Source organism: Schistocerca gregaria, chromosome 3 (assembly GCF_023897955.1).
Source record: "Schistocerca gregaria isolate iqSchGreg1 chromosome 3, iqSchGreg1.2, whole genome shotgun sequence".
NCBI lineage: Eukaryota > Metazoa > Arthropoda > Insecta > Orthoptera > Acrididae > Schistocerca > Schistocerca gregaria.
Genome location: NC_064922.1, coordinates 614,802,291 through 614,874,379, shown reverse-complemented (window position 1 = coordinate 614,874,379; position 72,089 = coordinate 614,802,291). Strand labels below are relative to the sequence as shown.

Below are 72,089 nucleotides of genomic sequence, written 5' to 3'. Positions count from 1 at the left end.
GCATTAGAAAATTGTAGCGAAATGCAGGAAGATCTGCAGCGGATAGGCACTTGGTGCAGGGAGTGGCAACTGACCTATAACATAGATAAATGTAATGTATTGCGAATACACATGAAGAAGGATCCTTTATTGTATGATTACATGATAGCGGAACAAACACTGGTAGCAGTTACTTCTGTAAATTATCTGGGAGTATGCGTGGGGAACGATTTGAACTGGAATGATCAAATAAAATTAATTGTTGGTAAGGCGGGTACCAGGTTGAGAATCATTGAGAGAGCCCTAAGAAAATGTAGTCCATCAACAAAGGAGGTGGCTTACAAAACACTCGTTCGACCTATACTTGAGTGTTGCTCATCAGTGTGGGATCCGTACCAGATCGGGTTGACGGAGGAGATAGAGAAGATCCAAAGAAGAGCGGCGCGTTTCGTCACAGGGTTATTTGGTAACCGTGATAGCGTTACGGAGATGTTTAGCAAACTCAAGTGGCAGACTCTGCAAGAGAGGCGCTCTGCATCGCGGGTTGCTTGCTCGCCTGGTTTCGAGGGATGCGTTTCTGGATGAAGTATCGAATATATTGCTTCCCCCTACTTATATCTCCCGAGGAGATCAGGAATGTAAAATTAGAGAGATTAGAGCGCGCACGGAGGCTTTCAGACAGTCGTTCTTCCCGCGAACCACACGCGACTGGAACAGAAAAGGGAGGTAATGACAGTGGCACGTAAAGTGTCCTCCGCCACACACCGTTGGGTGGCATGCGGAGTATAAATGTAGATGTAGATGTAGAACAAGATGACATAATACTTTTGGAGTATCCTGCCTTTATGGCGATGTAGAGAAGGTTTTCATAATCGGTTCCATGCAGCTCTTGATGGAGAGTGATGTGACAGGCATGGAACCTATGTCGATGGAGAATGGGCAGAACACTTGCCTGAGTCATGTCACTTCCTCGTGCGACTGTGCTGGGGCTAACGTGCGGATCAACTGCAACAGCTGCAAGAACATTAATTTCTCCCTCTTCTGTCGTCACTTGTTTCTTTTTTTAGGTTGTCTAGGTGTTAAACTACCATTTTCACGTAACTGGTTGAAAAGCTTGATAAATAATTGCCGATATGGTTGACATCTATTGCGACGTTTTGCCGTTTTCACCATACAACAACGAACTGCAATCTTCCTACACTCTACATACATCATGTGCATGTCAGCTTTTTCAGCTCTCGTGCACTCACGACCTACTGCTTCGACTGTCACACGCTGACTATCAAGTCTCAGTGCACTCAAGGAACACGCAAGCACGCTGTAAGCAGACATCATAAAGTCGTACTGAGCAACTACGCAGATACGCGCATACAACAGTCGGCGTGAAAATTTTTCAAAAAACGACTCGCAATAGAAATCTGCAACAAACGCCACTGACATTCTAATTTACCTTACTTGTAATTTTTAATGTTAATAGGCATTGTTGCATTTAAAAAGTGCATCTTTACACAAAAATACATTTTATGATTATTATTACAATTTGTTTATGGCTAAAAACATGAGCTCTTGACTACCAATCGATTCTGCGAAAACCGCACATTAATATCACTTTCCAATTCTGTAGTATTTGCGGTGCAAGTTTTAGGTGATTCACTCTGTATAAATGAACTTACTTTCTGAATTATTTTCCTCTAAGCCAAGTCATTTGTTTGTTACTCCTATGTGATACAGTGCCATGTCACTACACCGCCATATTGCTTCAACTTGTTGACTCTAATCCCCGTGCAGGCCGCTGTGGCCCAGCGGTTCTAGGCACTTTAGTCCGGAACCAAGCGCCTGCTACGGTCGCAAGTTCGAATCCTGCTTCGGGCATGGGTGTGTGTGATGTCCTCAGGTTACACAGGTTTAAGTAGTTCTAAGTCTAGGGGACTGATGACCTCAGATATTAAGTCCCATAGTGCTTAGAGCCATTTAAACCATCTAATCACAGCCTGTAAAAATCTGTTGAATCAAAGGCCATTTACTGAATTAAGTCTTCAATTCCAAAATATTAACAATAAGTAGATTTTCTTTGCATGGAATTACGTATGAAACTTAGAAAGGGAAGTCAACTACTGCTGTTACAGCGGTCGGTGCTTACTGAATGTGCTGCGGAGTGATCTAGAGACTTATTGAGATATTAGAACGAAACTGTATTCATCTTCATGCTTCAGCTATAAGCTGTAAGCAAACGCTTATTCAGTTCTTGGACGGTTTCTTGCTGAGTCAGTGTTTAAGCCGTGCAAAACCGAGTTTCAGCTGCGCTTAACTTTTGTAAATGTGTGTGTGTGTGTGGGGGGGGGGGGAGGGGGGAGGGGGTGTATTCAGTTCAACATTACGGGTAAGAATGCATTTCCGATTTCATTCTGGGGCTGGAAGGTTCATACCTAATGCGTAGCTTGAAAGGTCAGGATTCTTTTCATTGCTCATTAGACTAGTTTAGTTCTCACAACACACACAACTTACAAATTAAATAACTAAATAAATAAACTGGAGGGAACGGAAGAGAACAGGAGAGATTGAGCATGGCGTGCCAACACTATGAATGATGAGTTCTATAGCTCCAACCACATTGCACGAGACCCCTTATGATGTGTGGTGGAGGGTATTTTGAGTTTTACTGTCACTTCTCACTTTTTCCTGTTCCTATTGTGAATTATGCATGGAAAGAATGATTGTTGGTTAAAACTCCGTATGAGCTCGAATCTGCAATTTTACTGTTGCCGACATATTACTAACAACAAGTTCTCTAGCTGCGTTGAAATTTTAATTTATCTTTTATGTCGAGCTCTGAGTTACATATTCATTTTTACGATGACTAGTTTCGATCTTCTTCACATGCAATGTTAGCTTCTCTAATCGCCTAAGCATTCAGAGCTAGTCTAAATGGTGTCAAGAAACCAGCTGAGTACAAAATCCTTGCAATTCTCACGTTCATTTACATATATTTACATATACAGTGCGGTTAGAAACTGTCTGAAATGCTTATAAGAGTGTTGCAGGATATGTTGCAGTGAGAAATAATTGTTAAGAAAAGTATTCGATACGTTGCGGCGTTTCAGAGTTAATTAGCATCGAAATTAGCCAGGCAGTATGCTCGCAATTTCAAGCGGCTCGCCAGATGCAATTAGCATCAGTTGTCCTCATAGTACAGATAATACCACAAAAGACTGCTCAGTCTTTGGTTTGGGTTCGATCCTTATTACCGTCGTATGTCCAATTTGTGTATCGCTCTCTTTCTCGGTTTTAGGGAACCAAATGAAGAACGCGTGTCGTGACACCGTCTCTGGCGAGCCGTTTGAATTTGCGCGCGCAACGGCCTGATCGGCTAGCTTCAGTGATAATTAACTCGGAAACGGCGCAACAAATCGAATTTCTTTCATATTTATTTTTCTGCACAATACACCTACAAGATTTTCATACTGTTTCTGACCACCCTGTACAGGTTGACTTTCAATATTTAGTTGCCGGTAAACCTCTCGGGATGTGAGATCGTACTCAAAGAAACTCTTCTGTTCCTGACGTTTCGTCCAGGACTGCGCTGGACTTCCTCAGAGGCACTCCTCCACTGAGTCTTGACGGCAAGACACAAACGGTTCAAATGGCTCTGAGCAGTATGGGACTTAACTTCTGAGGTCATCAGTCCTCTAGAACTTAGAACTACTTAAACCTAACTAACCTACGCACATCACACACATCCATGCCCGAGGCAGGATTCGAACCTGCGACCGTAGTTGGTTGTTCTGGGTACTGATTTCACAGGATCTACGCACCCAAATTGCGTGAAAATGTAATCATATGTCAGTTCTAGTATAATATATTTGTCCAATGAATACCCGTTTATCAACTGCATTTCTTCTTGGTGTAGCAATTTAATGGCCAGTCGTGTATATATTAGTTGACTCTACTAGGAACATACGTTTATAAAATCGGTGCCTGTGATCACTTGCGTGACTTTACGCTTGTTGTCCTGGTCATTGGCTAAAGCACCAGATTCTTTCCTCGTTGGACGTTTGATTCGTCTTGGCCTTGCGCTTTATCGCAGTGATGGTGACCAAGTATAAACAGAATGAAAGACAACAGGGGACAGCACAACTCTGCTTCATAAGTGTCGACTGCAGACTCGACTACAAAGGTAAACAATACTGTATCACAGAGATGCAGGATTATACTTCCAACAAGGCTCACACATTTCATAAGTCAGAAAGCACTGAAATCAGTCGCTAAAGTGCTGTTACTGTAGATAAATAATGGTTAAGGAACCGGCAGATAGCTCTCTGTCAATAAAGAAGTATAATATACGAGCAATCATGGTATACATATATGAATATAGAAATTAAACATTAAAAAATTGAGGGCGAGCGAGGGAGATTCTGTCAGGTGTAGTACACGGCAGTAGAATGTCGAGGACAGCATTAGCGGCGGCACAGAATTGTCTGTGATTCGGATGCGATCGTAGTTGCGAGTTACCACCGCATTTCTGTAATATCGCGATCACTGAACATCAAAAGCGTGAAAAGGTATGCTCTAAAAAACCAACATTTCATGTTGCGTCTGCCAATGTTTTACGTGCTCGTTACCGGTCAAATCACTCCGCATCCATACTCCCAATAGTTAATGGATATTTACATCGAGTGAGTGTTTGCAATCCTGGAATTATGCAAAAACGGGTCGTTGCACCTTTTATCAGCCACACGTTACTACATTTGTTTGTGCTGGGGATAAACCTCCAATTCCTGCGTTAAACGTCGGTACTCTGCAAGTCTTCTTCCAATTCACTACAGTTTTCTAGCTATGTAACTTCTTTATATACAAGAACATCATCCACGAATAGCTAAGTGGGGCTTCCTAAAGTCCCCTATGTCACTTACATACATTATGATCACTATTGGTCCTATAGAGTTCTTGGGGTAAGAAGGAAACTACTATCACGTCTGAAGATTTCAGTCCTTTGAAAATGACATTATGTGTTATGCTTGCTAGAAACTCTTCAAAGCAGACACACATGTTCCGTACGCTCATATTTTGTTCACGAAGTGCCAGCGAGGAACTGTATCGAATGGATACTAGCAGTCAAGGAACAGGGCGTCTTCATGGTACTACAGTGCCTTTCGGGTCCTGTCGATAACACAGCAAGCTGGGTTTCACGCGATCCTTGTTTACAAAATCGTATTGAGTCTTACACAGAAGAGTTTCGGTCTTCAGAAAGGTCATCATATGAGAGGGTAATTGCTTCATTTAAACTAACAACCATTGCGCAGGTACAGTGGCAAGAAACGATTCTAGAAGTTAAGTGGTAGCTACTAAACGCACGTAACAGTATTCTTTTAAAAACGCTATGCAGTTAAAATTACAATGCTAAAATCGGGTCCTTTTGAAGTTTTTTAACGATCGCAGTAAATTGACGTTTCTTTGAAGCTCTGTGTCTTAGTATTTGTCTGGAGTAATATGACGTTTAAGTAGGGAAAATTCTAGTCAGTTGAACGCTGTACGAGAAGGATCATAGTGCTCTTGTCGTAAAATCAAAGGGATAAAATTTATAGAGGAACACTGATCATGATGATAGATAAACTCCAGTGGAAGACTCTGCAAGAGTTAAAGTTTCGAGAACATACCTTCACCGAGGAGTCAAGCAGTATATTTCTCCCTCCTACGGATATCTCGCAAAGAGACGATGAGGATAAAATCAGGGAGATTAGAGCCCACACAGAGGCATACCGACAATCCTTCTTTCCACGAACAATACGAGACTGGAATAGAAGGGAGAACCGATAGAGGTACTCAGGGTACCCTCCGCCACACACCGTCAGGTGGCTAGGGGAGTACGGATGTATATGTAGATGTTGATGTAGATGTAGATCAACTGCTAGTAGGACTCGGGCACTAAGGGTTTCGTGCAAACTTTATACGGCGAATCACCTAAACTTGCTCTGTAATAAAGTGCTATTGATGTGCGGTTTTCAGAGAAAAGATTGGTAGTCAAAAAGATGTATTTTACGTCCAAACATGTACTTTTTTAAATGAAGCAATGCCTGTTGCCGTTAACAAACTGAAAATAGGGTAAATTAGAATGTCAGTGGCGTTTGTTGCAGGTTTCCACCCTGAGTCGTCCAAGAGATATCGTATTTTGAAAAGTTTCCACACCGACACAGAATTGTGCCATTCAGCTTGCCTAGTTGCTAGCAACGATGCTGTTATGTATGCTTACAGAGTGGTTGTTTTTTCCTGGAATGCTTGGTGACTTGTTAGTTGATGTGAGACAGTCCAAGCAGTAGGTTGAGAATTGACTTGCTCATGGTGTATGGAGAATGTGGAAATAAATGCATTTCGTTCTTGTACGTCGTATGTGGCAGGATATTTCGAAACACGCCAGCCATCTCGGCAGTTATTTATCGAGCTCTTCAGCCAGTTACTTGAAAGTGGCAGTGTAACACCTAGACAACATAACAGAAGGAAACAAGTGACGACAGTAGAGAAGGAAATTAATGTTCTTGCTACTGTTACAATTGATCTGCACGTTAGCTCACGTGCAATCACAAGAGAAAGTGGAATGAGTCAGGCAATTATCCTATGCATTCTCCATTGACACAGGTTTCATCCTCATCACATCATTTTCCATCAAGAGCTACATAGAAACGATCTGGGAATCGTGTTAACTTCTGTTCATGGCTTTAAGATAGGGTATTCGAGATGTATCATGTATCTTGTTCGGTGAGAAACTACATTTACCTATCGTAACCAGGTAATCCGCCGAAACATGCATTACTGGTCTGTTGATAGTCCCCATTGGATTCGTAACGTGGCACGTCAGCGTCCATGAAGAGTAAACGTGGGTCGTGGGATAATGAAACATCAGCTCATAGGGCCATAGACGGAACAATCGACGAGCACAATTACCGCAGCCTGTTGACAGACAATCTTCTAACTATGCTAAATGACGTTCCTCTATAGACTAGGAGGAACTTGTGGTAACAACACGATAGCCGTCCAGCCCACAGCGCACGAAGTACTAAAACAAGTCTTCACAAATTGTTTCCAAATCGTTCGATTGAAGGCAGAGGACCCGTATCTTGTCCGTGCCGTTCCCCGGATATGACTCCGAAAGACTTTTTTCTGTGAGGAGAGCTGGAAGACACTGTCTACAAGGACATACGAACTATACCCGATGATATGAAAAGACATACTATTGCGGCCTTCTCGGACATCTCCGCTGAAACTCTAGCGCTTGTGCAGCGGTCCTTCATACCAGACTGGAAGTGTGTATTGCTGCTGTCGGTGGTCATTTTGAACACAACCTGTGATGGTCAATTGTCTCGTTCCTGTTCAGAATCTACATAACTAGTGTACCCACTTGTGTTGTTCTTTAGTCTTTGCTACCACAGGTATGCTGTGTGGGAACTTTTCAGAATACGATACCTCGTAAACTACTCGCACTAGAATCCTACAACAAACACCACTAGTCCATTGTGTGAAAACCGCACATCAGTAGCACTTTATATTTCCGCTATACTTGCGGTGGAAGTTTTAGGTGAACCTATAATTCATCCATCCTGGGAATCCAGAATCTCAAAATGTTCAAATGTGTGTGAAGTCCTAAGGGACCAAACTGCTGAGGTCATCGGTCCCTAGACTTACACACTACTTAAACTAACTTACGCTAAGTACAAATACACCCACCCATGCCCGAGGGAGGACTCGAACCTGGGGCGGGAGCGGCCGCGCAGTCGGTGACATGGCGCGCCTCGAACCGCGCAGCCACTCCGCGCTGCCCAGAATCTCAGTTATTTTTATCTGTTTTCGCTATAGAGACTGGGAAGATATAGATCCCGGGAGTTCCAAGACCGAATCGAAATCTCTAAGTAGTTTCTCAGACTAGCCTTGACATACAAAAAGAAACGAGTATGGAACTTCAGTTACTACATGTAGATACAGAATATTTAGTAAAATGTTTTTTATTTAATTACTAAAACATGACTAAAACTTACATTTTATGTTACATGCAGTAATGTTCGTCTGTTATGCTTTTGATGGATGATGAATGCAATGTATTTTATGACGGCAAAAATATTTTTTTTGTGTAATAATTACAATTTAACAATTTTCAGATTTTCTTTTTTTTTACTTTGCTTGTACTGTGAAACCTTGGTTCTTCCCAAATTTCATGACTCTTCGTCAATGGAAAGTACCCTATAGATCTTGATGATCCCACTGGCGGGAAAAAGATTTAGGTCTTTAAAGATCATAAACAAGTGGGTACGGCATTCTTGAAACGCATTTAGAAATTTCTTGAAGATAAACACAGAGATTTCAAAATATTGTTGAAGATAAATACAGAGATTCCAAAATACTTTTACAGATGGCTGACGGATGCATTTCGTTATACGACGACAATTTCAGACTGCCAGTTTCTGCTTCCTTCAGATTATCAATCACGATTCGCACTCTTAATTCACTGTAAATTCTTCAAAGAAAGGGCAATGAGTTACTCAACTATGAAGTAACGTAATAAATATGACCAATAATGAAAAATAACCACTTCATCGTCTGGCTGTGATACGAGGCTTACAATTTGAAATAATCAGATGCTTTTAACCAATGGTTTTCCAGCAATCGTTTGAGAACATTTTTTTTTCATTCAAGTGAAACGTTTCTCCATTAAATATCGAGCAACTTTGCTTCGTCTACATTCAGTATGTTTTTTTTTCAAAACCGCAGCAGAGAACTCAGATTTCATCTTTTTATTTTGCTTGAATCAATCCTAGATGTGGACACGATTGTTTGCTTGGCCCGGCGAAGAAGTCTGCCATAATGAATACATTACAGAGAATTGCAGCAACGAGTCTCAACAATTCATCACAGTGCACAGAAAACTTCACCAGAAGAATGCTGTAATACGAGCTAAACACGCAGATCATGTGAATTTTTCCTGATTTTTTCTTTTATTTGGACCATCTCAGCCAGCCTCTGATACTTCTTGAATCACTCACTCACACACACGCACACCACTCACACACACCGCTTATTCGCACACAGTATTTACATTGATTATTATTCTATATATAAGGAGAAAAAACTTTTACATTTGCTGTTCCGATGACATGGAGGGAGCCAAGAAATCATTTCAATAATTGCTACTTTTGCAGTATTGGTATTACTAGTCATAATTCGAAAAACAAGGAGGTAATAAGCTACCCTAACCTTCCGTCCGCCATCCGACCAGGAGGGCATGGTGTAGATTTGCCTGTTCCTGAACCACCAGATGATTTAAATTCTATTCCAACACAAGTATTTTCTGATGTACAATCTGTTTTACATGAACCAGATTATGATGAATTCCACTGTAACACAGAAAGTCTAGAGCCCAAATTGTTTACTCAGACCGAGCTTAACGATTTGGTTAGCGATCTGGGCTTAACGAAAGAAAAAGCTGAACTTCTTGGCTCTAGATTAAAACAAAAGAATTTGTTGGTAGTTGGAGCCAGCATATACATGTACTGAAAGACAGAGCAGCAATTTTCCAAGTTTTTTCAACAAGAAGGTATTTTAGTCTGCTGCTCAGAAATTCCCGGTCTGATGAGTGAATTTGACACTGAATACAAAACCGAAGACCGGAGGCTGTTTATTAATTCATCCAAAACTAGTTTAAAGGCTGTTTTAGTACACAATGGTAACATGTATGCATCTATACATATTGGACATTCTGTACAAATGAAAGAAAGCTATGAAAACGTAGAAATAGTGCTAAATAAAATAGGCTATTCTGTTCATGGTTGAATGATATGTAGCGATCTAAAAGTAACATGCATGCTCCTTGGTCAACAACGTGGCTTTAGCAAATTTCCACGTTTCTTGTGTGAATGGGACAGTAAGGCTAGGGATCAACACTGGAGCAGAAAGAACTGGCCTGTGAGGGAGTCTTCAAAACCTGGTGAGAAGAACATCCTACGCAAAAACCTTTCAGATCCCAAAAACGTACTCCTACCACCTGCACATATAAAGATAGGCCTAATAAAACAGTTTGTAAAGGCTTTGCCTACAGATGGACCATGTTTTAAGTATTTATGGAAAAGTTTCCACACCTTTCAGAAGCTAAACAAAAAGAAGGCGTCTTTGTTGGACCTGACATTAGAAAATTGATGTTTGATGTTAACTTTGAACCCACAATGACCTTTAATGAGAAAGAAGCTTCGGCATTATTCAAACAAATCGTAACAAAGTTCTTAGGACCTGAAAAACCCAGAATGTGTTTCTATTACAGCTACAATGTTAAAGAAGTTTAAAACTTTAGGATGTTTAATGAGCCTGAAAGTTCACTTTCTGAAGAGTCACCTTGCTTACTTCCCGGACAATATGGGAGATGTACGTGAGGTGCAAGGAGAGCGTTTCCGCCAGGACATTAAAGTGATGGGAAAACACTACCAACATGATGGGAGACTACTGTTGGTCACGTCACCGAGAAGTTCAGCAAGTGACTCATCGTAGAAAAAGCTATACAAGAAGCTTCAAACAAAACAAAACAAAAAAACAGGAAGAAAATACAAACCAGTTCCACCTGACAAGTGATACCTGTATTAACAAATATCATTGTTTTAAGTAGCTTACTGTAAATACAAACCATACTTATGTTGTACATTTACATGACTACTCTGCAATTCACATTTAAGTGCTTGGCAGAGGGTTCATCGATCCACAATCATACTATCTCTCTACTATTCCACTCCCGAACAGCGAGCGGGAAAAACGAACACCTAAACCTTTCTGTTCGAGCTCTGATTTCTCTTATTTTATTTTGATGATCATTCCTACCTATTTAGGTTGGGCTCAACAAAATATTTTCGCATTCGGAAGAGAAAGTTGGTGACTGAAATTTCGTAAAAAGGTCTCACCGCGACGAAAAACGTCTATGCTGTAATGACTTCCATCGCAACTCGCGTATCATATCTGCCACACTCTCTCCCCTATAACGTGATAATACAAAACGAGCTGCCCTTTTTTGCACCCTTTCGATATCCTCCGTCAATCCCACCTGGTAAGGATCCCACACCGCGCAGCAATATTCTAACAGAGGGCGAACGAGTGTAGTGTAAGCTGTCTCTTTAGTGGACTTGTTGCATCTTCTAAGTGTCCTGCCAATGAAACGCAACCTTTGGCTCGCCTTCCCGACAATATTATCTATGTGTTCCTTCCAACTGAAGTTGTTCGTAATTTTAACACCCAGGTACTTAGTTGAATTGACAGCCTTGAGAATTGTACTATTTATCGAGTAATCGAATTCCAACGGATTTCTTTTGGAACTCATGTGGATCATCTCACACTTTTCGTTATTTAGCGTCAACTGCCACCTGACACACCATACAGCAATCTTTTTTAAATCGCTTTGCCACTGATACTGGTCTTCGGATGACCTTACTAGACTGTAAATTACAGCATCATCTGCGAACAATCTAAGAGAACTGCTCAGATTGTCACCCAGGTCATTTATATAGTTCAGGAACAGCAGAGGTCCCAGGACGCTTCCCTGGGAGCTATTCATTAATTTCCCTGTTTACCATGTAGCAGAGGATTTTTATACTATATAATAAAAATCATATTGGTCGAAAACTGTGGGTGATACAAAAAAAACCCAAGGCTGGATTTGGATTCAGCTCATAAAAATCTATAAAGATCAGCTATCAAAGTAAAAAAAAAGTTTTTCAAACTCTCATATTCTCCGGATAGCAGCATTCATGTTAGTATATTCAGCAGCAGATTACTGTACACCTGTCTGGCTTAACAGTCCACACGTAAAACGACAGACGGGGTGAGAGGAAATTGACATACAGAGCGGAAAGGAAGAGATGGACAGAGGGGACAGGAGGAGAAGGAGAAAGAGAGGAGGAGGGTAAGATGGTCATAGAGAGAGGGGAGAGGCGGTAATGGATAGAGAGAAGGTAGAGAGGAGCAAAGGGAAGGGGGGGGGAGATGGACAGAGACAGGGAAGAGAAGGGGTTTAGGACGTGCTTTCGCTTTTATTTCTTTTCCATTTAACCTAAGTTTTAGCAGCGCTTTGTGAAGTACATCTAGAACACTCTAAAATATCTTGCTTCTGCACCTACATTGCTTTTCATCGTAATGACTGCAGCTTAGGTCTCTCTCTACCCCTCAGCGATATTTATTTGATTAATTTCTGACCTTGGTCATCGATAATTTCGAAATAAACATTCTAATTCACATTAGAGGTACCAAAATACGCTCTCTAAAAACCTCAATTTCATCTCGGTTCTAAATTACACGCACCACATACTGCGAGTTAAACAGTGGCCTGTCGGTGCATTCGACGGCTTTCAAAATCGTGACTCTTAGGACCACACATGGCCTTTTGGGAGGGACCAGACTCCAAACGTCCCGTTCATACAGCTATTTTCACAGTGATCGCTGGGAATCTGGTTGAAATTGTGCTGCATTCACTGACAGCAACAATTTCTATTAGGTTTGAAATCGGTTGTCATTGATAAGGCGGGACTCTCATCTTCGGTCCATTTCGGTTACGATCTTCTTATTACTACAGTTCTTACGCTGTATTAAGTGACTGTGAATGGTACACTCTTTCTTGCAGACATCTAGGATGGTGTGCAGTGATGCATCAATAAATTGGGTAGCTTCATTCACGTCTCCACGTTGATCCTATCCGTCACCATTCCCCTTACTACATCGATTCTATACAACTGAATGATACATACACCCTACATCACTATCATGTCTTAACGTCAGAGGTGGAGGGTGTCACTGTAGCTTGGAACCAGTTCAACACCATATAAAACTTTTTTGAAAGAAATAAGTTTCCTGCATAGGCCGTTATTTGTTTTCCTTTTATTTTTATTTTGCATACTGTGTCTTTTCGCCTGTGTTGCCATTCTCAAGTCACTGCATATGTATCAGAAACATAGCAATTAAAATACAAACTAAAAAGCTATCTGTAGCTACAGTAAGGTAAGGTAAAAAGTAAAGTTCCACACTGTGGCCCTAGATGGACCAAGCAGGCCCGGCCAGCATCAACGAGATATACAGGCCATGTGGCGTACATCACAGACACTACAGCTTTTACGAGATGCAGCGACCGTCTCTGATGGGGAATGAATTATCATTTCAGACCAGTTCAATACATCGTAGCTGTGTGTTTAAATATGCTCAAGGTCTCGATAACACATGACAAGGTGAAGGAATTGATTGGTTACATTTTCATGGATATACTGATTTACCCCGGGGTCCCAGACGTAGCCGAGCGTTTGCTAGTGTGTCAGGCAAGGCAACTAGTGTGACGTCACAAGTTCGTTGTGAGGCATGTTTATCCTGCCCGCCCTGGCTGCCAGTGGAGCCATGGGATGCGGTATGGAGGGCCATCTGGGAAGTACACCGCTCTCCCACTCGTTGGTGGGTTTCTTGACCTTGGAACCTCTACTAATCGATCGAGTAGTTCGTCAGTTGGCCTCACGAGGTTGACTGCACCCCATACCAGTCGCCTCATGAAGAAAAAGCGCTGACCACTCACAGTTACAGAGGCGGACAATTGGTTGTAGTAAGCACAGTAAACTCGGACTGAAAACAGACTATAAAGAGTACTTACAATATAAGATGTTAACAAAGTAAATTCCGCATTATAGTCATTTTGATGGGCAGTTGGTGGTCGGATTCGCACACAGTAAAGTGAGTAAACATTAAAACGCTCTGTACATACAAGAGAAAATAGTAAGCAGTCAATAGTTGAGAACGTCATATATCATATACTATCAGTAACAAGGTTAATGTTTGTCAAGGTGTTCTAATTTATGGGGTCATGTCACTAAAATATCTGGAGAATTTGGCACATAGTTATTTATGTATTGAAATTTAGGTAGGCGTCAAATGCAGTGATATTTGTTGGTATAACTGCCTGTATATTCACTTTTATAATACGTTCATATTTTATTCACTGCAGTTTATAAGATATAGGAGATTTTGTTGCCTTTAGTAAGAACCACTTAGTGAATGATATGAAAATTGCCAAAAGGTTCGATACCACGACCCAGGCATTGCATGCTACAGTACGCATTGTTTATTAAATGTAATGCCTTTCGTATCAATGGTACTTGAGGTTATTCCCTTTCAATGTGAAAGGCATACCCCGCGCATAGTTTTCGTGCAGGTAACACGCTTGGTACACCTATCTGCACGACTCTTGACGCATGTTACAGCCTCTTTTGTAATATAGCCCTAGAAAGTGATGTATTATTGTGAATTTTACCTAGTAGTTTTACTGAATATTTTACACATGTAAGATCATTGTACAAATAAGGCTTTGGCCTCGAATGCGGTCTTCGCATCACGAATAAGGACAGTGTCAGATGATGCCTAGTATGGTCATGTGTAATATTTGTTCCTTGCCTAACTGGAGGATGGTTATCAAAGGTTACATAAATAATGGAAACAACGCAGATGTAACTTTTTATGTCTTTCACCTTATTTTTATTTCTCCAGAGTGTGTGTGAATAAAATATAATAAGAAAATAATATTTCAGATTCTAGCGTTGACTTTCTGTATGGGATGCAGCAGTTTTCGGTATTGTATTTTCTCAAGACATAGATGGAAATTTTGTACTTTGTAATGAAAATACATCTTTATTTACGGGTGTGCTCGCTAGTTGTCATCTCTTGGCTTTAAATGCTTAATTTAGATGCTACGTTATTTTCAAAATGAAACTGTTAACATTTCTTGTAATGTAAAATTAATGGTTTTCTACGTTATACAAATGTTATCAATAAACGACAGTGGGTACGGCAGCAGCGTAGGAAACTAATAGGCGGCAATATGCAGATGTGCTTATGTATGAGAGCGACACCTACCAACGTGTCCTGTACTCCACTAGGATTCTTGTCAGTTTGGTTGTATCGTTCGGGTATAACAGTAGACACATAAGCTGTCTTATCAATGACATTAATGGTTGCTCACAGTTTGACTTTCTGTAGAAAGCTATCGGTGCCTTTTGGCACCAAGCTGTACTATTACTTATGGTTAATAAGATATGTCTATAATAACACAAGTAATTGTAATATGTATTTGCAAACTGTATGTAAATATTTCTGTATAACATGTACTTCGTAATTTTAGGCGTGTGGTGTGAGAACGGAGAGTCAGCACGAAACTGGTAATCAGTGTAGTAATAAATGGTTTATTCGTGCAACTGAGACAGACAAAATAAATATGTATCAAATTTTTCTCACTACTGTGGAATGGTTTGCCACATTAAATGGTTTGAATGACATAGCCATGATATGCGGTACAGCACAAACAGTGGCACACGACGACTCCATTTACTGTTGTCAGGTGCCTTTGAACTGGGTGCAGCGACACCTTGCGGCAGGCAAGTCAAATATACACCTGTGTGGACAGGTAAGCACAAGTATGCCTACGTTATCTACGATTATCCTCGTGAATGTTACAAAGAGAAGGGTACTTTCTTTTTATGCTATATTCAGTCTCCAGCTCTCCAAAGCGACCAATGTTGAGTGACTAGGGCATCCCGCCGAGTAGATCGTTCGACGGGTGTGATATTTTAAGGGGGTAACTAACATTTTGTCCGGCGAGCTTAGCTGACAATGTTCGATCGGTCTGTAAACACGATAGTAACACGTAACGATTCACGGTATGTTGGCTGCACACGATTATGTCACCAACTACGGCTGTCAGACAGCGCGATCCGTCGAGGTGAGGCGTCAGTTTACGCACCACCGCTTCCCCTGAGGTGCTGTCCACTTTCCACGCTCGGGGCGCCAGCGTGTCCTTCACCGGCTGTTGCCACGCGACGGCAGGACTTGCGCCGTCTCAGGGTCAACAGTCGACCGCCGCCCCTTCCACCTCTCACCACCTCTTCCCCTCCCCCCACCCTCCTGGAACAACCGGGACGACGACACGCCCCATCACCTACAAGTACGCGGTCGATAAGGAGGTAGTCGCCGCACGTGCATTATTCACGATGCTGTCGGTTCTCGCTGAGGTCGACTCTCGAGCCACACCTCTCGGTGACGTCACAAGTTCTCGGCGAAGGTGCACCTGCACCGTCAGTTATACGCGCAGTGCACAACCTTGAATTTAGCACAGTCTTGAATATGTAATTTAGTCTCTCATGCATCAAAAAACTTACCCTTGCCGTTTTGCAAGGAAGGCAATATAATCGGGTGCAGTAATATCTTCGACTGAGAGTATCATAAGGGCTAGAGCCGAGTGGAACAGAATGGTTTGCTGTGACCCAGATAAGGGCGCGACAAGCCGAAAAAGTGTGCCGTCCTCATTTTCAGGTGCTGGGTTTATTTACGTGGCAGAGCGTTTCTGAGTTAGTCTGCTAAATCATATTTGCCAATGATATTGTGAAACATCTCATTCGTGCCGTTGCTACATATGATTTAGGATCTTTCGTGATGGATAAATACCCCGATGTCAAACTCTGACAGGTCGCGCAGGTATATTTGCTAAAATATTTTGTGTAAGGGGACAATCGTATCTAGCAGCTCGTTATCGAGTTAGTTGGTTTATTGGTGCACAGTTTATTTACACAGCGATATTGCACATGCCATCTTAACACAAAATTACAAAAATAATTAATTCATGAACACAACAATATTATTAAAGACAGATTTTCCCGACAAATGTCTGATAAATGGTGTACAGTGTTTTTTTTTTTTTTTTTTTTTTTTTTTTTTTTTTTTTTTTGACAGGGTGAATCATCTTAGCTGTTGATATACTTTCCGGGATGTGAGGTCGTGGTCCAAGAACTTTTCTGCTCCTTACGTTTCGTCCAGGACTGCGCTGGACTTCCTCAGAGGCGCTGCTCCGCTGAGTCTTGCAGGTTTCATCTCTATCACGTCACTTTCCATCAAGAGCTACATGTAAACGATTATGGGAATCGTGTTAACTTCTATATATGGGCTTTAAGACAGATTTATCATGTATCTTGTATAGTGATGAAGCTACATTTACCAATTACGACCAGGTAATCCGCCGAAACATGCAGTACTTGTCTGTTGACAGCTCCCTTTGGCTTCGTCAGGTCGAACGCAAACGCAGCATCCATGGATGTAAAAGCGTGGTAAGTCATAGTGAACCGAGAGGTCATAGGTCCATTTTTTACTAACGGAGCACTGAACGCCCACAAATATCGCAGTCTCCTAACAGACCATCTACCAGAGACGCTAGATGACGTTCCTCTACAGACTAGGAAGAACCTGTGGCACCAACATGATGGTTATTCAGCCCATAATGTACGAAGAACTACAGCATGTCTTCACGAACTGTTTCCAAGTAATTGGACACACAGAGCCTGTACCTTGGCCGGCTCGTTCGCTGGATTTGGCTCCTGTAGATCTGCTGTCGCTGTCTGCAAGGACATACCAACTGCATCCGATGATATATAACGACGTGTTCCTGTAGCCTGCACGGACATCTCCACTGAAATGCTAGCAATTGTGCAGCAATCGTTCCATACCGGACTGGGAGCGTGTATTGCAGCTGCCGGTGTTCATTTTGAGCACGACCTGTGAAGGTCAGTTGTCTCGGTACTGTTCAGAATCCACATAACTAGCGTATGTACTTGTGTTGTTGTTCAGTTTGTGCTACCACAGGTATTGTACGAGTGTGGGCGTGGGAACTTTTCAGAATACGGTATGTCGTAAATGACTCGCACTGGAACCCTGCAACAAGCAGCACTGACATTCTCATTTACCGTAAGTATAGGCCCTTAATGTCAATAGGCAATTTTTCTTCTTTACGGCAAGCAGCGTAATATTTGTCTGATAACGACATGATTGTAACAGTAGATACACCAAATAGCTACTTATAATAAGTAATCTTTATTTTCGTTTACGACAGTTTGTTTCGGCTTAATCGCCATTTTCAGTTGCTTACCATTACAATTTCGGTGAGAACAGGTATGGATGCCAATGCCATTCATATTAAAGTAGCTGTCTTGTACTCACGTCCGCATTGATCCATATTACGTCGTTAGTGGGCTGTTGCGTAACTGTCACTGCTTTAATAAGATCGTAAATGTTGTTAAGATATTGAAACTAAGTGTTAATATTACGTGACAGCAGTTTGACAGTTCCACCATAACGACGCTATATGTTTACAAAGATAGTGCAGATAAACAGCGATATTATTTTACTAACTAAAATTTGTTACGATTATCTATGGATGTTGCATATGTTACTTCCGAGTTATCCATTTTCGTGTTGTAAAACTTCAACAAATTTTTTAAGATAGTAGCTACTTGTGTTTCAATTCTGTAAGTTCGTTTAACATTTCTTGTGAGTATTTTCTCGTGTACATGTAAATTTCTAATTCCTCAAGAATTTTCATTGCAAAACCTTTTGGTATTTTGTGCAGCATCTGTAGTGCAGTTTGGCCAATGTAAAAGCTATTACAGCTACCACATTTGATATTATACATGCCTGGGTTATTATATTTCGATGTTCTAGTGGTATATTATTGACAGGTTGTTATTGGTTCGAAACGCTAGTCGAATATTTGTGGCTTGACCCCAACATAATAGTAAAATTATATTACAAATGTAAAACACCAAAGCAGAACACAATACTACAGATTCTGCACATAATACCAAAAGGCTTTGCAGTGAACATTCTTGAGGAATTAGAAATTTATTTGTACATGAGAAAACACCCAGAAGAAATATTAAACGAACATACAGAATTTGCACAGAAGTACTAGCTTAAAAATATTATCGAACTTTTAGAAAACGAAAATCGGAAGTAGCATATGCAAGAACCATAATTACCGTAACAAATTTTAGTTATTAAGATAATCTTTGTAAACATATAGTGTCGTGATAGTGGAACAGTCAAACTGCTGTCACGTAGTAATTAACATTTAATTTCAACATCCTAACAATATTTACGATCTTGTTAAAGCAGTGACAGTTACACAACAGTCCACACTAACGATTCAGTATGGACGCAACATCAATGCAAACTTGAGTACAAAACAACTACTTTAATATGAATGACATTGACATCCATACCTGTTCTCACCGAAATTGTAATTGTAAGTAGTTGAAAATGGCGATTAAGCCGAAACAGACTGTCGTAAACAAAAATAAAAATTACTTATTATAAGCAGCTATTTGGTGTACCTACTGTAACAATGTCCATAAGCTTTGTTCCATTAAAAAGTGTATGTTTGCACAAAACATATACTTTCCAAGTATAATTACAATGTGTTGATTGGCTAATAGTACGAGCCGCTGACTACCATCCCATTCTGTCAAAACCGCACATCAATACGACTTTCCATTTACGCAGTACCTGAGATGCAAGCTTAAGGATTGGATTGGATAGGATTGTTCGGGGGAAGAGACCAAACAGCGAGGTCATCGGTCTCATCGGATTAGGTAAGGAAGTCGGCCGTGCCCTTTCAAAGGAACCATCCCAGCATTTGCCTGGAGCGATTTAGGGAAATCACGGAAAACCTAAATCAGGATGGCCGGACGCGGGATTGAACCGTCGTCCTCCCGAATGCGAGTCCAGTGTGCTACCACTGCAAGCTTAAGGTATTCACTGTGTATACACATATATACGTGGGCCTCTGTGCACGAGCGCTCAACGCTGTGACTGCCATGCAAAGGACTCGTATTCCGTTCCGGGTTTGCGAGTGATTTTTTCCTTGGTGGAAGAACTGGATGATGGAGTGCCCAGCCTCGTGAGTCAGATAAGGAGCTTCTTCAGTGGGAAGTAGCGGCCAGCGGGCCTGGAGAACCGACGACGGCCGGCTGAACGGTGTGCCGAGCTCATGTCCCACCCAGCGCAACGGATCCAAACGTCGCGATCCGGCAGAGAGAGACACGGCGCCTATCAGTCTGCACCTCACCACTAAGCCAGTTTTTATACAAATATTTATAAACAAGTGAACTAACAACCTAAAGAAATTTTTGCGATAAACGTCATTCCGATTTATTTTTGATACAATCACTTTTTATGACACAATCATAACCGTTTTCGGCCCTCAACGGCCATCTTCACACGCTATGGGCGGCATTTGGAGAACAAATGTTTGACGACGCATGAACATTTTGTCACCAAATGCCGCGAATGGCGTCTGAAGGTGGCCATTGAGGTCTGAAACCGGTTATGGTTGTGTCATAAAAAAAGCGTGTGCCAAAAAAATTTACGAAACTTTCTGAAGAAATACAAGGATACTATTCATATTGCTTCATTGGCTAATTACTTCACTACACAGACACACACACACACACACACACACACACACACACACAGAGAGAGAGAGAGTTTGCACAAACTTTCTTACGAAACTGCAGTGTGTTGTGAAGAAGTAAGATGCAATGTTCGTTCGGAAATGCTTGCACGTCGGAAGGAGCATTGCATCGTACTTCTCCACAACACAGGCATTGCGATTTAGTATTTATCGGCCGATACCGGGCCTGCAACTTGCAAATAAAATGCCTCCCTTGCACGGAAATAACATTAATCGGATGTACGAGTGCAGGTATGACACATGGACGACAGCATACGGAAGTCTGGTCTTGCGCTCACGTAAAGCGGGAAATCCGGATGCGACTATCCGCCCCGCACAAATTTCCACTGTCGTCGTTCCATTATACAGCTGGAAGCGAATACCTCTCATGGCACATATTTTTGGTTGACACTGATCATGACGATACTCTCCATTGTATGATGAACTTCATGTTTTCTCGCGTGTGTGTCTAAAAAACTGTCAGTATCCAACCACATGCAGTCTGACGAGTGTCAGACATGTAACGTTGCTGAGAGAGCGACAGACGGATTTCTGTATCTACACAGGTAAAGCAGTAAGGTCTCTACCTGGCAATGAAACAATGCTTATTTGGTCAAAAATGTCCTTATTGAGCGCCATAGTCCCCTTTCATGTATAATTTTGTTCAGAGAGAGGCTTCCATTCCCGAAAGCGGTTATGGAAGGTCTTCCTAACACATTGACAAGTGGGCATAGTTGTGCACAAAATTTGTCCCATCCACAAGTATCTTTAGATATGGAAAACTGACTACCAAATCGGGTGAAAATTGTGATTTCCCATTTGGAATGCGCCTTACACCGCAGGCACAGTGTTCTGTTGTTGTGGTCTTCAGTCCGTAGACCGGTTTAATGCACCTGCTAAATGTATTCGCCCGATGGTCCCTTCTTTCACTTCACACACTGCCCTCCCCAACCCCCCCTCTCCTCCCTACCAAATTAAAAAAAAGTGGTTCAAATGGCTCTGAGCACTAAGGGACTTAACAGCTGAGGTCACCAGCCCCCTAGAACTTGGAACTACTTAAACGTAACCACCCTAAGGACATCATGCACATCAATGCCCGAGGCAGGATTCGAACCTGCGGGCGTAGCGCTCGCGCGATTCCAGACTGAAGCGCCAAATTAAAGATTCACTGATGCTTCAAGATGTGTTAAAACGTTTCGATAGTTATGGAATAGTCTTGAAGAAAGTGGCGTCAACAGTGAGGAGTAACGGTCCAGAAGATAAATGGGCAGGAATGGTGGAGAGTAGGTAAAAGAAGTGGTTGGTATTTTGACATGGGAGACTATATTTCAGGAAATTGGTTGGAGATGTCGGTCAATGTGAGCTGTAATTCGTTCATTGGGCGCATTGACCAATTACAATGGGCATACAGGTTTGTTGGGTTTGTGGATTTTTGGGAGCACGTAGAAGGTGGGTGTATCGGGTGTCATAGGGATAAGAAGGGAAATGCATTCTGCGGAGAGGTTCTGGGAAGGGCCTATGGCTTTAAGCAAGAGAGGGAGGTTATGTTGAACTTTTGGAATGAGATCACTCTGGCAGAGTTTATAAGTGGAACAGTCAGACAGTTGGCAGACTCATACGCCAGGCAGTCACTGTGATTCACAGTGACAGTGGTGGAACCTCTGTCTGCAAGTATGATGATTAGATTTGGATCTGTTTTGAGGCTGTGTATGGCTCGCTTTCATCTGCTGAATGATTGGTATCCTTAGGAAGGGACTTGGGGAAGGAAGGTGATACAAAGGTGGAAGTAAGGATTTCCTTGAAGGTGACCAGGGAGGTGGGAGGGGAGGATCACAGTTGGATGATGGTATGAACTGAGAGAGGCAGGGTTTAATGTTGGGATTAGGATGGCTTTGGTTGGAGAGATTGGTGGCAAAGATACGTTTCCATTGAGGCAATTGGGAGAAGGAGACTACATCTCTGAAAATTCCAACATGATTAAATTTAGGTACAGGGCTGAAGGTGACGTCTTTCGAGAGGACTGAAACGTCTGTGGGTATGAGAAATTTGGTGGAAATATTCACAATGGCGTTTGAGGTTTTTTCAGCTCTGGATGTAGTAGAGTGTTAGCATTGAGTTTTGGGGGCCGTGGCAAGTTGAAAAGGGCAGCGAGGCAGGATCAGAGTGATATTGACGAGGAGAAACAGTCTGAGTAGGACAGGGTTCGGATATTTGTGCTCCAAGTCGGCAGCAGGATTTCAGCAGACTAGATTCTTATGGAGATGGTGTTTGGAATGCCCTTCCAAGTGCTGGAGTGCAAGCAGTTCAATTTCAGAGATGATGTACGTAGCAGGAATTGTACAGTTTTTTGGAGGGAACAGAGGTTGTTTTAGGATACCTGTGCCATGGAGACGCATTATTGCAGTACCTGATCTGTGAGGGGCGTACAAAAACGTGAGAAAAAAGAATGGAACGGATGCGGGTACCACCTCCATCAGTTATCCAGCTTGCCAAAATCCTACTGCCGCCTTGGAGCAGTGGCAAAAAGGGCCAAGAGAAGTCTGCTAGTATCAAACATAGGTCTTAATTTGAGTAAGAAATTTCTGAGAACGTACATTTGCAGTACAACATTGTATGTTAGTGGCACATAGAGTATGGCAAAACCTGAACAGAAGAAAGTAGGAGCATTTGAGATGTGGTGCTACAGAAGATTGTTGAAAATTAGGTGGACTGATAACGTAAGGAACGGGGAGGTTCACTGTAGATTCGGCGAGGATAGGAATATATGGAAAATATTGACGAGAAGAAAGAACAGGATAATGGGAGATCTGTTAAGATATCAGGAATAGGTTCCATGCTACTAGACGGAACTGTAGAAGAAGGCAGAACATAGGTTGTCAGTGCCACTCTGAGATGAAAACGTTGGCACAGGAGAGGAATCTGTGATGGGCTGCATCAAACGAGTAAGAAGACTGATGATTAAAAAACAATGACTACCAGCTAGGTGTTAATCAGGATGAGGGGCCACTGCCAAATTGTGACCAAGAGCAAAGTGAACCATCCCGTGGCATAGCATGGAGCTGAACATAACGTGCTTAATTCCAATAGCTGCTTCACAACCGGGCTATCTGAATACTCCCCTCCACCACCAGCTTTTCTGAACTGTGCAGATGGGAGTTATCCTTGCAATACATTCTCTGCTCCTGAAATCATTCCAGCTTCAACCTATGGTAACCGACTGGACCCCCACCCTCCACCCAACAGTTTCTGCCCCCTCTGTCCTATCACCTCATCCAAATTCTCGTCTCCTCACCTTCATTGTGTGCCACTCTCTGCCGACACACACTGGCCATTTCCCCTTCTCCATTCTGTCCTTTTCTGCTGCCCATCTCCTGCCCCCCCTCCCTCCTTCCACCACAGTGCCCCAAGACTGTGCCTGGTAGCCTTGACCTGCCACTCTTTAGTCGCTGCGCACTCCGTCAAGCAGCGATGACCTCTCCCCCCCTCTCCCCATCTGTACTCCCCTACGAAGCCTCCTTCTGCCCCCTACTCCGGATGCTGCTTCTGTTCTATGTGACACAGCTGGACTCTGCCCAAAGTGAATTGAGACAGTGGTCACAAGCACGTGAGTTGTGCTTGCTTGTGTGTGTGTGTGTGTGTGTGTGTGTGTGTTTTCCTTTCCGAAGAAGGCTTTAGCCAAAAGCTCAGAGTCTAACAGTCTTTTCGTTGTGCCTGTGTACAACTCAACAAGTCATCTTTAATGTGAGTAGAAATCTATCCCCTTCATAAAATTTTTCCACTTGTCCTATTTCAGTGTAAAGTCATTATTTTAATCATCTCATTGTATGCACCCTACACAGTAGAATCAATAGGCAGGCGTCTCTTCTTAGTGTGCTGATTATTCTAATTGTCAGCATAGCCCAACAACAGTGGACCTCTGATAGTAACAACAATAATTAATATCCCAGTTAAAATGAATCTGTTTATTTATTGATTACTATGATTTAACATGTGAATGCTCATTAGCAAAGACATATCGGTGTCTGCTGCAATAGAAAGCTGCAAAATGACCATATATCTAATAATTTGAATTTATCAAATACGGTGCTCTTTAAAAATAAAAATAAACTTCGTCTGAACAGCCCTCAGAAAGCCCAGCGGTAACGAGCGACAGCCGTGTCTTCTACTCAAGGCGTTCACTCGATACGAATATGGAGGGGCATGTGGTCAGCACACTGTCCTCCCGTCTGTCGTCAGTTTTCGTGACTGGAGCCGCTAATATATATATATATATATATATATATATATATATATATATATATATAGAGTGTTTCAGAAGGGATGGTCAATATTCAGGGATATGACAGAAATGACCAAAATCAAGTAAACATGGAGTCTAAAACGCATACCTTACGAGCTATGAGCAATTATTGATCTTCGAAATTGTGAAACAAATATCTTCTATTGCAAGCTCTTTGTTTTTCGTATTTTGGGAAGTGGTAGTATGGACCAAAACAAGAAAAAACGTCCAGTGAACTTGTGCTCTAAAATGCATACCTTAAAAGTTATGAGCACTTGTTCATTAGGAGAGTTGTGTTTCAAAGTAGAGAAGATGAACAATTGGTCATAGCTCTTAAGGTATGTGTTTTAGAGCAGATGTTTACTTGACATTTTTTTCTTGTTTTGGTCCATACTACCACCTCCAAAATATGGAAAGCAAAGAGCCTACAGTAGAAGAGATTTGTTTCACAGTACCAAAGATCAAAACTTGCTCATAGCTCTTAAGGGAAGCGTTCTACAGCCCATATTTACTTGATTTTTTTGTTTCGAATGATCATACCTGTCACATCCCTGAATACTGACCATCACTTCTGAAACACGTGTGTGTGTGTGTGTGTGTGTGTGTACTGGTCAGCTGAAGAATACGAAACAGTACCTCTCACCTGTAATTTCACTTGGCATTCCCTACGCCAAGGCAGTAACCCCGCGAATTCACCTCGACACTGTTAGTGGTGTTCTGTTTATATTATCGACACTTTCTGTAGTGTATTTACTTATGTGCTTCGAAACTGAGTAACACAGCAAACATTGTAGAAAGTCCGATTGTCGCTATTAAAATCCCGTTTCCTAATAAGGAAACCATGGGTACTGCCCCGTGTGGTCCTGGCCTCTGGTGCTGTGTACGACGTTGTTGTCAAAGTGACGCTCTCTGGTTATTTTATGTTGGATGCCAAACTTGTTTGGTGAATACGGTAGGCTCCATCACGCTGGGCATACGAACCTCTTCCACTACTAATGCTGTATGCTCGTTTTTAGGAAAATCTACATAAAGTGCCCTGTGGCCCTGCAATATGATGCTACAATATAATAGCCCAGCTGACTAATTGCACACCGCTCCGCACTACACTTTTACAGAGGAGCGTTCTTGAAAATAAAAACGTATGGGTCTTCGTAGGACAACCGATGTAAGCACGAGTGTTACTGATACCGTCAAAAGTTAAATTGGCTTCATCAGTAAAGAGTGATTTGCATCTAGCCAATGACAACATTGCGATCGCTTTCGTTCATCTCTTTCTCGAAGAAGTTGAATCCCTTGTAAATGATAAGTATAGAGACCGTGCGTACTTAGTGTCACCAATATTCCTGATAAGGAGCTCTGATTTTCGTAGTAATTCTGGTTGTAGTTTTTGAAGGACTACCAACTGAACAATATCTTCTACATCATCCACCCGCTGTTCATTTGCACTTCCTGATGACTATGACTGCCGTGCACTGCATCAGTTTCATGCACTTTGATGAACGCTGATAAATATTCCTGGGCGCGCGGGATTAACCGAGCGGTCTCAGGCGCTGCAGTCATGGACTGTGCGGCTGGTCCCGGCGGAGGTTCGAGTCCTCCCTCGGGCATGGATGTGTGTGTTTGTCCTTAGGATAATTTAGGTTAAGTAGTGTGTAAGCTTAGGGACTAATGGCCTTAGCTGTTAAGTCCCATAAGATTTCACACACATTTGAACATTTGATAAATATTCCTGAATCTGGTACTCTCCAGTTAGGAAACTGTATACCGCATTCTCTACTAGGAGCAGAAGCGTTTCCATTCAAACGCTGTACACAAATATCCTATCGGTAAACTCAGCATTCTTAAACCATATGGTAGAATTGGCTAAAAAATCACAGTCACAGCGAAGATATTCATTCACGTAAACTGAAGCACAACCTCACATTTTGAGTTTCAAAATAAAAATGGCAATCCATAAATAAATCCATAGCAAATGGTATATCAACAAGCTAAATGAAAAAGTATCTCTGCAACTAGCTGTACGTCTGTAACGAATAATAAATGGACACACGTTACATGGAAGGACTGATCCGATTTAGTCTATACTACCACTTCCTGAAATACAGTGTCTTTATAAATTAGTTATATCAAAGTAGCATTTGATTGTGAAAAGGGTACATAACTCACAGCACTGAATGCAGTATATCTTCGAGTTTTATTCCCGTCTAACACTGTTAGTGCCCGGCGCTCCCGCTATCCATCGTGGAGTTTTATAACGGTGCTGAACGTGCAGATAGTTGGTTTTGGATTCATGCATCCGATTGCACTCCTACAGTTCAGACACAATTCAGGACTAAATATTGCAAGTCACCACCTCAAAGAAAAAGTGTTATTAACTGGCGCAGTCGTTTCACCGAAACTGTCTGTGTATCGCACAGGACGCTGGGTCAGGGTCGGCCAACAGTCTCTGATGCAGCAGTTGAACAAATGCGGCCCTTTCGCCTTCGAAGTCCGGCTAAATCAACGTGACGTGCCAGCTTAGAACTGAGTTCGCCTTGTGTTACGGTGAAGAAAATATTACGAAAACGCCTGTCGTTTAAACCTTCTAAATTGGAATTGTTGCTAGTTTTAAGAGAACATGACAAAGAAAAACGACCTGAGGTCTGTGCAGAAATGTTTAGCAAAATGCAGACTGAAGGTGATTTTCTTAATAAAATTGTGTCCTTTGGCGAAGCCACATTCCATACTTGCAGTAAAGTTCATCGGCATGATGTTCGAATATCGGGTGGGCAGAAACTTCGTCACGTAATCGAACGTGTTCGGGATTCGCCTGAGGTAAATGCTTTTGCGCTGTAAGTATTAACAAGATTTACAGTCCTTTCTTTTTTGACGAGTCAACTGGCATATCTTACCTGAACACACGTGAAATTATCTAATGCCTCAATTACAGCAGGATATGGGCAGAGAATTTATTGTCCAGCAAGGGTGGCGCGCCACCACATTATCATCTTGAAGTTGTCGCTCATTTGCGTAGGAATGTACCAACTTGGAATGGACGTGGTGCAAAAAAATCCTGGCCATAACGATCCCCTGATTTAAGCCAAATGCACTTCCGCGTAAGGGGTTACATTAAAGATGCGGCGTTTGTTCCTCCGCTTCTGGGAAACGGCGATGAGCTGCAACAACACGTAAGACAGGGAGCTATCATCGTACATCATGACAGGATTTGGCAGGAAATTTATTACAGGGGAGACATGTGTAGCCCCGCTGAACATCAGTAAATATACTGCACTCAGTGCTGTATCAAACACTTCTGTAAGTTATTTACCTCTGTCACAACTAAAGGTTACTTTTGTTTAATTAATTCATAAACAGCCTGTATTTACTACTACTCCTGAAACAGCATATACACAACACTGTCGGCCGGAGACCCGTTGTAGAGGTGACAAACCTGCGGAGCTGACCTGCTGCTTTCGCACGTTGCTACAGGTATCAGTGGCCGGAAAGCATGTGACGGTAGTCACGCAGAGGCTTTGCGGTACATTCACGCCATTTCCACTCCCACGCCGTACACTGCAGTAAGTGCAGTCATGTAGCAGCGCCTAATAGTGATGCATTGAAAGTTTCCAATGGCTTTCACCAGGAAACAATGCCGTTTACTCCATTGTCCTGCTTTAACAGGTGTCAGCAATCATTATTTCTAGGAAATTGGAGCTACTTTCGGAAAGATTTCACTAATGTAAGACTACAAGCTTGCGTAGTCGCAGTGAATTTCCTCAAAATCGTTCTGGGTTGTAGACCGCGTCATGTGGTAAAATGATGTATCAATTAGCTACAACATAGCAGGTCAGCAACTGGAAGCAGTTAATTCCATAAATTATCTGGGAGTAGGCATTAGGAGTGATTTAAAATGGAATAATCATATAAAGTTGATCGTCGGTAAAGCAGATGCCAGACCGAGATTCATTGGAAGAATCCTAAGGAATTGCAATCCGAAAACAAAGGAAGTAGGTTACAGTACGCTTGTTCGCCCGCTGCTTGTATACTGCTCAGCAGTGTGGGATCCGTAACAGATTGTTTTGATAGAAGACAGAGAGAAGATCCAACGGAGAGCAGCGCGCTTCGTTACAGGATCATTTAGTAATCGCGAAAGCGTTACGGAGATGATAGATAAACTTCAGTGGACGACTCTGCAGGAGAGACGCTCAGTAGCTCGGTACGGGCTCTTGTTGAAGTTTCTAGAACATACCTGCACCGTGGAGTCAAACAGTATATTGCTCCCTCCTACGTATACCTCGCGAAGAGACCATGAGGAAAAAATCAGAGAGATTAGAGCCCACACAGAAGCATACCAACAATCCTTCCTTCCACGAACAATACGAGACTGTAATAGAAGGGAGAACTGATAGAGGTACTCAAGGTACCCTCCGCCACACACCGTCAGGTGGCTTGCAGAGTATGGATGTAGATGTAGATGTAGAATGTATTGCGAGAGTACTACGCTGATGAAGGCCAAAACGTGGTCACATCGTTACAAACTGAGTGGTCAAACGCTTGGGGAAGTGTTGTCTCATTTGAAGATGTGCTGTGTATGACGACTGAAAAATGTCACTCGTTATGGCGTATAGCGCGATTGTAGTAGCGATTAAAGTTTTCCAGGAATCACTATAACCAATCGCTTTTTGTAATGATAAATATTTGTCTTATTTTACTATCTCCGCTTTCAAGTCGTCTAACGACTCATTGCCCTTAGCGTACTGTTCTTAGGAATTGTTTATAGAGTTGTGGGAGTCATTCTGTAGCTGGACGAGGCAGAAAAAGCTCTAACAAGTACCCACTGGATGTGGTGAAGTTCAAATGGCTCTAAGCACTATGGGACTTAACATCTGAGGTGATCAGTCTCATAGACGTAGAACTACTTAAACCTAACTAACCTAAGGACATCACACAAATCCATGCCCAAGGCTGAATTCGAACCTGCGACCATACCAGCTGCGCGGTTCCGGACTGAAGCGTCTACAACCGCTCATAGACAACGGCTGGCTGTGACGAAGTATCTGTAATTATTTATGTTATATGGTCGCCTTGATTGCATTAATTATATTTCCACCCTGTCTCGTTTCTATTTTCACTGCTTGGCCACAGCTACACAACCATTTTCTCAATGGTACGCACTGATGAGCCAAAACATTATGACCAGAGCCCACCGCGATGTTGGATACCTTCTGACTACGTTTCGAGTACGTGACGCGATAACAAAGTTATGTAAGCGGCGCAGACACGGACGGGAGATCACCCTAGCGAAGACATGAGCTGAAAATGGAGAAATCCATTGAGATAAGCGCAGGGCAGATTATCATTACCCAGAGCCTGTTAAGGAGTATCTGGAAAACGGCGAAGCTGGTCAGATGTTTGCTTATTACTGTCGTGAGCATCTACGGGAAGAGGTAGGACAGTGAAACTACCACTAGGCGCTAAGTGGTTGGACGTCCACGACTCTTCACAGGGGCCTCTCTGCTCTGTATAGTAGGATAGTTGATCTGTGGCATCTCTGTCGAAGGAGCATAATGCTGTGTTTCGGAGCACATCGTTCCTTGTACCTTGTTTAATACGGAGCTCCGCAGTAGACCACCCCTACGTGTTCACATGTTGACCGAACGACATCGTCAATTGCAATAGTAGTGGACACGAAACCATCGGGATTCGACTATCGATCAATGGAAACGTGTCGGCTCTTCGGGCGAATCACATTTTACACTAGGTCGCTGGTCGTCGCCACAAACGCCGTGATCAAAGTGAGCGACGGTTCGAAACGTGCACCGCACCACGGACGCAGGCTAGTGGGAGCGTTATTATGCTACGGGAGACGTTCTCCTGGCGTGTCTAGGAGCCAGAACTGTGCTACAGAGATTTGAGGAGCATTATAGGGAACTCGCGTTGATGCCTCGGCGACCAAATTAGCCTGATGTGTAAATCCCATGGAACCCGTCTGAACGCTATCGGGCGCTACCACCGCGTACCCAAATCAGCGGCCGGTTATTTATGCGAATTACGTGACCCGTACGCAGAGATCTGATGCTCCATGCCTCCACAAACCTACCAACAAACTGTTGGATCCCTGACACAAAGAATCAGTGATGTATTTCGTTCCAAAGACGGCCAAAGAAGCCGTTAAGCGGGTGGTCATAATGTTTGGCTCATCAGTGTAAACAGTAATTGAGGAGGATTGAAACCGCTAAAGATAAAATACATAATTTATGTCATAACAAAAGGCGACTGGATGGCCAAGTCTGAAAAGCTTTACTTATCACAATCGCAGTGTCTGTAATAATAACAGTAGTTGTTGACACAGTATTTCGGCAGTCTTACAGACAGGTGTGTAATTGAAAGTGTGTCAAATTGGCATCACGTAGCCAGTTAATGGACTTTAACACGGGCTGATATCAATACAAGACGTATGGGTCACAGTATATCGGAGATCACACACAAAAAATCGGGTTTCAGAGGTAAACAGATGTAAGCCAGAGACTTTTCCGAGACGTCATGCGCATGGACAAGACTCAGCAGCTGTTCAGTCCAGGTCCCTTACAAGGAAAGAGAGTTTAACTACATTAAAATCACCATGCCAATCACGGATTCCTATTGCTTAGGTAATCACAAGTTGAGTGATAGTATTCATGGGCATATAAATCAATAAATTAGAGAGTCGATGAAATCAGTCAATTTATGCATTTAAATGAATTTTCCCCAGCCACTGAAACCAGCGACGGCTCGCCTGAGACGAGGACCACCGAATGGTGGAGTAGTTTCCGTATTCGCCAATCAATGGATTCAGACTATTCTAACATGGCGGAAATCTGTTGAAGTTCGGGGTCATTACTTTTAGATTCAAGCTGCAGCCACGCCGACGCGTAAGGCACCATCACAAGATCACCAATCAGAGCGCCAGGAAGCCGAGTTGACCCTCCTGCCGAAAGCAGCAGGAACTGTTTAACTGCCACTCCCGTTCAGGTTGGCTGTAGGCACCTTTTCCTGTCGGCGGAGACACACTGCTGTGCTGCAACTGTGGCTGCAAAAAAATACAAAGAAACTCTCTCCCAGCCCCATTTTGTTGTATTTCTCCGCCGGCTTCACGTCGTAATTAATACTAGTGCGGAAGTTGCCACCATTTCATTGTATATCTGTTGGCTTCCATCGCTTTCGAAGCAACCATGTGTAGATTCACTCACGGTACTACCCTCGTGCTGACTTCTGCCACCGTTATGTTGTAAATACCCTACTTGTGCGCCGCGAGAAACCGGTAATGGGATTCTATCGACGCTAAGGCCGTTAACTTTGTTGCGTTGCCGCTGTCTATGTGTCCGTAGTACGTGTGTTCTCGAGACTAACTACTTTTTTTGGTGATTTTCTGTTCTCAAAATTCACTTCAGTTTCACGGATCATAACTGACTCTAGGGATTCTATGACTTATCGTTCTTTCTCTTTTGATACTCATTGTTTTTTATACATATTTATCTCGTCCTACAGCACGTCGGCAACTCGCCGTACGGCCCATAATTGTGGATTGGCTAATTCCTATTCTTTATGGCACGCCTACATCACATTTGTGTGTTCTTACCGCGAAAATACACTCCTGGAAATGGAAAAAAGAACACATTGACACCGGTGTGTCAGACCCACCATACTTGCTCCGGACACTGCGAGAGGGCTGTACAAGCAATGATCACACGCACGGCACAGCGGACACACCAGGAACCGCGGTGTTGGCCGTCGAATGGCGCTAGCTGCGCAGCATTTGTGCACCGCCGCCGTCAGTGTCAGCCAGTTTGCCGTGGCATACGGAGCTCCATCGCAGTCTTTAACACTGGTAGAATACCGCGACAGCGTGACGTGAACCGTATGTGCAGTTGACGGACTTTGAGCGGGGGCGTATAGTGAGCATGCGGGAGGCCGGGTGGACGTACCGCCGAATTGCTCAACACGTGGAGCGTGAGGTCTCCACAGTATATCGATGTTGTCGCCAGTGGTCAGCGGAAGGTGCACGTGCCCGTCGACCTGGGACCGGACCGCAGCGACGCACGGATGCACGCCAAGACCGTAGGATCCTACGCAGTGCCGTAGGGGACCGCACCGCCACTTCCCAGCAAATTAGGGACACTGTTGCTCCTGGGGTATCGGCGAGGACCATTCGCAACCGTCTCCATGAAGCTGGGCTACGATCCCGCACACCGTTAGGCCGTCTTCCGCTCACGCCCCAACATCGTGCAGCCCGCCTCCAGTGGTGTCGCGACAGGCGTGAATGGAGGGACGAATGGAGACGTGTCGTCTTCAGCGATGAGAGTCGCTTCTGCCTTGGTGCCAATGATGGTCGTATGCGTGTTTGGCGCCGTGCAGGTGAGCGCCACAATCAGGACTGCATACGACCGAGGCACACAGGGCCAACACCCGGCATCATGGTGTGGGGAGCGATCTCCTACACTGGCCGTACACCTCTGGTGATCGTCGAGGGGACACTGAATAGTGCACGGTACATCCAAAGCGTCATCGAACCCATCGTTCTACCATTCCTAGACCGGCAAGGGAACTTGCTGTTCCAACAGGACAATGCACGTCCGCATGTATCCCGTGCCACCCAACGTGCTCTAGAAGGTGTAAGTCAACTACCCTGGCCAGCAAGATCTCCGGATCTGTCCCCCACTGAGCATGTTTGGGACTGGATGAAGCGTCGTCTCACGCGGTCTGCACGTCCAGCACGAACGCTGGTCCAACTGAGGCGCCAGGTGGAAATGGCATGGCAAGCCGTTCCACAGGACTACATCCAGCCTCTCTACGATCGTCTCCATGGGAGAATAGCAGCCTGCATTGCTGCGAAAGGTGGATATTCACTGTACTAGTGCCGACATCGTGCATGCTCTGTTGGCTGTGTCTATGTGCCTGTGGTTCTGTCAGTGTGATCATGTGATGTATCTGAGCCCAGGAATGTGTCAATAAAGTTTCCCCTTCCTGGGACAATGAATTCACGATGTTCTTATTTCAATTTCCAGGAGTGTATTTGATTTAATTTCAATGCAGTGTCTGTTACTTGTCTGCAGTCCCCCCCCCCCCCCCACTATCCCTCCCGCCCCCGCGGTCCCCTTCATTAATTAGGTCATTTACCCAGACAACAGAGCTCTTCCTGTAAGTGATGACTGAGGTCTCCACGGTCGGCGGAACAGAAGCTTAGCATGTGAAGGGGTTCAAATGGCTCTGAGCACTATGGGACTTAACATCTGAGGTCATCAGCCCCCTAGACTTAGAACTACATAAACCTAACTAACCTAAGGGCATCACACACATCCATGACCGAGGCAGGATTCGAACCTGCGACCGCAGCAGTAGCGCGGTTCGAGACTGAAGCGCCTAGAACCGCTCGGCCACAGCGGCCGGCTTTAGCATGTCAAATTACTTTTTATCCGCTTATAGGAAAACAGCAACATAAAGTAAATCTCATTTCCACCCGATAAACCTACAGCCCTAAACCAACCAATTGCTGAATCTACATAGTGTCTAGGATGGATCTCAGACTTGTGTTCCCGCACGAATACACCGCTGCACAGGGCAGGTCTCAGTAGAGCCAGATGTGGCGATGGACAGTTTACTTGAGTCAGACCTCCGCCAGTTTGGATGTGCTGCGTCAGAAACCACTTTTAACAGGACTAAATGGACACAAACGCATCACACATGCTTCAGAAGCATAGGAGCGACTCACTATTAGTGTCACATCCGGTGCATTACCATGACTTTTGGCAACACTATGCGCATCAGTCGTTCTATAACTTAGAAGAGTTTTATGGAAACTAGAGAACCAACTGTTTTATTACGATTAGGTACTAAGCGTAATCAATAAAATTCCGAAAAATGAACAGCAGACTCCGGGAGATTGCTGGTCGCTTAACATCATGTACTGTTTGTAGGATTTTGTTTTCGCTGAATGAATGTTACACTAGAAACAACAGAATGAATGGCAGTTACATGTCACAATTCAGACTTCAAATGTTTCCTAAAAATTGAAGTTACTCTAAATGTAACGTTGATTGTAACTGACGCTGAAAGAAAATTCAACATGGCGTACCTGATTTCACGGAGGGCCGTGTGCCACCTGTGAGTAAATCAATTTCGTCTTGGATGGAAGCAGATACAGCTTTCCTTCTAACTTCATTTTAAATATTGAAATGTTAGTTATATTTTGTACGTGGTAATGTGTGGTCTAATCGCTCGAAATGTAATTGCCCAGTCAAAATTTATATCCAAAAAATTGAAATTATTTTCTGTCAGGCAGTTCCGTTTGAAACGTTGTGATAACTGTAATGTACAATGAAAAGTAATCGCTCCATCATAAACTTGAAACGCTAGACCGTATGATATTAAAGGTTCAAGTTGCTTGAACAAAAATCACTCCGTCTTCAGGCCACAAGTGGCCCATCGGGACCATCCGACCGCCGTGACATCCTCAGATGAGGATGCGGATAGGAGGGACGTGTGGTCAGCACACCGCTCTCCCGGTCGTTATGATGGTTTTCTTTGACCGGAGTCGCTACTATTCGGATGAGTAGCTCCTCAATTGGCATCACGAGGCTCAGTGCACCCCCAAAAATGGCAACAGCACATGGCGGCTGGATGGTCACCCATCCAAGTGCCGTCCAAGCCCGACAGCGCTTAACTTCAGTGATCTCACGGGAACCGGTGTATCCACTGCGGTAAGGCCGTTGCCATGCGTGAACAAAACGTTACGCAAAAATCAATTGAGAAACGTTACAGACTGAATATCGCATCCAGAATTAAGAACTATTATTTTAAACTGTTTTATACAAGAAGTTCATTTACACTGGCGTAACGAACGACTGACAGCCAGGACGCGTGCCCTGTGCACTGTTTCCATTGCGAGAAAGAAAATGTGAAAAGGTAAAAGAAAGAAGAAAGAGAGGACGAAGTATGAAGAATGATAATAATATGGTGATGGTGATGATGATGATGATGAGGAGGAGGAGGAGGAGGAGGTAAAAGAAAGAAGAGATGGAGAGAGAGAATTGGAGGGTATTAAAATAGGAATATGATTGGACTGTTTTGGGCAACAATTCCAGGAGACGCACGTCGCTCTGATACAGAGACACCTGTTCCTTGTTTTGGGTTACTAGATCGAGCCACTCTCGCTTTACCATGTGAGGCAACGTTACGGAAGTACGGAGTATAAAGAGTATAGTTCGCGTTTATTGTTTTGTTTGTGATGACTTTGGCTTTATGAAAAAATTGCTCTAACACCAGTGGGAGTTAACATTTGAGGTCATCAGTCCCATAGACTTAGAACCACTTAAACCTAACTAACCTAAGGACATCACACACATCCATGCCCGAGGCAGGATTCGAACCTGCGACCGTAGCAGCAGCTCGGTTCCGGACTGAAGCGCCTCGAACCGCTCGGTCACAGTTGCAGCATTTATCGGCAATGAAAGAATGAAAAACTAATCGCGACATTGTTATAATGCGAATCTGGACTGCGTGTTGTCCTGTGTTCTTAACTGGTATTATATAAAAAGTAATTACTGAAATTGGTACATTTTAGTTCTCTGTTAGCTAGCTTTGTTACACAATTGTTCCAGGATGTACCCAGTTTCTACAGCATAGTAGCAGATAACTGTGTTGCGGCAGACTGCCGAGTGTGATCAAAGCAGTCCTTCGCAGTGTTCCTTCTGTCGCCTTCATACAGGATTCATTACACGGGACGAAACTTCGGCAACTTTGTTTCGGTTAGTCGCGCAATCCGCCTTATAGCCTTTCCACCTGCACGCTTCCACACATACAGCAATGGACTTTCAGTCTGCTTCATAAAAACCAGTGCGAGTCTGAGAAGCTCTCGCCACCGTCGACTTGAGAGCCCCACGAGACGGCGACTCATCGACCGCCGCCATAACAGGTGTTTACTGCGCCGACTGACCCCGCGCGCGCCGGCCGCTTTCAATTATGGATCGCGCGGGGGTCGATCCCGTCCAGTCGGCAGGAAAGCCGTGGGCAGCTCGGACACACGGGCCGACACGGATCAGCATGAGACGTGGCCGGCGCGGGAAAGCACAGGACCCCGAGGCCTATGTATGGGTCGAGGGCGCCGACAGGGGCAAGGCCGACAACCTCGCAGAGTCCTACAGTGGCGTGTTTAGAAGCAGAGCTGCTAACGCGCAAACTTGGTACTTAGTGAGCCAGAGCAATTACAGGAAATTCTTGTACGGGCGTAGGCTATCAGTTCAGAGCTAGAAGGCTTTTCCTGAAAGTAAGTTCCTATCAGTCGCGAAATTGAAACTATATTGAAAATCAGAAATGTTTTATTTGCAACAGTTGGCTCCACTTACGTCTCTACATACTCACCCCTCCGGCTAGGACATCTGTCGCACCGTTATACCAACTTTCCAATACCCTCGTCATAGAAGACAGCTTCTTATGCTTCCCGCCAATTCTCTACGCTCATCTATAGCTCGTTGTCTGTGCGAAAATGTTATCTTCGTAGCCAGTAGTTAATGTCAGCAGAGATAAAACACAAAGGGAGCCAATTACCGGCTGTAGTGCGGGTGATCAAACACTTAAACGCTGCAGGAGCATTTTCGTAGCCCCTGCAGATTGCGACCGAGAATTGTCGCGAAGTAGGGACCGTATTACAGTTCTGCAATGTGGGCTGCATAACATCAGGCGAAATCTCTCACCAGGGCCTCATACTTAGCGGGAGACACTAATTTCTACGCATCTTTATATGCTCACCATGCGCTCAGAACTGAAAAGAGTGAAGTGATGCAACCGACATGCATACTAGAGACACTGTCGAACACATATGTGCAAAGCTTTATTAGATTTTCACAGTGGTTTCGATTTCTTGGCCGATGGGGACTTACTTTCCGATTATCCCTCGTACTTAACGATCTTGCGCCTGCGAGGAGATAAAAAAATTGCTTGGGCAAATTGATGTTTCTGGTTGTGTGTGTGTGTGTGTGTGAGAGAGAGAGAGAGAGAGAGAGAGAGAGATAAGAGGTGCGGAGGCGAGTGACAGGAAATGGAAAAAGGAGTGTGTAGAAAGAGGAGAACGGCAGAAAAAAGAGAGAATGATCTTAGAGAAACGTGACAGGAAACAGGGACAAACAGGGACCGAAAATTGGGGAGGAGAGGGGAAAAAAAGAGAGAACTGAGGCTGCAGGGAGGAAGCCATAGAGAGTGAGCAAGTCAATAGCCAGTAAACCGGTTCCAGCTTGTTTGTATTTCATCCTATCCAATAAATGGCTAATTTCCCAAAACTATCAGTTGCAGTTTCCGAACGGTGGTATAAACTTTCAGGTACGATAGATAAGGGAAAATGTTATCAGTCTGACAGAAGAAACCATGATTCAGAAACGAATTAATTAAAAGCTATGAGCGAAAATCGAAACATTTAAGAGTTACCATTGTTACGCTGACAATGATAAAAATTCAAGTAATAGGTATTTTGGTAATGTTTCCATTTATCTAACTATTTGCAAAATTTCTTAAGCTTCTATCATTATCGCATATAACAATTGTAGCATCCCCATCACCAATCGAAGATTACACATTATTAGTAGAATTTTTATCAAATTTGGTGCATCTGTATAGAAAATACGCACAAAACTGCTGGAACATTCTTCCGAGGAGTAAGAGAATTGGAAAAGTGAGCATAAGACTGCTATGCATTCTATAATTTCGTGAATGTTAGATTGTGGTCTGGAAACAGTGACTGTTTACGACATAAAAGATAAATGAAACAGTTATCTGCCTCAGGTACTTTTATTTTATCCCAGGACGCGTTTCGAGGGGTTACTCCCTCATCTTCAGGTCGATAGGTGAATTACATAACATTTTTGTTTGCTCTGTATATCCAGTCGTCTGTTTCGAGTTACATTTCGGTCCAAGTAAGATTTAACTTCCACTTGTTAATAAAATATGGCACTGGAATCATAAATTGTAAACAACAATGCAGCTACTTACACGGTGTTCCAGTAGAAAAAACCGTGAGCCTTGCCATAAATAACCCTCAGCGTTAACTCCGCTAGGACATGTTGTAGTAGTTTTGTACCGTTTAAAACACATACTTCCACTGCCATATTATTTTAACAAGTACCAGTTATATCTTATTTGTAACGAAATGAAAATGAAAACAGACAACTGGCCATACCCAGCAAAGAAAAATGTAATGTAAACCACTGATCCAGCAGAGGATGAAGATGTAAGCCCTTAAAATGCGCCGAGATAGAAAAAAGTGACTGACGTAGCGTTGGTGATTGTTTTAATTTATCGTTTCTTCACTTTTTTAATATGAGAATTTTATGGATATTCACGGGGAATGTCTAACAAAATCGGCGTAGGAAAGAAATATGTCCTTCTCGAGAAATGGCAATGGGAACAAATAGTGAGCCAATATCCGAAACACACTGTGAAATGAAGTTATTTCTCGCATCCTACATTTCACGTTACAATCATAAGAACAAGACAGAGATTTTAGGGCGTCTGCGGGGGTACACAGATAGCAATTTTAAGCTATCATGATAAGCGAATCAAACAAGAAAGGAAGTAACTAACAGGGACACAAAATAATCTCCACAGTACCTCCGCCTGTGACCTCATATTTGTATACAGGAACATCTGGAGCTGGTAGCCTCTCCGCAGCAAAGGGCACAGACGCGTGCCAGTGCATTGGCTTTCGACCCGGCGCTGGTGGTACGAAATTTGATATTTTGATCTCTAGTATGTGGCCGACAAAAAGAAGATAGGTTGTGGTATAGTGTCAGGGTGTATACGCGGAAAAGGAAAAAATTTCCCGGGTTTCTCCCGGATTTCCCGGTTAAAAAAAAAACACTTTCTCCCGGGTGAAAATATACTTTTTCCCTCTTAACTGACAGTATACTTTCTCTCGGAACTGTAAAACATATCAGTCTATTGAATGATTATGGTTTTATACACGGGCGTAGAATTTCCCGGCGCTATCCAAAACTAAACGCAGGAAAAAAACGCGTTTTGGAAAGATCTTTGATGTACAGCAACATGTATGCTGCATATTTTCGTATTACGAAAGTATAAATTCGAATTCCACCAAACACCGCATGTTTTTTTCCGAAGCATTGAAATCGAAATTTGCGATGCACTTTCGTAAGCCAGTCATAGCTCATGTCACGTGATGTCAGCCGATGACAGAGGTTATTCAGAGCTTAGGACACGTGATGTAGTCAGACAATAGCAACATCACGGTTAAGTAGCACGAACACACAAACAGAAAAAGTTTATGGTTTAAATTAATATACATAGTGTTGTTACACGAAACGCAAAACTTTCAAATATAATGTTGGTCTATAAGATTAATACGCTGGAAGAGACGCTAAGCTTTCACATATAATGTTCTCTTCTATGCGCGTATTACAATTTAAGACATATCACACAAATGTGCCAGCAAAATTTTTAATAACGACATAAATTTCTGATATTCTGGGCTCAAAATTCATCTAAATGGCTCGTCATTTTATTTTTAAATGAGAGTGAAACGCTCTGTGATTTAAGAAATTCATCGTACATTCTCGCACGGGGTTCCGGTGTAACTGCCAGAATGATACTTTGATGGTAACGCTTTTCAAACCACCATCCGCAATATTTTCACGCGACCTGTTAGAAATAGGTTCGTTTCTGCAGTTGCTAGAGAGCGCCAGATGACAGGCGCCACCGCGTTTGGGCAGCTACGATGTCGTAGGGAGCCCGTATGTTCGTACGTGTAAAGCGTTTGAAGTTCTTACATATGTCATAAAAGAAACAAGACATCAGAGGATATTCCAGGAGCATCAGAATTTCCTGACCCATACTAAAATGTGCACAATCGTATGTACAGATTCCCAGTGAAGTAGACCACGACATGATATTAACTTTTCAATGTGGTTTTCGCGATGTAAATTTTCTTGGAGTACCAGTACTGTGTCATCTCATGTTTGGTTCCTTATTATGGCATAATACCATACATGCTAGAAGTCGAAAACGTGCACTTGAAATGCAGCGAACAGTGTGTGGAATTAAACACTTCGATTCAAAAATATTTTCTGCCTCAGCGGAAAAGATGAATGAAAGAAAATTTCTTTAGCAAACCGACAAAAATGACTTCATTGTTCTGCAAGGCAATTAATGCTTGACTGTCCGTAATTGTGTGAATGTATTTTAATTAACTTGATAGCTCCCGGCCACAAAAATCTGTTTTGTTTTCATTTGACGTGAGAGCAGTAAACGAAGAGGATACAACAAAATCACTAAATGTAAATATGGGTCACGTGAAGACTACCCACTTCCCTACTGTAACTCAGACCGCTTTGCGCATCAGCCCCGGATCTACGATATTCCCGAACCGGGGAAATACCCGGCCATTCACTCGAGCATTTGATATAGGACGTGAAAAATTGAAAAAAACTAATTTTTCAAAAATATGTTCATTTTGTAGCGCACATCTTCCTGAAGAGTTTGATGGATAAAACATATGTGTTTGAGAGGAAATGTAACACGTGTTATTTGGTCGTAAGTGTGCCAAAGTGCACTGCCTCGCCTCCTGACACAGCATTCTTCCATCGCACGTCACTGTACTTCACTCTGTGGAATTGAAACGTGTATATTTTGTAATGGTGCCATCAAACCATATTCTGGGCAGTGGAAATTAAAATGTCATGTGGTGCCTCTCCTGCTTACAGTCAGCCGGTTTGACATTCTATCCAGAAAGAAAGAAAGAACTCTTCAGAAAATTTGCACTCTTTATTCCCTATCAGTTAACAATTTACTGCTTTGTGTAACATAATATTAAAGATAGGATACATAAACCCAGTAAAGACATGAGATAAGCAAGACAATACACATTTCTTCAATCCTTAGCTCCTAGAATTTTTTCTCTCTAATCTTGCTACAGCTTTACATGGCGTGCTTTCCTTTCTGCGAAAGAATCTTTTACCTCATCAAAGTTCGTCAAACATTTTGCGACATGAAAAGTCGAAATGTCGTTGTCTACTACTGAAAAAGCTGTTAATACAAATAGGACCCAAGACTGGAGTGGTTTCTAGATCTGATGCCAGCAGTGGTGGCCGAGCGGTTCTAGGCGCTACAGTCTGGAACCGCGCGACCGCTACGGTGACAGGTTCGAATCCTGCCTTGGGCATGGATGTATGTGATGTCTTTAGGTTAATTACGTTTAAGTAGTTCTAAGTTATAGGGGACTGATGACCTCATAATTTGAGTCCCATAGTGCTCAGAGCCATTCGAACCATTTTTTGTTTTCCGATCTGATTACGTCTATTTTGTCACTGTCTGTTAGATAAAACAAAATAGGCCTTTTTAATACTGCAACAATTGTAACACACATCAAATAAACGAGACTGTTTTGACACAAACGGTCCTTTTTGGAACGACAGAATATAATTCACAATGTACCAACATCAAATGCCTATCAGATCTACTACAAGCAAAAAGCTTTACGTTAGGAAACAGTTTCACACTTCATTCATACCCTCCAGTTTCTCAAGTATGAAATCGAAAAGTAGTAGTACGAAATTTTTATACAAACTTGGAATCGTCATACCTTTCCGTAATTTGTGTGATGTACCCGTTTCGTCTCCTTCTTCTTTCTAACAAACAGTCTTGTTATCACTAATTTAGTAATTATTCTTGCCAATGTCAAAACTTATTCGCAGGTTAACTTCACTAACTCTGCCAAAATCACCGGTTTAGTTAGCCCGCGATTTTTCTCCGGTCAACCCTAGTTACATGTTCGTAGAGCTCGTTTTCCGCGGTTCTTCCAGAACAGAACTTAATGCGGGTGCTAGCCGGGGACTGTACAACCGACCCTTACTAGTATAGCGATCTGGCCAAAATTATCTGCCAAAATTTCAGTTTCTTGGATACACCGAGAAGGTAATCTTTCTTACCTGTTATTCGTTTATTTCCACTCCTGTAGTCTGAATCCATGGATGTCGCTTCTAATTATAACAACGCTCATCATTCGCAAACCCAATCAACCACACCATCAGACAGTGGTTGGCATTCATCCGTTCGGCCTTAACTCCGCTCAGCTCGTATAGCCCCTTTTGTCTGTAGGAAAGTTTGTTTCTACATGCGACGACGATTCCCCTGGCAGGGACATCATGTACACTATGCACGCATTCACGAATCAACTTACGATTCATTCAGAAATCAGCTTCGAATGTGTTCAAAAATGTTCAAAAACAGACAGGAATGCGTTTCAAAGTCATATGAATAATCGATAGACTAACATGCGCTGGGTGCTAGTCGCTTTGTGAAACAAGGTTTTTTCCCTCAAGAATATGTATTTGCGCCCCCCTCCCCCCTCTAGATCTGGGCCTGCTGTGCATCCATGAATCTAGCAGATTGGGAACTCCAGTAAAATTTTTCCCGGTAGCATCTCGCTGCTTGCTGCTACTGCTTACACAGCCAACAGCCACATTTCTGTAGCCAGAAGCGGAAGAAGGTACTACTCAACTGCACTTGCGCATCATCCCGCTCGTTACTGCTAAAATGAATCTAATGTAAACAGTTGTGACGTCACGTTCGTCGGAGGCAATTTGTTGTAACGAAGCATTGCAAAGTCTTCCTAAAGCCTTTGACACATTTTGTTGTTGGCAGACGCTTGTATAAGCACTATGTTTTGTCGCAGTATATGGCGCATTTCCTTTGCAATTGAACTTTTATTTTGGTTTTTTCTCTCGTTCATGTTTTATTATTGCAGTTTTATTCTGCAGTAGCGGGATACAGTAATATCCTTTGTCAGAGTATCGGTTCTTACCAGTCAAAATTACAGAAATTTAACTGAAAACAAAAACAATGGAAAATTCACGGATTCTAAAAAATTCCGGGGTTTATCCCGGTTTTCTCCCGGATGAAAAAATTCCCGGGTTTTTCCCGGATCTCCCAGCTGTTCCGGGTCGTATACACCCTGAGTGTTCATGATAACTACACTTTACATCAACTGACTCCGCAGCATCTCTTGGAAAGAGCGCTTGAGATAAGGATATGTGCCAGCAACGGATTGCAGCCCCTCCCGTCATCAGAAACACATGTACAACATTATAGTTGAAACTTCCTGGCAGACCAAAACCGAGCGCCGGACCGAGACTCGAACTCGGGACCTTAGCCCTTCGCGGCCAGTGCTCTACCACTGAGCTACCCAAGCACGACTCACGCCCCGTCCCCAGACCGAAGGGCAAAGGTCCCGAGTTCGAGTCTCGGTCCGATGCATGGCTATGGTCTGCCAGGAAGTTTCATATCAGCGCACACTCCGCTGCAGAGTAAAAATCTCATTCTGGAAACATCATAGTTATTCCAATATTATAGTTACCAGCCTTCATAATAGTCGTACAAAACAGATATTCTTGTGATACTTCGGACACAGACGACGCGTTAAGTGGACTCAAACCGAAAGAAAATATGAAGTTGAAATTAACAAGTATAGAGGCACAATTCTTTTTGCGACGTATTTTCACGTGGAAAATTAACGTTTTCTTTCATGATTGAAAGAGACTTCCATGGCGTGTAAGCTTGGAATATTGATAAGACTGGAAATATCTTCCTTTTTGTCTTGCTGCATTCTCTTGTCACTTTGTTCGTTATCTGTTCTCCTCCTAGCCTCTATTTGTGCAGATGTGTGTAATTGTGTACGTTATCATTTTGGAGAAAAAAATGGTTCAAATGGCTCTGAGCACTATGGGACTTAACTTCTGAGGTCATCAGTCCCCCAGAACTTAGAACTACTTAAACCTAACTAACCTACGGACATCACACGCATCCATGTCCGAGGCAGGATTCGAACCTGCGACCGTAGCGGTCGCGCGGCTCCAGACTGTAGCGCCTAGGACCGCTCGGCCACCCCGGTCGACCATTTTGGAGAATAATAAGTACGATCAAACAGACGCACGTGCGTACTCTTTTCTCTGACACTAATGATATATTTGTATTTTAAAACCGCACATTATGGAAGTGTCGGTGAGCTTGTTTCATGATCAGCGCTTTCCCGCTTTGACGTGATCTGTTTAGCCGCCATTACGGCTATCTCATCGAGACAACTATTGGGTTGGTGCATAAGTTCGTAGCGTTTTTCCATAAGTTTCATAAACGCAACAGATACACATAGGAGGCTTTAGTCATCAACAATATATTCTCTTTCACTACTTACAACAGCCTGCCAACGCTATTACAAGTTTTTGATTCCACAACTGTAGAAATTATGTAGTTTTTAGGTGAAGAACTCGTCGATCCCTTTACGGAGCGCATTTTCATCCGGAAAGGAAGTTTCTTGAAGATTGTTCGACAGAAAGTGCGAAAAATGAAAATCGGTGGGTGCAATTTCAGGTAAATTAGGTGGGTGAGGAATGACTTCCCAACCCCTGTATACACTTTTTGTCAATCTAGCAAAAAGTGGGCGGTCGTTATCACAGAGTAGCATCACTTCACGAGTGTTCATGGTTGTTGTTCTTGGACTGCGTCTGCAAGACGTCTCAACTGTTGACAGAATATGTCAGCAGTGATGGTTACACGTCGGGGACGTAATCCGTAGTACAGCATCTTTTGTCGATGCGCTCAGGTCTCTGTACGGGAGTTGCTGCTTTGTCTGGGTTCAGCCATTCCTTCCTTTTCCTTACTTTAGCGTAAAGATAGCATTTCGCGTCACCAGTAATGATACAGGATAGGAATGGTCGGTGTTGTTCACGAGCCAATTGATGACGAGCAAATAGAGAAGCACATACGACCCTCCGCTGTTTTTTGTGATTTTGGCTTAGAGCATGCGGTATCCATACACCCGATATTTGAACCTTCCCCATTGCATGCAAATGCCACACAATGGTGGAATGATCAAAATCAAAGTTCATCGCATTCGCCAGTTCTCGACTACACTGATGTGGATGATTGTGGATTAAAACATTTAAATGGTCTTCTTCAAAAACAGGAAGTCTTCCTGAAGGTGGAGAGTTACTAATGTCAAAAATATCCTCCTCAAAACGAGAAATCCATTTTCTTGGCATGCTCTGTCCAATAGCACTATCTTCGTACACGGAGCAAACGTTTCTGGATGCCTCCGTTGCTCGCAACACTCTATTGAACTCAAACAGGAGAATACGCCGGAAATGTTCTGATTTCTCCACTTGTCACTCCATTTTCTGGCGTCTGCATCTCCACGAACTGTCTCCAAGTGACAAAATGACAATATGTAAACTCAAACAGCAACTGTGAACTAAAAATAAAAAATGACAATTGATAAATAAACCCATAGCAACCTGTATACCAACATGTAAAACAAAAGCGATACGAACTTACATACCAACCTTATATTAGTTATAGTAATTCTGTAGAACCTACTTGTTTTTTAAAACACGAAGTCTGATGCAACAGTGTGAACGAGATTGGCGCACTTGAAATATATGCTGTAGTTAAGGACGTCAGAGACTTCTAAAACACAATATTTCCCCTTTTTCATTTGACACTTTACCTGGGTGGGAAATGTTACAGTTGTTGCAAGGTATATGGTTTGACACACAAACGTCAGTGCCTAAGTCACTTGAAACATTGGTGGATGAGAGCGAACAGAAAGTCAGTTTTTGGTCAGTATGGAGCATCGAGCGGTGTTTTGTCGTCATACCATCTGCAGCAGTGACTGAGATCAGCAAACACTTAGCGACTTCTACTCTTCATAGGCACAGGTACGCGTCCAGCACTTGCCGTTCAGAGAGAACAAAACGTAATGCACTGGCTCATTTCAGCACATTGTTTACGTGGTTTTCTGCACTCTCCACAGATTTCTCCGCCTATACTATGTAAGTAGGCTGTTTATGTGTTTGTATGTTGGCAGCGCTATGTAGCGCTTGGCAAAATGGCTCTGAGCACTATGGGACTTAACATCTGAGGTCATCAGTCCCCTAGAACTTAGAACTATTTAAACCTAACTAACCTAAGGACATCACACACATCCATGAATGAGGTAGAAATCGAACGTGCGACCTAGCGGACGCGCGGTTCCAGACTGTAGCGCCTAGAGCCGCTCCGTCACAACGGCCGGCTAGCGATTTGTATTAATAACTCTGACAGCGCTGTGCGCACTCTGTGAGAGACTCCGTGGCTGGTCGGACTAGCAGTCCTTCTGGAAAGCTATCGTGCTCAACTGATACTTGCACTAAGAAGTGGATGAAACGCTAAGCAGAAAGCTCTGAAATAATTAACGAGGCATCGAACGTATGTCGAATAAACGAGCTGAGCTTCATGAGGACGTGGGCGGAGGGGGGGGGGGGGGGCAGTGTTGGCAATCGACAAATATGTTATGTCTGCCGAGGTCGGTATTGAACATGACGGCGAACATACCTGGACGCGAGTAACCGATCTAATGGAACTAAAATTGATCATCGGATTTTTTACGGCCCAACCGATTCCGTAGTAATATTCAAACAATGTCTGCACTCAATATCGCGGAAGTACCCCGAATATTGACTTTAAGTTTGAAACGACTTTAGCCTACAGCGTATTGATTGGGGAGTCTATGGATTCGTCGCAGATAGTACAGAAAGATAGACTTGCGAAGTAGTCCTGAACGCTTTCTCCGAAAACTGCCTCGAGCAACTTGTGCAATAACCCACACGCAATGAATATATTTTAGACCTCGTAGCTACAAACAGACTTTAACTTGTTGGCAGTGTCAGTATAAAAAAACGAATCAGCCATCACGTCATCATAGCTACGAAGTTCATAAAGTCATCAAGAAGGCTACGAGAGTTTTATGCGCAAAGAGCAGGTAAGCAGTTGTTTGCTTCCTTCTTGGACAAGTAATGGACATCACTTAGTACCAGTGTGATGGACGTACAGGAGTTAGTGGCAAAGTTTAAAGCGATCGTAAATAGTCCTCTGGAGATGTATTTGTCAAGTAGTGGATAAAGGGCGGTAAAGATCCACCTTGGCTCAATATAAAAATTCGGTAAATCCTGAGAAAACAATGCTTGTTGCGCTCTAGGTTCAAGAAAGATGTACGTGCGAAGCGTAGTACTTCCACCTTCAAACGATAGCAAAAAATCTTGTCGAGAATCCGAGAAAATACTGCTCCCACATAAAACTGCTAAGTGGTTCTAAGGCTTCTGTTCAGTCACTAGTGGATCAGTCTGGTAGGGCAACAGAAGACAGGAAAAGAAAAGAGGACGTTTTAAATTTCGCGTTTAAAAATCATAATATATGGAAATCATAAAATATGGAAATAGACATCCCACGTTAGCAAAAAATCTTGTCGAGAATCCAAGAAAATACTGCTCCCACATAAAATCGCTAAACGGTTCGAAGGCTTCTGTTCAGTCACTGGTGGATCAGTCTGGTAGGGCAACAGAAGACAGGAAAACTAAAGAGGATGTTTTAAATTTCGCGTTTAAAAATCATAATATATGGAAATCATAAAATATGGAAATAGACATCCCATGCGTTGAAAAGTAGCTCAAGGAGTTGAAAACACCCACTTCGCCAGGCCTAAATGGAATCCCAGTTCGGTTTTACAGGCATTGGACCCTTACTTAGGTTGCATTTATCGCCAATCTCTCTTTCAGCAGAAAGTCCTAAGGGATTAGAAAAAGCACAAGTTATTCCTACATATAAGAAGAGTAAAAGAACAGACCTGCAAAATTAGAGACCAATTTCTTTAACGTCGCTTTCCTGAAGAATTCTTGAGCATATTTTATGCTCAAAAATAATAAATTTCTCTGAGAGAGAAAAGATTCTATCCGCAAATCAACACGGATTTAGAAAGCATCGCTTACCCTTTTCTCGCAAGATATCTTGCAAACCATAGATGTAGGGCAACAGGCATATCCAATGACCTAAATTTCCTGAAAACTTTTAACTCGGTGCCCCACTGCAGTGTTAACGAGAGTTCGAGCACACGAATAGGTTCTCAGTTGTATGAATAGATATAAGACTTGAGCAATACAACACAGCACGTTGAGCTGTACACCGAGTGTTCATCAGAGATACACGTACCGTGAGGAGCTCTCCTGGGAAGTGTGATAGGACCGTTTGGTTTTTATGTAAAATTTTTAACTAAGGTCTTAAGGTGTGTTATCCTCTAGGCAATTTGAATAACTTGCGTTCGGGCCTTCAGCCGTGTTGTTTTGAATGCTTTTAAGGGCATGTGTTCAAAAATGGTTCAAATGGCTCTGAGCACTATGGGACTTAACTTCTGCAGTCATCAGTCCCCTAGAACTTAGAACTACTTAAACCTAACTAACCTAAGGACATCACACACATCCAGGCCCGAGGCAGCATTAGAACCTGCGACTGTAGCAGTCGCGCCGCTCCGGACGGAAGCGCCTAGAACCGCTTGCCCACCGCGGCCGGCTAAGGGCATGTGTGATTAAGTGTTTTAGCAAAATAAAGTTTGTATGTTTTGTGCAACTGACAGTAACTAATTTTGGCCCCTTTCCACTACTATAACCTCTTCCGCTCTGTCCTGCGAAAGCAGATTTCAGTCTCTGCTGCCCTACGACTAAAGAAGCCAGCAGTGCCTCTGTTGTCCTGCGACTAAAGAAGCCGGCAGCGCCTCTGCTGTCCTCCGACTAAAAAAGCCGGCAGTGCCTCTGCTGTCCTGCGACTAAGGAAGCCGGCACTGCCTCTGCTGTCCTGCGACTAAAGAAGCCGGCAGTGCCTCTGCTGTCCTGCGACAAAAGAAGCCAGCAGTGCTTCTGCTGTCCTGCGACTAAAGAAGCCAGCAGTGCCTCTGCTGTCTTGCAACTACAGGAGACTCACTGGAGGGTTTGCAATCTGTTACGTTAGTCCGTAAGTGTCACTGGTAAATGTATACATACCATTGATATTAAACACTGTTTATTACTCTATGTAGTGCAGACCGAGCGAGGTGGCGCAGTGGTTAGCACACTGGACTCTCATTCGGGAGGACGACGGTTCAATCCCGTCTCCGGCCATCCTGATTTAGGTTTTCCGTGATTTCCCTAAATCGTTTCAGGCAAATGCCCGGATGGTTCCTTTAAAAGGGCACGGCCGATTTCCTTCGCAATCCTTCCCTAACCCGAGCTTGTGCTCCGTCTCTAATGACCTCGTTGTCGAAGGGACGTTAAACACTATCCACCACCACCATCTATGTAGTGCAAACAACTGATTTTATTGGTATTAATAGGTTCTCAGTAGGTTGTCTGATAAGTACGAACACAATTTTTATGTTTGTAAGTCGGTAGGTTTGAGATATTGGTGAACCAGTGAGTGATGGAATGAATATTTACGATGGCTTTTCAGGCACTAGTCTTCCGAGCTGCTATTTTGGTCAGCTGACATTTGTCACCTGCAGATTTACTCTTTTAATCTCTTCTGATGCAAAAGAGAGTGAGTTCAGTTCACAGGAAAATTTCCTGCACTATAAAACATGAAGTCAGTACCAGAGTAGTTACAGGTACTGTTTTTTCCTCACCATACATGTAAACAAGTAGATCGTCGTCAAGTAGGTTTCTATCTTTGTCCAGTTTATAATGTGAAACGCTCCAAACAATATTTTCTCCCAAGTTATCTCATAAATATTAATCACTGAATTAAATAAATTATTTCTACTGCCAGTGAAGGTGTAGCTGATTACCGAAAATTTGCATCATGACAGACACGGATTGTGCACACAATTAATTGTAACAGCTGTATTTAAACACATCTAGTTGGTTTTTTATAGTTAGAGGGATCATACCGATATCTGTACATACGTGAATGGCATCCTCCGACCATAGTGCAACCATATCGGCAGCATCACATCTTGAATGACTTCCTTCAGGATAACGACATCGCTCGATAAACAACGCTTTTCAATCTATCCCAGGCATGTTCGATACGGTTCAGGTCTGAAGAACACGCTGGCCACTCTACTCGAGGCGTTACGGCGCCTTCCATGAGCACTGGCGGCGTACGTCGGCCCCACATAATGCCACCTCGAAACAGCATGGAACCTCCACCTTGCTGCACTCGCTAGACAGTGTGTCTAAGTCGTTCAGTCTTACCGGGTGGCCTCTAAACTCGTCTCCCACGATTGTCTGGTTGAATGCACATGCGACACTCATAGGTGAAGAGAACGTGAAGCCAATGCTGTTGTTGGGCCCATCTGTACCGCACTGCATGGTGTCATGGTTGTAAAGATGGACGTCGTCATGGAATAAAGTGCGTGCGCGCCGTAAAAATTAATTGAAGTTTTTTTCATATAGTTCAATAATAGTCACCATGTGTATCGTTTGAAACTAATGGAATACAAAAAAACAAAGAACAGAAGTTTATGAGAGTAACTATGAAATTACAAGACGTATCCCGTCTGCAAGATCCATTTTTGAAAAGATTTTTCTACTATAACGAAGTACATTTTTAGTAAAGTAAGGAAACATCCTTGCAAGAATTTATGTTCTGTATTTTACGAATAATAAAATGTAATATGTATTTTTTATAATTATGCTTCTATTTTCATTCTGAATGAGACTGACCAATATACGACTTGCCACATTGACACGGAATCTGGTACACGCCGGCCTTCCTCAAACCGAGGTCATCTTTGGCGCTCCCCAACAGTGCACGACGATGCGTACCGTCGAGGATCGATGCCGTGAACACCAGAGGCACACTCGACTGATGTATCCGAGCAAGTCGGCGGTCGCTGAACATTGTGAAACGTCTCCTTAGAAAAATTATACGAGATTGTGCTTAAACTGACACACAATATTTTCAGCGCAACGCAATCTGACTTTCAAAAATCCCTACAAAAGAATGGCCCTGACTAACAATAACCTATACCTTTCACAAATCACTTACCTCACAAAAATCTTCGTTACTCGAACTACTGCAATACAGCGAGCGCCACTACTGCCAGCTAACTAAAAGTTTCAAACTACCGAAGTCACTAACTAATGATAGGCACAGTTAGCAAATGAAAGATTTTAATAAAGAACAAACAATGTATTTACCTTTATAGTCACAATATATATATCAGTTCATGACACCAATTCTTACAAATTTCAAAACTCCGCCATCTCTCTCCCCACGTCCACCACTGCTGGCGGCTCACCTACAACTGCGCGACGCTACGCGCTGTTAGCATCCAGCTGCCGCTGCCCAACACTACAATGGCGAGTATTACAACAATGCCAACCAGCCACAGACTGCACACGGCACAGCCAGTGATTTTCATACAGAGCGCTACGTGGCGGCGGCGTTACCAATAAAAAAACCTAAACAGCCTACTTACAATTGTTTGTCGGAAAATCACGCTATGGAGTATGACCGCACGAGGATTCTGGTACAGACGTCGAGATACTGGGATAGCGTTGTTAGAGAGGCTGCTGCCATCTTGCATTAACGTCGTACATTCCACCAGGTATTTATCCCATAGGGTAGGGGTGATGCGGTTCTGTAACATATCTGTGTACCGCAACGTTAGTCACAAAGTTAACTTCGCTTATCGTTAATCCGTTACTAATAAGGTAATGCCGTTCAACGTTAAAACTTTACTTTACTGTAGATCTAGCGCAAGTGACAGTTAATCATTCACTCGTAATAGTAAAATTCATGTTGATGGTTTTAGTGAAACGAGCAAGTGGACTAAAAGTTTTCATGTCAGCAGACCGTATTATTCGTTTCGGACCTCTTGATAAGTATGGAGGTGTGATTACACATGTCAATCACATCGCGATTACGGGCAGCATGGGCTTCACGCCTGAGCCTGAGGAAGTGCGCTAGCAGCGCATGTCGGGTGTTTCAAGCGTCAACTTCGCGTCTCAATATCTCGGGATGTAATGGGAATATTGCGATGCAATCAACGCCATTGTGTATGTGCTTTGTCAAGCTATGGATTGCTGAAGAAAAAATATAGGAGGTCCATTTAAAAAAACATAAGTTTGTGTTAAAAAACACATATGCTTTCGTTTTAGAATGTTTTCAAATATGTACATTTATTGGCCCCAGCCCTACATTGATACCGGTGAAAGTCGTTTTCCAATAGCTGTTATTGTTCCAGGGATATTTTGGGTGGACAAGATAGCTGGGACACCCTGTAGATGCTCCTTGTGACGGCCGCATTGGTCTAGCACCTTTCCCTGTACTGGCGGTGCACCGGTGTTTGCGTGCTAGCGAGGTGTCGTGAGGCGACGTGCGTGAGACGTTACCTGCGCCGTCGTCGTCCTTGCAGCACAGCGGCGGCAGCACGGGGTAGACGGCTCCCGGGGACAGGCCGCCCGCCGCGTTCGGCTGCTGCCAGAAGGACTGCGGCAGCGCGCGCAGCTTCATGGGCAGCGGCTCTGCGAACACCGTGGCGGCGCCGCCACCAGCACCAGCTGCAACTCACACTGACACCAACTACAAGTACGAGCCATGCGCGACACCAACAAGACACTGGCGGCTTCGTGTTGGCGCACTGTGGCACTTCCGCTAACTCTCCTCACTGCATGAGCCTGTGGTCACCGATCATACACATTGGAAACACCAAACAGCTGTGCGGTGTGGGAAGTTGTTTTACTTAGATAACCAATTTCGCCATTTCAGTAGTGTCATATTCAGGCTCCTGCGTTTTGTGTGTATGGAGGTATATCACAGGTGACTTTACAGAAAATAAAGTAAAATGGAGATGAGCGTTTGGCGTCATTGGCCGGGAGGCCCCTTGTAGGGCAGGTCCGGCCGCCGTGGTGCAGGTCTTATTACAGTCGACGCCACATTGGGCGACCTGCGCGCCGGATGGGGATGAAATTATGATGAACACAACACAACATCCAGTCCCTGAGCAGAGAAAATCCCCGACCCAGCCGGGAATCGAACCCAGGCCCGTGGGACGGCAGTCCGTCACGATGACCACTCAGCTATCGGGGCGGACAGAAAATGAAGTGCAATAATAAAAGTGCTTAAAATCGACAAAATGCAAATTGCAGCTTTAAGACAATTACCTGCGCACATACAGAACAACAAAATAGAATATGTACACATACTGGTTAGCACTGAAACTACTTTACATCACAAAGTTATAACAGAAAATCCCAAACATTACAAAAAAACTAAAAATAGACAATGTAAAATCAAAAGGACAAACGAATAAAGCCTGACTAGGTTTTTTTCCCTTCGTTCACTTTTTATCTTTCTCTTTCTTATTTTATTTATTTTTATATTTTTTATTTTTTATGTATTTTTAAAATACAAACAACCTGCATAATTCCTATACATGAGAAAAACCCCAGTTCTTAGGAAGACTTACCCTGATACAAAGCAAAACGTCGCGACATAAGCTACGAAGTACACAACAGTGTGCATATCCGCCACGTAAGTATTATCCCAGATCACGGGGTATTATCACTACTGGTGATATAGCTCTGTGATCCCACAATACTTTCAGTGCTAACCAGTATGTGTACGTCATTGTTAAAAAATATATCGGCTAAACCACCTGGTTATAGTGTAAAACACTAAGATTGACGCGTTTCGGAAGTCAAGCTTCCATCATCAGAATAATAAAAAGTAAAAGAACCTGTTAAAACTCGCTAAAGTGGAACACGCACCAACCACAATAAAATTAATAATTGTTGCAGCCGTGTCTTCCAAGGTGCATCTCCACATAGTCGTCAAAATATAAAAAACTCTAAAATGGTGTCGCCTATGGTGTTCAACATCTAACCACATGGCTCTCTCCTCTATCGTCGTAAACCGCCCGTGCGTCTTCGTTGATGCCGGCCGGGGTGGCCGAGCGAATCTAGGCGCTTCAGTCTGGAACCGCGCGACCTCTACGGTCGCAGGTTCGGATCCTGCCTCGGGCATGGATGTGTGTGATGTCCTTAGGTTAGTTAGGTTTAAGTAGTTCTAAGTTCTAGGGGACTGATGACCTCAGATGTTAAGTCCCATAGTGCTCAGAGCCATTTGAACCATTCTTCGTTGATACCACACAACACGTAGCCAAACACGACACTGAAACGCGAGTGAGCTCACGCGCAAGTAAACAAGGAAGTCACAGAGATGTCTACAACAGATAACGTATACATGTTCCAAGGACCTCATGAAATGATGGTATCCAGCCAATTGCTAAAAATGTAGTTACTAAAAGAAACCAGTGAAATGCTTTCCGGCTTAATAATTTCGAAAAGTCAGCTGTAGCCACGCATATTTGGGAAACTGGACCCCCTATGTTGGGAATAGAGCAGGATCTCGTTATTTTACATATACAGGACAAAGGCAAAAAGCTGGATCTACTAGAACAGCTGGAAATTACGATACTTAGTGTGGATAATCAGAACACACTGAATGAACAGCTAACTGGTGATACAAATAACGTTTTCAAACATTTCACTGGTTTCTTTTAGTAATTACATTTTTAGCAATTGGCAGGATACCGTCATTTCATAAGGTCCTTGAAACATGTATACCTTATATGTTTGCATAGATATCTCTGTGACTTCCTTGTTTACTTGCGCGTGAGCTCACTCGCGTTTCAGTGTCGTGTTTGGCTACGTGGTGTGTGGTATCAACGAAGACGCACGGGGGGTTTACGGCGATAGAGGAGAGAGCCATGTGGTTAAATGTTGAACACCATAGGCGACACCATTTTAGAGTTTTTTTTAATATTTTGACGACTATGTGAAGATGCACCTTGGAAGACACGGCTGCAACAAGGGAAGTAGCCACGATGTTTTAATTTTATCATCAGTTTTATTGTGCCTGGTGCATGTTCCATTTTAGCGAGTTTCAACAGGTTCTTTTACTTTTATTATTCTGATGATGGAAGCTTGACTTCCGAAACGCGTCAATCTTAGTGTTTTACACTATAAACAAATGGTTGAGCAGATGTATTTTTTAACATTACCATTCACAACTACGACGTCTCATCCAGTATGGATAAAATCAAAGTATGTGTACGTATTCTGCTTTGTTGTGCTGTATGTGCACAGGTACTTGTCTTAATGCTGCGATTTGCATTTTGTAGGTTTAAGGACTTTTATTATTAGTATTCATTTTCTGCAAAGTCAACTGTGGTATACCTCGACATATACTACATATTTTTAATATGCAGGAGACAGAAGGTCGCATTATTGAGATGCCGAAACTGATTGTCAAAATAAAATAACTTCCAAAAACATACTGCGGTTTGGCGTTTCTCCTTGGTAAATATATGACTGTCCACTGCCCCGATTCCGCAATGGATCAGCAGAGACTGATAATAAATTGTTTTCGTAAATGGTAGGGATTCGGATACCACAACATTATCTCGACCTAAGGACAAAGCTCTATTTATATTACCTGATTTCATGCAATGTAAGCACCGCATAGCATATTTCAGCTGTAATAACCAAGGACATAAATCTCGACATACGTTGGAGCGAATAGAAGCAGCACAGACACAGAGCTGTCTAGCTCGTGACACGTAGCATAGAAGCTGACACACCACCGATTCACCTCATTACTTCAGCAAGTTGTTTGCACGACTCGTCGATGTCGGGGAAAATGAGGCATACGTGCTCGCCTGGAGGAAAGAACACTTTGCAGAAAAGCAACACAGCATCCGGTCATGAGTCCATTACCTACAACCGCCTTAAGAAAATCCCTGTTCATTCCTACAAGCCCAAGCAAAGCTGTAAAATGCCTCCTATACACTGGACTATAGCCTGAGATGTGGAAAATCATCAAAAGTACTCCTTCCCTTTAAATCGAACATCATTTAACCTGTCTACTAGCCTTCAGCAACTTACAAAAACCCATCCTAATCCAGCGCATCCATAAACACTGAGAAACTCACCTATTCCCCCTAACAGCTCGTATGATGGCCGTCCGAAATGGCCCACTGCCGATTAACTCATCCATGCTCTTTCCCTACAACTCACAAACGCCGTTCCGCCTGTGTTCCCCCTCCACCAAGACAAATTCTTTGACCGATTATGGCATTCTGCTGAGCTTTGTGGACTAGAGACATTTGCACTTCCAATCAATTACATCCGTCTTATAGCTTCCTCCCTGACACATTGCCTTTATATTGTCACCAACAGCCATATCCAGCCTTGCATCTCAAATCCCTCCGCAGGAGTGCCCCAAGCGTTAGTCCTACCCCATTCCTCTATCTTCTTTCGACAGCTCTATTCCCCAGCCACCAGCCCAATGCATATGTTCCAGCATACCGACGAAAACGTCTTCCTTGTCCTCCATAGAAGCCAAACAGCCTAACAGCACCCCAACGGACCTCCAGATCCATTCAGTAACTTTACCTCCTGGTGTAACCTCTAGTGCCTCAAAACCAATCCTATCAAAATTGGGGCAATGAACATATGGCTCAATTCCCGTCGTTTCCGTCTCTCTGACTTCCATTTCACCAGACGTAACCATCCTGTACATTTTACCAACATTCTAAAATATCTTACTCTAACCCTCGACAGAAAACTAACGTGGAGCCCCGTGTGCTAACCATCCAAAAGAAACCCCATAACAGACTGAAAGTAATAAAGCTATTAACAGGCGATATGTAGTGACTGCATACATTTAGCACACTCTACACCTACAAGAGCTTAATCTCACAAATTTCATCTTCACCAATGTAACTTGGGTCTCTGCACCATCAAAATTTTATCATTCCTGTTAAATCCTAGAAAGGCCGCCTCGCCTTTTGTATCCGCCTTCTGTCTTCTACACAAATCGTCGGCCAATTGGCCAAACCCAGACCCCTCCATCGGACTGTCATGAGGCATAGCTTGATTCGTCATTCCAAATCACTCGTTTCCAGTCATGCAGTGCGCAGTGGCGTAGCTCCTTACATTAATTGAAACGCCACTAAGCGCTAAGTAGGTTCAAACTGCTCTGGGCACTATGGGACTTAACATCTCTGGTCATTAGTCCCCTAGAACTTAGAACTACTTAAACCTAACTAACCTAAGTATATCACACACATCCATGCCCGAGGCAGGATTCGAACCTGCGACCGTAGCAGCAGCGCGGTTCCGGACTGAAGCGCCTAGAACCGCTCGGTCACAGCAGCCGGCGCTAACTAAGTAATGTGTGACTTATGAGAAGCTGCTCCACTATTGTACCCCATTCTTTTTAACTCCCTGCACACAGTAATTGTGCTAGCTGGACTGCTGGCAGGACTTTGGGACACAGGTATGATTCCTTCTGCTGGTTTCACGCGATTTTTTACAACCACCCTCCCTAATCCCAACATCCCTGTTGATCACTATGTGAGGTAGGCCGTTCTTGGTATAGCTGCGGTTGTTCCTTTCATTTCCACTTCTCAGTCACATCCAGCAAAGTGGACCTGGGCAGATGTCGAAGGGTAGAGATGTCCCTTACTCAGGTGACATCCAACGCTCAGTCCACGTTCGAAGTGACTGCGCTCTCCTCACCATCTCATAGTGCAGTCTGGAGTTACCAACTGACAATACGGTACGCCCCACCTCGTGTCACAGGGTGGGTCCGCTTCTGGATCAATTTCGCATTACATAGTCGTTTGTAGATACTTTTTCTCAGACAGAGTAAGTATTTTTCCTCGGGCTCTAGTCGCGTGGGGTCGCTGATAGGGTGTTGAGTGTAGCCTTCCTGTACCTCTCAATTCCATATTCGCATGATAGACATACGATACTGATCATCACCAGCAGCAAAGCCACAGTCCTAATGCGCCACGATTCTGTCACTCCAGCACTTGCTGGTAGGAGTCCTAGAACATTCTTCTCACAGACAACTATTATTTAACTTGAATTTATGAAGGAGAAACCCCCGCACAAATCTTGCTTTATACTCAGTTTTTAGATAGTGTATAAGAGAAAGCAGGGTACATATAGCTCAAACAGAACTACCACCAACAAAAAATTGGACAAAGCCCTAACTGCATCATACGATTTACATGCAAATAAATTGGACAAGACACACTGAAACTCAACCTGGCCAATGAAAGAGCAGGACATATCGAACTACACTTTCGCTACGAAGAAAGTGAAACTCAGCAAAGCGGTTCCTTGAAGAATGCCGACAACAATGTTACCAGACAAACGGAGGGAGAGACTTGATATACTTTATGATTGTAACCAGACAGAAGGGATACAATTTATATCTGGGTAAACAGTACAATGGCTCTTTCAGCATACTTCTAATTATATACATTAAAAATCTAAAGATGGACCCTCTAATTCAGTTATGTTCATATGACGAAGTTCTACCGCACACTGATAAATTATCAGTTTTAGATCATGGGATCGTATCGCGCTCTGACAGCCGTGTGTGTCAAGGCGCCGCTTGCAGGACTATTAAGTCACGCTGGTGCATTAACGACGAGGGCCGGCGAGCCGGTCAGCCTGAACGCGGTTTTTGAGGAGTTTCCTACATCCGCGTAGGTGAATTCCGGGCTGATACCCAAGAAACATCCCAGTTACACCATTTGCAAAAGTTTAGGAAAAACATTCACACTCTTTCACACACATAAAACTGCACGTAGACAACTGTGGTACACATATTCCATTCCGGGGGCAGGTGGGTTGGCAACAGACTGGCGTCCAGTCACTCTTAAAATTAACCGAGCCAAATCCATAAATAACCATGTCGACCTCGCATAGATGTGGAACAAAGGCCCAAGAAAAAGAACAATCAGTCCGCTCTCTTATAGCTATCTGTGGCCGAATTGTAGACTCAGTACAGAGGAAATACAGCAAAAGTTGCAAATTTCACATTGATTTACTCGACGACCAGTTTCGGGGCGGGACCCATTGTCATATCATGCAGATAGTCAAAAGAGTATTTCCCAAAATATAAGAACCATGTCAACATAACACAGATATACACATAACAAAGCGCAAATTAACAAATGGTTCAAATGGCACTGAGCACTATGGGACTTAACTTCTGAGGTCATCAGTCTCCTAGAATTTACAACTACTTAAACCTAAGTAACCTAAGGACATCACACACATCCATGCCCGAGGCAGGATCCGAACCTGCGACCGTAGCGGACGCGCGGTTCCAGACTGTAGCGCCTAGAACCGCTCGGCGACCCCGGCCGGCCGCAAATTAACAGTTATAGAACAAACAGATAACTGCAAAGGAGGGGCTATCTGTATCTTCTGTAGCTTTTCATTTGCACTTCGTGACATGTATGCGTTTGTTATCTTGACATGGTTCTTAAATTTAGGGAAATACCATTTTGACTATCTGGATGATTTGAAAATGGGTCCCCACCTGGAACTGGTCGTCGAGTAAATAAAAATTAATTTTCAACATTGATAGTTTTTCCACCTTTTTCCACCGTACTGATTAACACAAGTTGCAGCCCTGCAATTACTCCAGCATGCTCGAAGTTTGTGAATTGTTAAGCATCGGCATTATTGTTACAGCTTTAACGCAGTCTATTGTCACAACTACACTCTGGAAGTAGCCTTTTGGTGTGTGAGGCGGAGGGTATTTTGGTATGCTGTCACTTACACCCCCTCCCTCTTCCCCTTTACTGTTCCCTCGCGAATAATGATTTTAATAAACAACAGTTTGTATATATGAGAATGGCAGCTTTCTCTGCTAATCTCGACGATAAAATCTTCTCAAGTTCACAGCTGAGTCAATGCATCGTTCCCTGGAAACATTTCAGCAAGTTTCTCACTTGCCATCCTCAGGTGAAGTGCCGGTCTCTGTGGCCGAGCGGTTCTAGGCGCTTCAGTCCAGAACCGCGCTGCTGCTACGGCCGCAGGTTCGAATACTGCCTCGAGCATGGATGTGTGTGATGTCCTTAGGTTAGTTAGGTTTAAGTAGTTCTAATTCTAAGGGACTGATGAATTCAGATGTTAAGTCCCACTGTGCTTAGAGGCATTTGAGCCATGAGGCGAAGATAGCAAGGTGCCGGAAACGACGCATTGACTCGACTCTCATTCCGAAAAGATTTTATCAACAATTAGAATACTCCTAGTTGCCTTTCGTAGTGATAAATCGCCGCGCGGGAGTAGCCGAGCGGTCTCAGGCGCTGCAGTCATGGACTGTGCGGCTGGTTCCGGCGGAGGTTCGAGTCCTCCCTCGGGCATGGGTGTGTGTGTTTGTCCTTAGGATAATTTAGGTTAAGTAGTGTGTAAGCTTAGGGACTGATGACCTTAGCAGTTACGTCCCTTAAGATTTCACACACATTTGAACATTTTGAAGTGATAAATCGTCTATCATGTGTGGTCTACAAGCAAAATAAAACAAGTCTGTAACACTTACCAAATTAGTTTTGACTTGATACCTCGAGTCACGTGACCCGCAAGTTTGCAGTTCGTAGCCATGGCCGTGAAGAGCGTTTCTAGCCTGCGCCGCTGCAACCTTGACGCTTTGTTCGCGGAATAGTCGATAGATTACGAGATATCGCGCAACAGACCGCCCACTATGCAGCCGGTCCTGTATGGCACACGGCACGATACGACATAAAAAGAAAGCTCACTCTTTCCGCCCTGCAGTCGTAGCCGCTAGGTGAAGGCGACCAGCTTATTCGTTGCTCCACAACACACTGGTAGCAAAATGAGGTCATGTGTGTTTTCTCGATAAAAAAAACTGGCACTGGTAGCATGCCGCGACAGCGTGGACGTGAACATATATATATATATATATATATATATATATATATATATATATATATATATATATATATATATACTCCTGGAAATGGAAAAAAGAACACATTGACACCGGTGTGTCAGACCCACCATACTTGCTCCGAACACTGCGAGAGGGCTGTACAAGCAATGATCACACGCACGGCACGGCCGACACACCAGGAACCGCGGTGTTGGCCGTCGAATGGCGCTAGCTGCGCAGCATTTGTGCACCGCCACCGTCAGTGTCAGCCAGTTTGCCGTGGCATACGGAGCTCCATCGCAGTCTTTAACACTGGTAGCATGCCGCGACAGCGTGGACGTGAACCGTATGTGCAGTTGACGGACTTAGAGCGAGGGCGTATAGTGGGCATGCGGGAGGCCGGGTGAACGTACCGCCGAATTGCTCAACACGTGGGGCGTGAGGTCTCCACAGTACAACGATGTTGTCGCCAGTGGTCGGCGGAAGGTGCACGTGCCCGTCGACCTGGGACCGGACCGCAGCGACGCATGGATGCACGCCAAGACAGTAGGATCCTACGCAGTGCCGTAGGGGACCGCACCGCCACTTCCCAGCAAATCAGGGACACTGTTGCTCCTGGGGCATCGGCGAGGACCATTCGCAACCGTCTCCATGAAGCTGGGCTACGGTCCCGCACACCGTTAGGCCGTCTTCCGCTCACGCCCCAACATCGTGCAGCCCGCCTCCAGTGGTGTCGCGACAGGCGTGAATGGAGGGACGAATGGAGACGTGTCGTCTTCAGCGATGAGAGTTTGCTTCTGCCTTGGTGCCAATGATGGTCGTATGCGTGTTTGGCGCCGTGCAGGTGAGCGCCACAATCAGGACTGCATACGACCGAGGCACACAGGGCCAACACCCGGCATCATGGTGTGGGGAGCGATCTCCTACACTGGCCGTAGTACACCTCTGGTGATCGTCGAGGGGACACTGAATAGTGCACGGTACATCCAAACCGTCATCGAACCCATCGTTCTACCATTCCTAGACCGGCAAGGGAACTTGCTGTTCCAACAGGACAATGCACGTCCGCATGTATCCCGTGCCACCCAACGTGCTCTAGAAGGTGTAAGTCAACTACCCTGGCCAGCAAGTATCCGGATCTGTCCCCCATTGAGCATGTTTGGGACTGGATGAAGGGTCGTCTCACGCGGTCTGCCCGTCCAGCACGAACGCTGGTCCAACTGAGGCGCCAGGTGGAAATGGCATGGCAAGCCATTCCGCAGGACTACATCCAGCATCTCTGCGATCGTCTCCATGGGAGAATAGCAGCCTGCATTGCTGCGAAAGGTGGATATACACTGTACTAGTATGACATTGTGCATGCTCTGTTGCCTGTGTCTATGTGCCTGTGGTTCTGTCAGTGTGATCATGTGATGTATCTGACCCCAGGAATGTGTCAATAAAGTTTCCCCTTCCTGGGACAATGAATTCACGGTGTTCTTATTTCAATTTCCAGGAGTGTATATATATATATATATATATATATATATATATATATATATATATATATATATATATATATATATCATGCGTAGTGCCTAGCTAGCAAACGAACTTCTTACGTTCTTTTCCCCATACTGAATTTTGGCGAGTATGCGTGTCAGCACATTCATGTTTGTGAATTGGGGTTCTAAATGCCACCCTATCTTGAATGATTCCTTCACGAATATCATTTTATTTAACGTCTTCATGAACTTCTGCTAGCCACATCATGTAGCTTTTTATCGACAAGATTGTCAGAATTTTCTTTGTAAACAGGACCTCCTGTGATTTCTTATTCACCCAAATTTCATTTCCGCATTTTGACTTAAGATTTTTCTAACAATTTGTCTTTTTAACATTCCGTACCTCGGTCGGTAAAACGTAATCCTTATAATATAACTTTGTTGTCTGTGTGTCTGTTCGTCTGCCCGTCTGTTAATACTCTTTTACTCAGGAAGGGTACAGGTGTCAAGTTAGAAGTGATGTCATATACTAAAGTCTACAGTCCCTTGGAGGTGTAAATAATTTTAGCTTCTAAGTTAGTGCCATCAACAAATAGGGCAATACGTGACACACGTTTGAAACATGCAAACTCACTCATCAGAACCTAATGATGAAGACGGTACAGAGTTGTTGGGCTTGGTGTGTTAGTGGTAAAGTGCATGCCTGCAAACCGAGAGGTCGTGAGGTGGAATATCGGTCGGACCAGGGATCTTTCACTCTTCGTTTTAACGCATCCTTCATCTCTCAGCAATGTGACGAGTCGCCAGAAAAAACCCGTAGTTCGGTTTCCATGTTAACTGTAGGTCCCCTTTTCACGTTTGAGTAACTGGAGTAGGTTAGGGACACGCAAGTCGCCGAAGTGGAATCCAATAGAAAAGCTTGCAGCAGGACATTGAGCCACATGAAATTATTGTTATCATCTGTATACATAATTAAGTTGGCCATGGCTACGTCTGTTAATGTGAAAGATGCCGAGATATACTGTGGTTTGAAGTCCAGCTTAAACTGTATGTTCCCCTGTAATTGGTTGGGTAAGACAGGTAAAATGTCGGAGGAAGGCAACGGCATACCATCTCCAATAGGGTTACGTCCAGTAAATACTGAGGGGCTCAAACCAACCTTCGAATTAAAAACAGCTTCATCCATTTTCTTGTTTGTGCCATCTATACTTAGCTGGTTCAAATGGCTCTATATCGGTAAATCGATATATCGGATAAAATAATGTCTCAGATAGCTAACGATATTTTATGGAAAAATATGAATATATACATATTTTATCAACAGCCCTAGTTAACACAATTAAGCAGTCTCCAGTGAAGTCCATTTGCAGAAGATCAGTTGAACTTCAGCTGGCAACAATTCAGTACCACATTAAAGAAGCTTTTTGAGTGAAAGGAATAAGGGCGATGTTTGTGAATGAATTATTTGACAACAACACGGAGCAGCGAGTTGCAGCCCGCTTTACTTTGTTGGTGATCCCGTGTTTTTCTCAAGAGTGTTATTTACTGTTCATGGTTGAATCCATCTCGCCTCACACGTCAGCAATGTCGTTTCCTAGTGTAATAAAAATCCCCATTGTGCGCAAGACTTGGAATCGACCCACCACACGATACGGGCCGGGAGGTCATTAAGATATCTGTTCGGACAGTAACTTTTGAAAAGTCAGTGAATGTAATTCGCTATTTGGACATGTTGCAAACTTGGTTAATATGCCAGATCGAAGAATTGAGAAACCTAGATCGTGTGTGGTTACAACAAGATTGACTTCCAGCACAGTCTGCTCTTAAGGTGCGCGAGTTTCTCTAAGAACAATCTGGATGCCGCTGGACTGCATGTTGTTCAGTAGCACCTCCAGCTTCATTCAAACGGAACGACGCCAGACCACTCATTATGAGGTATAATCAAACTTCATGTGGCTCAACGTCGGTGCAAGACTAATTAGGGATTATACGGTAGCGTTGAGGAAACCTTACTCCTATGATGTTCCGCAAGATTTCACGGACGACAACAGAGACTGTAGACCTTTGTGTACGGCCTGATGGTGCACGTACAGATCCAGTAGATACATAGTTTATACGCCTAGCTGCTGTATTAGGTTGGCGCATAAGTACGTAGCGTTTTTGTTTTTCATGTCGGTATTCCTGTTGCTATGGGTTTATTTGCCGATTGTCATTTTTTTACTTGTAGTTCAGTGTTGGTTTTCGAGTACTGATATTTTGTCATTTAGTGATTTGGAGATAGTGAGTGGAGCCGTGGACGCTAAAAAGTGGAGTGCCAAGAGGAGAAATCGGACATTTCCACCATATTCTTCTGTTTGTGATCAATACAGGGGTGACAGCATCGGAGGCAGCCACAAACATTTGCGCCGTGTACGGGGTTAATGCCATTGGACAGAGCACGGCAAGAAAATGGATTTCTCGTTTTAAGGAGGATCGTTTTAACGTTAGTGACTCCCCACGTTCAGGAAGACCATTGTGCGACATTTGCATACGCGCATCTCTGCCGGCTCATCATCAATTGGCTCGTGAAGAACACCGATAGTTTCTGTCCGTATCGATACTGTGACGAGTAATAGGGTCCACCCCCCCCCCCCCCCCCCCCCCCCCTGCACATGAACCATGGACCTTGCCGCTGGTGGGGAGGCTTGCGTGCCTCAGCGGTACAGATGGCCGTACCGTAGGTACAACTACAACGGAGGGGTATCTATTGAGAGGCCAGACAAACGTGTGGTTCCTGAAAAGGAGCAGCAGCCTTTTCAGTAGTTGCAGGGGCAATAGTCTGAATGATTGACTGATCTGGACTTGTAACACTAACTAAAATGGCCTTGCTGTGCTGCCACTGCGAATGGCTGAAAGCAAGCGGAAACTACAGCCGAAATTTTTTTCTGAGGGCATGCAGCTTTACTGTATGGTTAAATGATGATGGCGTCCTCTTGAGTAAAATATTCCGGAGGTAAAATAGTCCCCCATTCGGATCTCCGGGCGGGGACTACTCAGGAGGACGTCGTTATCAGGAGAAAGAATACTGGCGTTCTACGGATCGGAGCGGACAGGTAGGTTAGAAAATTTAAAAAGTGGAATGGATAGATTGAAGTTAAATTTAGTGGGAATTAGTGAAGTTCGGTGGCAGGAGGAACAAGATTTCTGGTCAAGTGAATACAGGGTTATAAATAGAAAATCAAGTAGGGGTAATGCAGGAGTAGGTTTAATATGATTAAAAAAATAGGAGCGCGAGTCAGAAACTACAAACAGCACCGTGAACGCATTATTATGGCCAAAATAGACACGAAGCCCACGCCTACCACAGTAGAACAAGTTTATATGCCAACTTGCTCCACACACGATGAAGAGATTAAAGAAATGAATGGTGGGATAAGAGAAATTATTCAGATAATGAAGGGAGACGAAAATTTAATAGGAATGGGGGACTGGAATTCGATAGTAGGAAAATGAAGAGAAGGAAAAGTAGTAGGCGAATATACATCGGGGGTAAGAAATGAAAGAGGAAGCCGCCTGGTAGAATTTTGCACATAGAATAACTTAATCATAGCTAAAACTACGTTTAAGAGTCACGAAAGAAGGTTGTATACGTGGAAGAGGCCTGGAGACACAGTAAGTTTTCCGATAGATTATATAATGGTAAGACAGAGATTTAGGAACCAGGTTTTAAATTGTAAGGCATTTCCAGGGGCAGATGTGAACTCTGACCACAATCTAATGATTATGGACTGTAGATTGAAGAAACTGCAAAATGGTGGGAATTTAGGGAGATGGGACCTGGATATACTGAAAGAACCTGAGGTTGTAGAGAGTTTCACAAAGAGCATTGACGATTGACAGGAACAGAAGAAGAAATACAGTAGACGAAGAATGGGTAGCTTTGGGAGATGAAATAGTGAAGGCAGCAGAGGATCAAGTAGGTAAAAAGACGAGGGCTAGTAGAAATCCTTGGGTAATAGAAGTGACATTGAATTTAATTGATGAAAGGAAAAAAATACAAAAATGCAGTAAATGAAGCAGGCAAAAAGGAATAAAAACGTCTCAAAAATGAAATCGACAGGACGTGAAAAATGGCTAAGCAGGGATGGCTAGAGGACAAATGTAAGGAGGTAGAGACATATATCACTAGGGGTAAGATAGATACTGCCTACAGGAAAATTAAAGAGACCTTTGGAGACAAGAGAACTACCTGTATGAATATCAAGAGCTTATATGGATAACCCGTCCTAAGCAAAGAAGGGGAAGCAGAAACGTGGAAGGAGTATATAAAGGGTTTATACAATGGCAGTGTACTTGAGGGCAACATAACTGAAGATGAAATGGGAGACATAACACTGCGTGAAGAATTTGACAGAGCACTGAAAGATCTAAGTCGAAACAAGGCCCCGGGAGTAGACAACATCTCATTAAAACTACTGGTAGCCTTGGGAGAGCCAGTCCTGACAAAACTCTACCATCTGGTGAGCAAGATGTATGAGACAGGCGAAATACTCTCAGACTCCAGGAAGAATGTAATAATTCCAATCCCAAAGAAAGCTGGTGTTGACAGGTGTGTAAATTACCAAATTATCAGCGTAATTAGTCACGGATGCAAAATACTGAATTTTTTACAGACGAATAGAAAAACTGGTAGAAGTAGATTTTGGGGAAGATCAGTTTGGATTCGGTATAAATGATGGAACACTTGAGGCAATACTGACCCTACGACTTATCTTAGAAGACAGGTTGAGGAAAGACACACCTATGTTTCTAGCATTTGCAGACTTATAGAAAGCCTTTGACAATGTTGACTGGAATACTCTCTTTCAAGTTCTTAAGGTGGGAGGGGTAAAATACAGGGAGCGAAAGGCTAGTTACCATTTGTACAGAAACCAGATGGCAGTTATAAAAGTCGAGGGACATAAAAGGGAAGCAGTGGTTGGGAAGGGATTAAGACAGTGTTGTATCCTCTCCCCGATGTTACTCAATCTGTATATTGAGCAAGCAGTAAAGGAAACAAAACAAAAATTCGGAGTAGGAATTAAAATCCACGGAGAAGAAATAAAAACTTTGAAGTTTGCCGATGAGTTCGTAATTCTGTCAGAGACAGCAAAGGACCTGGAACATCAGTTGAACGGAACGGACAGTGTCTTGAAAGGAGGATATAAGATGAACATCAACAAAAGCAAAACGAGAATAATGGAATGCAGTCTAATTAAATCAGATGATGCTGAGGGAATTATATTAGGAAATGAGACACTGTAGTAGATGAGTAGTAGATGAGTTTTGCTATTTGGGGAGCAAAATAACTGACGATGGTCGAAGTAGAGAGGTTACAAAATGTAGACTGGCAATGGCAAGAAAAGCGTTTCTGAAGAAGAGAAATTTGTTAACATCAAGTATAGATTTAAGTGTCAGGACGTCTTTCCTAAATGTATTTGTGTGGAGTGTAGTCATGTATGGATGTGAAGCATGGAAAATAAATAGTTTAGATAAGAAGAGAATAAAAGCTTTCGAAAAGTGGTGCTACAGAAGAATGCTGGAGATTAGATGGGTATCTCACGTAACTAATGCGGAGGTACTGAAGAGAAGTGAAGAGATGAGGAATTTGTGGCACAACTTGACTAGAAGAATGGATCGATTGGTAGGACACGTTCTGAGGCATTAAGGGATCACGAGTTTAGTATTGGAGGGCAGCGTGGATGGTAAAAATAGTAGAGGGAGACTAAGAAATGAATACACGAAGCAGATTCAGAAGGATGTATGGTGCAGTAGTTACTTGGAGATGAAGAAGCTCGCACAGGATAGAGTAGCATGGAGCTGCTGTGCTTTGTTGTCAACAACTGAGAAGTCTTGCAGACGAGGTGCAAGAACAATAGCCTGGAGGACTGCGTGAAGCGATGCTACTCCTCAATGACACCCACCCGCAATCTGCTAGACTGTCAAAAAACGCTTTACAGGAGTTGAATTGGGAATTCATTCCACACCGACCTTATTCATTGGATCTTACGCTCTCAGATTTTCACTTTTTTTGCTTTCTACCGAACAACTTTCAAGCAGCCTCCTTTCTGGATCAAAATGCGCCGTGAACAAGGGTCTAAGGATTCTTCACCTCAAAACTGCGTGATTTGCACAGTAGTGGAACCGGAAAGTTACCGTAGCGTTGGCAGACTGTTGTAAATTGTGAAGGAAAATGTGTTACTGAGGCTAAAGACGAGGATTCCATGCACATCAATGTTTTTTATAGGATCATTGGACTCAGCTCAAGCTTAATACTTATCCGTTTCATTACTTTCTGATGGTAAACATGTAAACGTTTTCCCTGCATGTTTGCATATTGTGACCTTTTGCGGGATGAAAACATGCATAATGCGTATATAAGGCATTTTTAGTTTAATTATGCATATCATATTCATCATTTTCAATTTAAATGCGTATTTTAATGATTTGGAGCAGACACCTTCCTTTTTTGACTCTTATGATTCTTATTTTTGCTTCAGGAATAAGAAGTGAAGGAAAAAAAGGGGGAATAACAGGAACAGAAATTTAAGATTTTCACAAGAGGAAGCCTTTCCCAGAATCTTACCGACAGTCCTCTGCAGAGCGTGTGTCGTCAACAGATTTATTTCTCCACGATAACCACCGGCAAGCCTTTGATCTCGCGACGACGGAAATTTAGCCTTTTAAATCAGGTATCGCTACTGACGCAACAGTAAAGTAGTTGCAGAGCGGTCTTGAGGACTTTGAACAAACTTTACTAGCAATTTAGATTCTTCTAAAAGTTAAATCGTTCCCTTGAACTGTCTTCGTAATCTGTGCGTGAACCTCATAAATTTGTGTAATTGTGTTCACGTGTGTTGATGTGCTGCTAATAAGCCTCCAAAGAAAAGTTGCTGAAGTGTACTCCTTACAAAGTTGACAAACGTTTTTCATTAGATCTGATGGAGAAGTCGCATTCAGTGATTGTTGTAGTAAACGTTTAAGCTATTCTTTTTCGGAAAAGGTTCTTTGGTGCACCCAAGGCACAGAAAAATAATTTTTAGGTGGATTTGTGCGATGCCTTTGTAGGAGCAAATATGTCATTTGAGAAACTCAACTCTTAAGGGCTCTTTGGAGCAGTTTGAATCAAAAGATGTCCCTGGTCCTTTGACAATGAGGAAAAATTTTGTTCCGGAATCTTATCATCAGGTAGGCATACGTAAAGTATTTGCCAAAATAAATGAAAACTATTTCCACACTTGTGAAATTACTTCTTGTTTTGCTAACCAGGTTGTGTATAAAACTCTAGAGGACCTGGGAACTTCAACCATATGGACGTACGTAGATGGAACAATGGATCCTGCGGGGCGCTATGTTGCTAACCTAATTGTAGGAAAATTAACTGAGGCTGCGCCTGGTCAACCTCATGCAATGTGTTAATAAGTCCAGCAACAAGCAAGTAACCCTACAATTGGTAGTTTCTTTGATGATGTACTGTGTAAGTGTTAATGAGAAATTGTAACTGAACAAAAGTTATAAAATTATTTTATTCTCATTTAAGTTTCCGTTTTTATAAATCATTGGCTGAGAAAATACTTCTTAGATTTTAGGTATTCTGTGGCGAAATAACATAAATAAAAGCAGAGTCCTTTTGCGGTCAAGTAATGCCGCTCGCCACATGCTGAAGGCCGGGAAACCAACTAAAATGTTTTGCTCAAATGTAAAACACATTAACGTCTTGCTCGTGGGCTCCTTCGTGTTGCAGAATCAATGCGCTCCAGTTATGGTAATGACAATAATTGGATATCATCAACTAAAAAAAGTATGTGTAAAATTTAGTGATGTATCAGTTTTAATGGTCCCAAAGCTCTAAAAATTAAAATAGTTATATTCAAACGATATTTTTCATACGCGTGTTTTCAAAAACCCCTGCACGTGTGGTTGTTTACAACAAGAATCTACCTAAGTTTCGGTTACCCTTACAGCCCACCCTTGCTAATGAGGTGCTTGGTTGGAAGCTGCAATGTTTTACTCTGGTAATTTTGATACCATTAAATCGGTTTGAAAAAAAATTGATACGTAGTTAATTGCAACAAAATTAATACTTCAGTATTTAATTCTAAAGTAAATATTTCCTTCATTTCAGGCAATGAACAGGTTCTCGCCGGATAATACCGTTTGGGTCATAGATGAACGACCAACATTCAAGTACAAAAAAGGGCAGCAGGATATAATTAATATTAAGAGGGGTAGGACGTCAAACGAGCCGACTTGGAGCAGGAGAGGCACCACAGGACATTTCAATTTCCACTGTCTATACTTTTACAAATAAATTCATAAAACTTTGTCAGCATGATCAAGAATGATTCAGAATTCGCACTCATAGGAGAAGAAGTTCAAAAACATAACAAAATAATTTTTTACATTTGAAATTTCAGCATTTTTCACTTACTATTGGTTGCATTTGTTGCTGTAGGTACACTTTTCTTCATTAGTAAAAGAGATTCTTCGATGAATTTTGCACAGCATACAAACCATACTTATAGGTGTATAAAAGTCTAGAATTTATTTAATATATGAAAATATGAATGAGCTGTTACATTTCAAACTTCATGTTTAGAAAAAAAGCTAAGTTTTATATTTAATTATCTCAGTTTTACCATAGTTTCCAATAGATTCGGAAAATTCTAGAGTTTCAAAAATGGTTCAAATGGATCTGAGCACTATGGGACTTAACATCTGAGGTCATCAGTCCCCTAGAACCTAGAACTACTCAAATCTACCTAACCTAAGGACATCACACACACCCATGCCCGAGGCAGGATTTGAACCTGCGACCGTAGCGGTCACGTGGTTCCAGATTGAAGCGCCTAGAACCGCTCGGCCACACCGGCTGGCTTCTAGAGTTTCATACACCTGTAAGTATTGTTTGTAAGCTGTGCAAAATTTATCGAAGAATCTCTCTTACTTATGAAGAAAAGTATACCTAAAGAAACAAATCCTCCCAGGGGACACCGCCCTATAGTAGGCGCCTAGCGTGCTTCCGTGAAGTCGAGAGCTGTGCCGGCGATAGCGTAGCTACTGGCAGGGTCACCCAAGCCGGATTGGTCTCGACTGAGGAGTCAGACGAAGTGTGTCCCACAACATAGAGAAAGGAGGGCTCTAGAGCTCCTCCAGGTTGGGGGTTGGGCGTGGAGCTAACAACCACGCCTCGTAAAAATTTTATACTGTTAATGAAAGACATAAGAGGTCTAATATGTGCCCTATGCTCCACATCGGAGTAAAAAGATTTAAGTCAAGTAAGTCATAACAACAAATGTAACCAATAGTAAGTGAAAGAAGGATGAAGTATCACATGCAAAAAAATTATTTTGTTATGTTTTTGAACTTCCACTGTTATGATTGTGAATCCTTCCTGGTCATGCTGAAGAAGTTTTATGAATTTATTTGTAAAAGTATAGACAGTGGAAATTAA

General features: G+C 43.1%; 1 pseudogene; it reads right to left on the bottom strand.

The window, feature by feature from the left end:
- Positions 1–35,184: 35,184 nt before the first annotated feature.
- Positions 35,185–35,301, bottom strand: LOC126356704 (5S ribosomal RNA; annotated as a pseudogene).
- Between the last annotated feature and the right edge of the window lie 36,788 nt (positions 35,302–72,089).